The 72,089-nt window shown below is 40.1% G+C and overlaps 1 protein-coding gene across 1 annotated transcript; it reads right to left on the reverse strand.

The window, feature by feature from the left end:
- Positions 1 to 16,717: 16,717 nt before the first annotated feature.
- On the reverse strand, positions 16,718 to 45,616 carry LOC149166911 (uncharacterized). The gene is made up of 2 exons (XM_089430295.1): positions 45,209 to 45,616; positions 16,718 to 16,888 (listed from the first exon to the last, which is right to left on the reverse strand). The coding sequence occupies exons 1-2, from the start codon at positions 45,614 to 45,616 to the stop codon at positions 16,718 to 16,720; spliced, it is 579 nt and encodes a 192-aa protein (XP_089286421.1).
- Between the last annotated feature and the right edge of the window lie 26,473 nt (positions 45,617 to 72,089).

Genomic DNA, 72,089 nt, shown 5'->3' on the forward strand with positions numbered 1-72,089 from the left:
TCGAAGATGTATTGTAGGGCATGTTATGCATGTCAAAGAATGGGAAAACCATCGCGGAGGGACAAGTTGCCACTGAATCCTCAAGTATCGTTGCAGCCATTTGAAAAATGTGCGATTGATTTTGTTGGGCCAATTCAGCCCCCAGGAAAGAAGACCAATGTGTGCTACATCATCATTGCGGTGGAATGTATAAGTAGATGGGTAGAGGCATAGACAGTTAAAGATTGCGTAGGGGCTACAACAGTGAAGTTTTTGTTTGAGTATGTCTTAACCAGATTTGGCTGCCTGAAGGTGTTGATGAGTGATCGATGTACGCACTTTTTAAACAAGACAATCAACGTGTTGACTGAGGAATTCCATTTCTATGATCATAAGAGCACACTATATTGTTGAGCCTCCATTTCGTCCATATTTTCATGATTTTACTAAATAATTGTATGCCTGTACCAAGTGTCTATAATCATTATTATTCCTTTTACGCATTATTAATTTATTATTTAGAGGCATTTAGAGATGACAATTGTTGATTAATTTGAAGAGTATTTAATGTGAAAATCTCATTAACATTAAGCTCTTTAATGGCAGGTTCTAACATTCTTGTACTAGGAGTTCCTGCACCAACACTCTTGCACCAGTTGTGCCTACACCAACATTCCTGCACCAGTTGTGCCTACACCAACATGCCTGCACTAATTTGGGGCTTTCATACAATGACACATTTCTAGGGAAATATGAAAGAGGGTTTTATTCAAAATGGTGTTTGAACACTTTCACATAAGCTAAGATACACCCAGGTTGTCCGAATTTATATTTAGGAAATAATTAATGCTTCAGCCCCGAATTCGCAGCAGTTTCCAGACTGCCAACTTCCACCTCGATTTCTGTGCAAGTGAAGGCTAATAGAGAAATTTTGGAACATGGGTTTTCGTCCCAGTATAGAAAATTGACTAAGACTCAAACATTTTCTAAAATTCGTAATGTTATAAAAGTTACATAAGGGTCTTTGAGGCATTTTTATAAAAGGAGACTGTTTTTCCATAATTTTAGGATCTCAAATTTCAAACAGTCAGTTTCAGGCACGATTTCCGAGCCAATGGAGCTGAACCAGAAAATTATGAGAAAGGTTATTGTTGTAAACATAACAAACTAGGTTTTCTCCAAAAAAATTTCCCAAATTCATAATGGTTAAGGAGATACGCAAAGTTATTTGGAGGGAGTTTGTTAAAAATATCCATTTTTCCACAGTTCAACAAAATTGCCTTCTATAAATTACAAAGGTTGTTAACGGCGTATTCTTCCTTTTGGAAAATACTTCATGTCTTAGCATCGGTTGCTGCAAACCATAGATCATCGAATTTCATATTGTTTCATAATTCTAAACTCATATGGGTTGATCTGAATAAATGGGAGGCATCATATTTATAAATGGAAGACTGTGTATTCATGGAGGATGGCACATCGCACTTTGTAAATCACATTTTATTGCAGCATAGGTAATTCGATCTTGCTGTGCAGAAAGGGAGGAGCTGCGCGCTCAGTGGGGTGATCCTTGGAGGGGACCACTGGAGCCAGCATTGCATCATTCCATGATTTTGTAACAATACTATGACATTAATTTATTTCGCATTCGATTCTACATTTTTGTTCCTTCTGATGATCCGAATATTGTGATTTAATTGTTGCAAGGGAAATGAGCTGGATGGTTGGGCCACCAGCTAGTCTATTGCTCCAAACCACTTAATTTCCTTTTTTGCATTTTGCTTTGCATAGTTCTTAGAAGTATTTTATTTCAATTTACATAAGATTTTCTTTTCATGATTAATTTCATTTCTGCAAGATTGGTACAAGCACGCTGCCAGTCCAAGCACGTTGCCTGCACTAGTGCATTTTTGATTCTGCAAATCGATTCCATTGGTTCAGTTTTGCAAGTCTTTTATTCCTTTATGTTTGCAAGAGTTCTTTTATTCCTTCATGCAAGGTTGATGTTTGTTTCTAAAACTAAGGGCATTATTAATATCTGAGTTTCATTTAAGATTTAATTGTGATATGATGAATATGGAATGAACATTGTAGTAACTTACAGGTTTGTGCTTGCACTAAACACTTTCGAAGAAATAATTGAATTACATGATTAATTATTAAATGAACCTTCTTAGTTAAAACATCAAAAAGCAGTTCTAAATTACATGCACAACTATCTCAAGAAAAGAATGCTTACACAACCAGATAACAATGGTTTCATCGGATTAATTGGAAAGAAGATGCCTTATGATTTATTTCATGATTTTCAGATTTGCAACATAGCAATAATTTTTAAGAGGTTTTGCATCCCTTATATTTTTGAATCACTTTCTTTTGAGTAGGGCCTACATTCCTTTGTCCCCTGGAAAACTGAGGAAGACTTACTACAGGAGTCAACTCAACCTAGAAGAGGAACCAAAAGTAGATTCTCGGAGTGTGTTTACTTTATTTCGAAAAGTCGTGTTCCTTTTTCTTGAATGATGCTTCTTTTGAATTTCTTGCAAGAGCTTGGTTTTTATTTGACAGATCTCTGAGGTCGTATTTTGGCATATATTGAGCTACGCCTCTAAGTTTACTTACCTGGATTGATAAATTAAATGTTGGTGTAAGTCTTACATTTATACTGCCCTACATTTTGGCATTGTTGTCGGGGAGGCGTTGTAGGATAAGGCCTCATGATTTTTCATGCTTTTCCCTTTCCTTCAAAATTGAATTTCTAGATTAAAGAGATTCCCCTTGCTTGGTGAAGCATACTAGACGACATTCCTAGAGAGCTCACAAGCCAGGTTTTCCTTTCTGCAAATGAGTGATTTCCTTTACTACAAGGTGTGATGCTTGATTTGTTTCGTTTACTTAAATTTAGCTTTTATGAGTAATTTTTATTTATTCAAAGTGTGATGCTTGATTTACTACAATTGAGTATTTTATGAGAAATTTCTTTAAATACTGCAAAGTGTGTTACTTTTTTTCCTGCAATCGAGGTTATTTAATTTCCGCAAGTGTGATTTCCTTAGTTTACAATCTTGGTTTGTTGTTTTACTAAAATTGATCTTTTGAGTTTTTGAGGTGCTAAAAGAACCCCCCTGCTCTCAATCTAGGTGCTGACAAGACTTTCCAACTAGCAGGAAAATTCCAGTAAGTGTGATGCTATTCAAAGAACTATCTCAAATTCTGGTAGAAGCTATGGTATTTGCTTCACAGAAAGAACACATCTTGGCATCAATTAGAAATCGCTTTACTCCTCTGGAAGAAGAGAATCATGAAGAAACAAAATATATTCCTAGAAAGGCTGAGAAGCTATAAATCATGCTTGATGAGGAGAAGCCATCAAAAGTAGGGATTGAAGAAGACCAACCTAATCCAGCCTTCACTTTATAGGATGAACAAAGAAAATTGGAGGATTTGCATGATGCACTAGATGTTTCCCATGAGTCAAATAACCAAGAGTATATGGATCCCATAGAATCTTGGTTTTAGATGACTGTTAGTATTCATCCCTCATCATTCAACAATTTTTAGCATCACATCAGTTCATGCAGCTGGTACCTCATTTTCTAATATTTTCTCGCACATACTTTCTAAATTTGAACATGAATATGATTATCCTCTTGTTGCACACTTGGTTGCACTAGAAGTCCTCCTATACTTAAAAGGGAGTCTTCCGCTTCTTAGGGAAGTGTATGGTAGAAGAATAAAGAAATGCCATGAATAAAGTTGTTACAACAATGCAATTGGGGTTTTGAGTTTTAAAGCATAGCCATTGAAACTGCTTTTAATCTACATCGGTTGTTAGCATACACATCTATGACAAATCTTGTTGAGTATGATTCACTCTAACACCTCATGATTTTGAAAAAGTAACCATGATTAATGACTCTAATGAAGTTGTCATCTGAGATATGTATTTTCAGTTTCCATTAGAAGGTACTATTGGACAGACCCCTATGGTGGACCATTCTTGTAAATATCATAAGAAGCTATTCATGAGAACACTAGCATATTAACTTAAATAATATTTCTGTCATTATCTGGAATATTTTTAATAAGTCTTTAGGGTAGAGGAACTAGCTAGTAATGGTTAGTCATTAAAAAACTTTTCACGCCATCCCATACTCTTAAGGAGTAGATTTGTCTTCCCACTTATTAAGTAACATTTGAAGTTAATTGCAATCAGAGTTTACAAAAATATTTAGGGGAGGATAGGAGGTCTTGTGATGAGCTAACCTACCATGATCATGAGACCTAACATGCATGACATTACTATTGCTGGTCACCAAGCCAGAGTAATGGCTTTCAGCTGAAAATCTAGAAGATAGGAGGCCCCATCATGAGCCAACCTGTTCATCCATGATACTTCTTGTGAGTGGCACTGCCATTAGCTAGTAACCAAGCTAGGACAGTGCCCTTAATCTATTTTTTTAAATTAAATAAGATGACTCTGAATCTATATCTAGTAAGTGGGACACAGGCATTTCGCTTGGTTAAAAGACATCCCTACCGAGGTTATAGACACCTGCAAGCAGCAGGGCCATGTTTGTGGTATTAAAGTTAATTGCATACTAATATTTACTTGGTTATCTTTCTCTTTCCCTAAACTCATCATTTTATTTCTTAGACAATGGTTTTAATATGATTTGAGCATGATGCTTTGAGTTCTATTTTTCAAAGATCAGGAATCTTTAATGATGTGGTACCCTTAGTGAAGGTAATTCTTTGTATTTATTAACGAGAAATTCATTTTTTCATCTAGATGACAACAAAATTTAGAGTGTTCAATGAAGAGGTTGCTGATTGGTCCAGGAAGGTGTCATATTGTTCTATTTTTATTTCCCTTTTCTGGTATCATAGCTCACCTCAATTCTTTATGGTATTTAGAGTGATGAATTTCTCAGCGAGGATTACTCACAGTGTTGATAGACAATAATGTGTGTTGATTGTGGTTTCCTATATATAAGCACTACATGACCTAGGTACAAGATTGTTATAGTAGGTGCAGGAATATTGTGGTATTCTTCTTGAAATTGCACCTTTTCAGCAAACATTTGATTTTTTGATCATGAATGTTAATAAGACTCTGGGCAGAAATAAGAGCTCTGAAATCTATGACAAGAAGGGAGTTCATTTGAAACAGGACAAAAGGTATGTGATGTCTTTCATAAAGGTGCAGTAATCTTTTTCCATAATGTATGGTACAAATAATTGCTTTCCTGTACCTAATATGTTACATTGCAATTTTACCATTTCTGCACTTGATATCTTCATCAGGATGGTAACATGGTTTTAGCTGGCACAGTAATAATAATTTTGCATACTTAATGAATTTTTAAAAAATGATGACATACCATATATCTTCATATTCCCTTGCTGATATTTTTGCTGACACTTTTTATCGAGAAGGATACATTTCCCCTGCCTTCTTCCATGGTTTTATAGTCCTAAGGTTTGGCTTGCATGAGGACATGTAAGAAGGTCATCGTGGGGGAGTGTTGAGCCTCCATTTTGTCCATATTTTCGTGATTTTACTAAATAATTTTATCCATGTACTAAGTGTCTATAATCATTATTATTATTTTTACACATTATTAAGTTATTATTTAGAGGCATTTAGAGCTGACAGTTGTTGGTTAATTTGAAGAGTATTTAATGTGAAAATGTCATTAATGTTAGGCTCTTTTATGGAAGGTGCTAACATTCCTGTACTAGTAGTTCCTACACCAACATTCATGCACCAGTTGTGCCTGGATCAACATTCCTGCACTAATTTGGGGCTTTCATACATTGACACATCTCTAGGGAAATATGAAAGAGGTTTTTGTTCAAAATGGTGTTTGAACACTTCAACATAAGCTAAGATACACCCAGGGCATATGGATTTATATTTAGGAAATGATTAATGCTTCAACCCCGAATTTGCAGTAGTTTCCAGACTGCCAACTTCCACCTCGATTTACGTACAATAAAAAGTGAATAGAGAAATTCTATAACATGGGTTTTTGTCCCAGTATAGAAAATTAACTAAGCCTCAGACATATTTCTAAAATTTGTAACGGTCTAAAATCTACGTAAGCGTCTTTGAGGCAGTTTTATAAAAAGAGGTTGTTTTTCCAGAATTTTAGGATCTCATATTTCAAACAGTCAATTTCGGGCATGATTTCCAAGCCAATAGAGTTAAACAAGAAAATTATGAGAAAGGTTATTGTTGTAAACATAACAAAATAGGTTGCCTCCAAATAAATTTGCCAAATTCGTAAGGGTTAAGCAGATACGAAGAGTTCTTTGGAGGTAGTTTGTTCAAAATATCCATTTTTCCATAATTCAAGAAAACTACCTTCTATAAATTACAAAGGTTGTTAATAGCACATTCTTCCTTTTGGAAAATACTTCATGACTTGGCATCGATTGTTGCAAACCACAGATCATCGAATCTCTTGTTGTTGCATAATTCTAAACTCATATGGGCTTATCCGAATAAATAGGAGGCATCGTATTTATAAATGGAAGACTGTGTATTAGTGGAGGATCGCACATTGTACTTTGTAAATCACATTATATTACAAAATAGGGAATTTTATCTTGTTGTGCAGGAAGGGAGGTGTTGCACGCTCAATGGGATGATCCATGGAGGGGACCACCAGAGCGAGTGTTACATCATTCCATGATTTTGTAACAGGACTTTGACATGAATTTATTTGGCATTTGATTCTGCATTTTTGTTCTTTCCGGTGATTTGAAGATTGTGATTTAATTGTTGCAAGTGAAACGAGTTGGATGGTTGGGCCCACCAGCGAGTCCATTGCCCCAAACCTCTTAATTTCCTTTGCTGCATTTTTCTTTGCATAGTGCTTAGAAGAATTTGATTTCAATTTCCACAAGCTTTTCTTTTCATGATTAATTTCATTTCTGAAAGATCGGTACAAGCACGCTTCCAATCCAAGCACGTAGCCTGCACTAGTGCATTTCTGATTCTACAAATCGATTACATTGGTTCAGTTTTGGAATTATTTTATTCCTTTCTGTTTGCAAGAGTTCTTTAATTCATTCATGAAAGATTGATATTTGTTTCTAAAACTAAGGGAATTATTAATATCTGAGGTTTCACTTAATATTTAATTATGCTATGATTAATATGGAATGAACATTGTAATAACTTACAGGTGTGTGCTTGCACTGAACACTTTCGAAGAAAGAATTGACTTTCATGATTAATTATTAAATGAACCTTCTGAGGTAAAACATCAAAAAGTAGATCTAAATTACATGCATAACTATCTCAGGAAAATCCTGTCTACACATCTAGATAACAATGGTTTTATTAGTTTAATTGGAAAGAAGTTGACATATGATTTATTTTGTGCTTTTGATCTTTGCAACATAGGAGTAATTTTTAAGAGGTTTTCCATCCCTTATTTTTTTGAATCACTTTATTTTGAATGGGGCCTACATTCCCTTTTCCCCTGGACAACAAAGGAAGACTTACTGCAGGAATCAACTCAACCCAGAAGAGTAGCTAGAAGTAGATTCCCAGAGTGTATTTACTTTATTTCGAAAATTCTTGTTCCTTTGTCATGAATGATGCTTCTTTTGAACTTCTTGCAAGATCTTGGTTTTTATTTCATAGATCCCTGATGTCATATTCTGGCATATATTGTGCTATGCCTCTAAGTTTACTTACCCTGATTGACAAATTAAATGTTGGTGTAAATATGGCATTTATACCGCCCTACACATATCATCCTCAAGCTAATGGAACAGTTGAGGCCTTTAATAAGATTTTGGAGAATGCGCTGACGAAGATTTGCAATGCGTAACGGAATGACTAGGATGTGCACATACCTGTAGTGCTATGGTCTTCCAGGACTACTTATAAAAATTTGACCGGGCAGACACCTTTTAGATTGGTCTATGGTGTAGAAGCTGTGATGCCAATGGAGTATATCGTGCCTAGTCTGCGCACTGTAGCTATCACAGGTATGGTAGATCTTCAATCCTTGGAGGAACGGCTCGCACAGCTAATGGAGCTTGAAGAGGATCTATTCTTGGTTGGATTCCATCGGCAAGTAGACAAGGAATGTGAAAAAGCATGGCACGATTGCCACATCAAGCTTTGCACATTCAAGGTAAACGATCTGGTATTGTTATATGATAGTAAGTTCAGTAAGTTTTTGGGGAAATTTCAGATGCATTGGCTAGACCCATATGTTATCAAAAAAATTACAGATGCAGGCGTAGTTCAGCTTGTGAAGCTGAATGGAGAACCTTTTCCGGGAAGAGTGAATGGAAGCCACTTGAATTTGTATATAGGGGATCCTACCCAATCATTATATGGCGACAGGAGAGTCTTAGTGCTCCAGGCAGTTGCAAGGGAGTGTGGGAATATAAAATACACTGCCAAGGTTGGGGGACTATGTAGTAGGTAGGTTGTGCGAAAGATGTTGCAGATACAACCTATGAAGATGCACAAAGGAAGATGCGCTATGAAGGGAGGTACCACACAACACAGCAAAAAAACGACTGTTGGAGTCATTGTTCATGATTTCACAACTAGAAGACTGTTAACAGGAGTGGGCTGGCGACATTTAAGGCCAAAATATTTGAATATCTATCACCAAAAGAGCTTTAATGGTTGAAATTTAAGGGGAACGATCAGATTTGAATTCAAATGCCCCTATAAATTACACGTGCTAGTCCAACAGAGAACACTTTGCACCCTTATATTTTTTTTTGAGTTGTGTTGTCTATTGCCTATGAACCACTCGTATTTGGAGGATTTAGTCATGAGCCCTACATTTTCCAAGTTATCAGAGTTGAATTAGAAATTCATCCTTCTAAAGATGATAGGACCAAGCCCTGCAGAGACTGTAAGTATTGGTGGTGATTTTTCTTCTAAAGGAGATGCTCCAGCAGTGGTGAGTATGGAAGCTCTGGCTCCTGTGCCTACGGTGTCGAGATCGCCTAGGCTAAAGCCTACCCCTGTTAGAGAAACACAAAAACCGAAGAAGGATAAATAGAAGAAGTCGGTGCCAGTATGCAAAGCAACCAGAAAACACTCTGTAGCTCAAAATCAAAATAAAGACAAGCAACCCGAGAAGGTCGTCAATTTTGGAGGTGGAGTAAGGACAGGGTAGAGAGGACATAGATGATAAGGGAATAGAGCCCATTAAAAATTTGCCTGACTATATCCATCTACACAAGGGGAAGGCAAAGGTCACCAAGGACCCAGACAAATTCTCTATCTCTATGCCCCTGTTGCCTGAGCAGGTGTTAACTTGGTGGGGCCTGGCCCAGGTTTAGTGTTAGTTAGACAAACAAATCCCTACACTACTGGCCCTTTTAGCATCAACCCATGGAGCACAGACCGAAGTCTCACCCAATGTAGTATGGGGGGATGTCAGAACCAAGTTTCTGCACCCTGAGATGGTCGTGATGTCAGTTTATTCCTTCTATTCCTGCTTTGGTGCAGGTCATTGAGTTCTAGGGCTCTATCTGTCTAGCCCATTATTCTATCCCTCGATATCTCTACGAAGGGGTATGACTGACCTTCGCACAGCCCTAACCTTCGGTTCAGATACTTTCGTGCTGCTAAGGCAAGGTATTGCACAGATTCTCAAATTATCTTAAGAATCTTACTTATCTTATTATATAATCACAGTTAGCAACGCGTAAACAAATATTCTTATTTTCATTCAATTATCCAACATAATCACATACATCCGTGCATCACATAAGTATTTATAAATGAAAATCATACACAAATGCATTAATGGGAAACAAAGACAAAGAATTGGTAGAATACTTCTCTTTATTGATATCTTCAGACGATTACAGACTCTATCCGCCCTACACACACAGCTGCAGGGGTTTGCGCACTTAGCTAAGGACTTCTACCTTAGGACTCTGTGAAATCAGCTCCAGAGCCTCTACCTATGCTATGACCCGAAACTTAGAATTTTCTCCTTATCCTCAAGACTTCATGTACAAATCATGACTCATTATGCCCCCTTAGAGCTTACTTACTTCGCTCTTTTTATACAATCCCATGGTCTGCGGACCATGGGTAGATCTTTTACAGCCAACTTTACTTTACAAAATAAGGGTGGACAACCTTTTATGACTTATGACACCTTCGCGCTCCACGACCACAAAATGCGGAGACTTTACAACTTTATTACAAACTTTGACCCAAAACATGGGCTTTATGCCCCAAAACTGTCCTTGGGGGATCCCGCTCCCAATAGGCCCCCAACACAAACATCGTGACTCGACCTCGAGTCACTTAGTAGGCATGGAGATCTTAGCGCGAAGACCTCCTAGTTCAACCCTTATGACCCCAACCTCAGCAGTGCATAGTGTGGACGCCTGCTTCGCATTTTCGACCATTTTCTCGGTCACCGCTCCTGAACTATAGGCTTGAAGCTTTTGTTGAGTTTCTTGCAGAGTTGAAAGCTTTCCTTCAATAGAGGTTGTCATCGTGTAAGCCTCATCCAGCCAGGGCTTTAGTCATGCCTTCAACACTACTTCCTTGTGCAGCATTACATCCACTTGTACCATCAACTGCTTGGCCTCCTGCAACTTCGCTAGTCTCTGTGTGAGCATGATGGTTTATGTTGTGCCTTTGACCTCATCATAGCGCTACTATAGATCACACACTTTTGTGTCTAGTCATACATTGGGGTCCTCCTGCAAGCTCGTCAGGACCTCAAACAACAGCTCAAAAAGTTGGGTGCAGTCCGCTACTGCACTGTCAACTGCTACTGTTGCTTTTGTGACAGCGGTCACCCACTGATGCTTTACTTTTGGTGGAGTTGAAGGATGGTCCTTCAACTGTAACTCTATGATATGCAAGTTCAACTCCAACTGAACCCTCACCATTTCTGTACGAGTGTTGCGCACCCTCGTGGCTAGCTTGCGGATGTGCACCTCAACTGGTTCTTCATTAGGAATGGCCAACTCTGGGACCATTTGACATGCCTCCTCGACGACCTACATTATACGCTTGTTCTGATTGGTCGCCTTGGTCACAGCGACGAAAGAAGAGTCTCTCTCTAGTGCCATCTACTCATTGTTAATCCGTTGTTCACTTATCAAATGGAGGGCGTGGTGCTCACAGGTCCTCAACTCTGCAATCACTCCATCCTACAAGAGGTGGAGTGCTTCACCAGGGAGCACTGCCAGATTCAACCCTACTCGCTTTAGGGCGCTAACAGTGGGCATGTCATCTTCATTATCCATGGTCAGTGCTCCATCAGGCATCATTATCGCACTAGAGGCCTTTGCGCGCATCATCTATGTAGCTTCTGAAGTGCCAATAGCAAGGCTGGTAGACACCCTGCCAGCCTATGACATGCGGGTGTACAGATACTACAGGCGTGTCTGCATAGCCCCCAATACTAGTTGATATTGCTGCTCAAATTGTTGTAGGGCCTCCGTGGTGACATCCCACACCGTGTCACCGATGTCATGCAAATCACCCTCAGTGAGGGTGATTGGGTTCAATGATGTCTTAGTAGCCTTTGATTTCTTCGTGGACTCTGCTTTCTCTTTCTCCCTTGGAGGCTTGATGTGGGCGGACATCGCCTATGGGTCCGTGTCATGTTGTTCTGTCTATTCATCTATCTATTTCAGGTGAAGGTGACCTCGCGCCTTTATCATAGCCCCACTCTGTTCCTCCTATTTGCTTTACTTCCTACTCAGGGGCATTGCACTCCACCTGGGCCTTGTCAATAACCTCCTTCTTTCACTTTTCGGCCAGCTGTGTCATCTTTAGATTGGCCTCCCCCTTCTTTCTCTACGCGGTGGACTTACTCCCTACCACCACCAAGTCTATTGTAGAGTGCCACTCTGTCAGCCATCGATCAAGTACTGCATCAATGGCATCATTCGTTGCTAGGTAAGGCAATTCATACCATTTTGTGCAAAGTCCTTCCGCGCCCTGATGGCCACATGGTGAAAATCTACTTTGAACTCTGCGTAGCCCTGTAGGTTGGCATATACCATAGGCAAAAATCGTGTTTTGTGATTGATAACCATATGGATGTTCATCTCCATCAATATCCAAAAGATCTTGTTGTCCTTGATGAGATGTGCATCCTTGGTCACCCACAGCGAAGCGTACTTCGCTACTTCTCATAGGTCTAGCATGACAAAAGGGAATTGGCTATTCTCTGCCAGCTCCCATGCTACTAGCACAATTGATAGCAAGAGCCACGCATAGTGGAATGTCTTGCTAAGCTCCTGTGCTTCACGACAGTTCACAAGGAACTCACTACGGAGATAGTCTGCCCAATTGAACTGAACTCCTTCAGCGCACTGGGCTGTTAGCGCGACGATAGGCGCCGGCACCTCATCGGCATGACACTTCCTCATCACCTTCCCTGCTAGAATCTGTGTAGCCACTTTTACAATAGGGTCACAAATGCTGGATATAGCATATCCACACAGCTTCTTTACCAACTTAAACTTCTCTTTCATGGCCTCCGCGAGGGCCTGCTCACCACCTTTTCTGCCAAATATCATGGCCGAATTTTCTCCAATGTAAGGCAACCGTGTGATCCTGTGGATCAACCTGTCAGTGATGGATATTGGCTCCTCCATCCACAGACACCCATCATGCACTAAGAATAGCAGATGCTTGATGACCAATACTGTCACCATGGTGCGGTAGTAGTGCCGCACCCAAAGCAGATTGAGCAACCCTACCTTGTCTACTCCTCTGAGCCACCTCTACTGCTCCAATGTAGTCATTCCAGTGGTTGTGTCGATAATGCGACACATCATCTGCTCGGTCACCAGGTGTGGGAACTTCTCATGGTCATCCAAGTCCCATTGTTCAAGTTTTAGCAGAGGAACCCACCCCAAGCGCGGTCCTTCGAAGACAATTTCATCCGGCAGCAGAGGGGTTTGCAAGGGCACCTTGCTGTCATTGATATCTTTCAGTACCTTGGCCTTGCCCTTTCACGAAGGGATGTACTCAGGCAACCGAGTGATAGGGTCAGCACCCTGGGCTTCATCTTCCTCCACATCTACTCCCACATCCTCATCATCCATCGAGATGTCTTTGATTTCTTCCTCCTCTGGCTCCAAATTGATGGCTTTGCCCTTCTCCTGTGCAGTTGGCTTCGATGGGTTTCTTCTTGGCGAGGTGCGCAACGATATTGCAGGATGCTTGCCCTTTTTATCCTTTGCGCCTTCCTTGGTTGGGTTCGGGTTTGGTCTCAGCATCCTTGGGGATTTGGGGACTTTGGCTAATACTTCAGCAACCTCGGGAGCAACCACTTCTACCTCCATCTCAATTTTCAGCACCGACTCCTCTGTTTTGATATCTATAGCCTCTGTGGGCACCAACATGATGTTCTACAAGAAATCCTATATCTCCTTCGGAAATGTCTCAAATACTGAACTGGCTATTAGAAGTTCATAGTGCTCGCGATTCATGTGTTCATGATATCTCAACAACTCAATTCTCCAAATGCCAATTGTTTTTCCCTGGAGAGCCACTTGTAATTTATAGGGAATTTTGAATTCAAATCATACTGTTCCCCCCAAATTCGGTTCATTAACGTTGGATTGGCAATATATTTTCAAGGATTTGCCCCATAAATTTCGTCTTAAATGCCGGCTGCCCATTCCATTTGGCCACATTTCTACCATCAAATCATGAACAGTGACTTTAACGGTCACTTTCTGGCTGACTTGTGCGATTTCTTCTTGTGTAGCACAGCTCCCTTCACACTGCCACAAACCCTGTGACACCTCCTTGCTTTGCACAATCCTCCAATCGTGCAGCTCCCCAACCCGACCAGTGTAGTTTATAGTCCTGCACCTCCATTCAGCTGCATGGAGTGCTAAGACTGTGCTAACTTCATATAATCACATGGGCGGACCACCAGTGTATGGCTCCAAGCAACTGCCATTCACCTGCCCTAACTTGACTTTTCCAATTCGGTCTTAGTTGTTGCAATAATTTCCCTAATTATCTCGCACGTGTGAAGGTTAGTAGCCCAAAGACAATTTCAAATTTTTGTTTTATTTTGTTCTTCTAATCCTCCTCTTCTTCGCACCTTTTCCTCTTCCTTTATTGAACTCTTGTGTGAGTGAATGAGTTTCCTTCAAGTGAGGTTGAAGTCTCTAATATATAGGCTTATCTTCTAGGTCAAATTGTTGCTTGGAGGCTGACTTGTCCTCTCATGAAGGTCGACTTGATCTTTGCTTGTTGACAAGGTCATGGAGGGTCTATTTGACACTTTTGACTTTACATAAAACTTTCTTTACAATATATAACATGCCTAAAAGGGTCTTCCATACATGAAAATGTATTCCATGCGTATTACTGCTTCAACACCATAGACAAACCTAAAGGGTGTTTGTCCAGTCAACTTCTTGCATGTCATTCAATAGGCCCATAGTACCACAAGTATGCATAGGTCCCAATCACTTCACTGAGCATTGTAAACCTTGGTCAGTGTGTTCTCCAGCACTTTATTGAATGCTTCCATCGTCATGTTAACCTGAGGGTGATAAGGCATGCTCTTCTCGTGATATACCTGAAATTCCTCTGTCAACACGCTGATTGTTTCATTCACAAAGTGCATACCACAATCACTCATCAAAATCCTTAGACACCCAAATTGCGTAAGTACATACTCAAAGAGGAACTTTGTAGTAGTTGCGCCTATACAATCCTTCACCGGTTGTGCCTCCACCCATCGAGTCAAATGCTCCATTATTGTGATAATGTACCTTGCTCCCATTTTTCCTTGGGGCTAGATGGGTCCCACAAAATCTATCGCCCTATTCTGAAAGTGTTGTAACGTCATCTTTGGATTTAGAGGCAACTCATCCTTCCGCGATGGCCTCCCAGTCCTTTGACACGCATCACATGCTTTGCAATAAGCTTTTGAATCCTGATGGAGGGTTGGCCACCATAACCCTGCACATAGAATCTTCTGCGTGATCTCTCTCCCTGCATAATGTCCCCCCGCAATGCCCCCATGAGCATCCACGAGGATGCTACCCCTTTCAAACTCCGATACATATCATCACAATATTTCATCAAACCCCATTTTGTATAGATGCCCAGCAATGACAGAAAAGTTTGCCACGTGCACCACTAACTCCTTCTTCTACTAGATGTGTATCCTTTTGGGGCAGTTCTTGTCATTAGGAAGTGTATGATATCTTCAAAATCACCATCTACAACGCGCATTGCAAATAGTTTTGTGTCATGCAATCCCTCCTCCAAATTAGTGGGCTCCTCCCCTGTTTCGATGCGCGATAGATGGTCTGGTCCCGCATTCAGTCATCCAGGTTTCACAATAACTTCAAAATCATACTCCTGGAACAATAATAGCCACTTGCAGATTCTCCCCCCCAACACAGGCTTATTGACCAGGTACTTCAATGCGGAATGATCCGTATAAATCTTAAAATGTCCACCCAGCAAGTAGTGTCTAAACTTCTGGAGTGCGTATACCATGGCTAACCCTTCACACTCAGTGGTGGAATAGTTCTTCTCCGCCTTGGATAACCTTCTGCTTGCGAACACTATAGGATGGTCCAAGTCTCCTCCGCCAGCCTGTGTTAGTACTGCTCCTAGCGCTATACATGACGCATCGACATGTACATGAAACTCCTTCTTCCAATCCGGGAAGAATAAAATCGGTGTGGTGACCATATTTTCTTTCAATACATCTAATCTTTTCTTATAGTCCTCATTCCAGCAGAATGTGGCATCCTTTTCAACAACTTCTCCATAGGCACGGTGATCTAGGCATAGCCCTTGATAAAGTTTTTGTAATATCCTATATGTCCTAGGGAAGCGCGTAGCTATTTCACACTCCTCGATGCTTCTAAGTTAAGTATCACTGCAATCTTCGTAAGATCTACCATCATTCCCTATCTACAAACCACATGACCCAACAAGGTCCCAAACGGAACACAAAACAGGCATTTCTTTAGATTGAGCACGATCTGGTATCTTCAATAGGTATCTAGCATCAGGCGTAAACTTGTTGCATGGCGTTTCACTAGCCCAAACACAATCCAGTCATCATTCCAGTAAATTATGAATAAATTCCTTGAATGTCGCAATGACTACACGCGAAAAAATCGTAGGCACATTCTTCAATCCAAAAGGCATTACAATGTACTAAACACAGCCCCACTCAGTCGCAAAGTTTGTCTTGCTCCTATCCTCTGGCGCAATTTTGATCTGATGGTACCCAGAGAACCCATCAGTGAAGGAATAAGCTTCCTGGCCACCTACATTGTCCAACACTTCATCAGTGAATGGATTTGGGAAAGGATCATGTACACAAGTGTCATTCAACTTCCAGATATCTACGCATATCCTTATTCTATCCTACTACTTCTTTTCCTATACCACCATTGGGCTTACCCAATCAGATTCTTCGACAGGCTCAATGATGCCTACCGCAAGCATCTTGTCTAGCTCTAAGCGGACCTTCTCCTTATACTTCAAATTTAGATAGTAAGGTATTTGCTTAACTGGCTTCGCGTTAGGATTCAACTTGATCTTCATAACACCTAGGTCTCCTATTATCCCCTTTAGATCCGTAAACTTGGTAGGGAATAAATCCTAGTATTCGTTGAGAAATTCAGCGACCTTATCCACTGTCGCTTCATCCCAGTAATCTCCAATCTTTTCGAATTTGGGCTCTGTCTCCATACCAATGTTTACCTATTTCATCTTTAGTGGCGCATTTATATCAGGATTCTCATTCTGCGGTCCTTCGACCTCGCAGTGACCTTCCATTTCAGTGATGTTAACCTTCCGTGGGTCCTCATATTCTTCTTTAGTGGTTACGTTATAGCATTCAAGTGCATGACTCAACTGAGTAGCCCAATCAGGCTGAATCAGGTCCAAAGGATCATGTAGTATCTTAAAGATTGCTGCTTTTACTTCTTATAGTGCCTCGTCGATGCAGTCAAACATGTCTTCAAAGCTGAATTTCATTATGAATCCCTCATGCAGAATATCCCATTCACCTATACCATGGTGGAGCTCTGTTTCTAAGGACCAGTTCATTGGGATGACATCCAGGGAGTGACAAAACAAGTGCACCCACTCAAGTTGGGGCTTCTCCCCATAAGCCTAAACCCATTTGGCCAATTGCATGCATGGATCATCCTGCCCAACATATTTGTCTATGATTTGTACCTTCGGCTTCCCAAAGAGTGTACTCATCATTCTTCTACACTCACGCCAATCATCAAAGCTACCCTTGTGCATGCCCCATCACCTTGTGGGCATAGCGCACAGTGCCTAGTCCAAATCTTAGAAGCACTACTTCTGTGGTACCTCCCTCTCAAATGCATCCAATAATATATCTACATCATTTAGGCAATCATAAGTGGGTAGATTTCTTACCTCTAACAACACACAATGCAGCGACCGAGTCATCATGTTACAGCTTAGTGTGGTTACTTCATGTAACCGATTCTACTAGCTCTCTAATTCTTCATTAGAGTCCCAGGTGAAGGAACTCTCGCGATCCCATGTAATTTGTCCATCCATTGTTGGATTCACCCAATCTTGGTCTCGCAGTGTTATCTTATAGATACAATCCAAATCGTCATCGCTCTCATAATCATGTACTGGTTTGGTATAGTGCGATCCTTCAGCAGAATCTAGGGGTACTATTATGTGGAGCAATTTCTTCTCAAATATTATCTTTCGCTTCTTTAGGTCGATTACCCCGTTCATATCAGTACCCCAATCAATTCCAAGGAGCACAGGGTAGGGTTGCTATCATCCACAATTTCTATTACTTCAAAGTCAATCAGCGTGCTCACACCTTCAATATCTAGAATCACCCCTTGCAGCTGCCCCATGGGGATGATCTTCTATTGATTCATTATCCTTAGCTGAATTGGAGTTCACTACAGCGCGGGTCTCCCCATCCGTTCCCAAGTCTGCTTTGATAGGACATTCGTGTCTGACCCCGGATCCAAAATAACCTGATCCATTTTGTACTCTCCTATCTGCACGGTCAGCCTCATCTCCCATCCTGTCCTTATTTTATGTTTACCAATCTTTTGTACCACGCGCAGTTCACCCGGAGTGTTTACGGCGCACCTATTTATAAGCTTGTGTAATCCCTTCATAGCCTTGCTATCACACAGTAACTTCATGCAAGTCTCTAGGAAGGTTGTAAGCATAGAAGGGTCCATCTCCTGATCAAGATTATCCTTGCTCCCTGAGATGGAGGCCTCAATGAAGCTCTTCTTTGCTTCCATGAATGTTTCACATGCACACTCCAAATCAAATTCAGCCTCCTTTGCTGGAGGTTTGTGAACCCATGTTCTATCTTCGGGTTGTTTCCCATTATCATCTCTTATTGTGATTCCACTTCGGAGCACTATATTCACATTCGAATCCTCTTCACGAGGCTCAGACCTCATCATCTACAGGTTCTGAGTTAGCTAAGGTGGTAGCGCCCCTTTATCACGTATCCTCACAATCAGCCTAGGATAGTCCTCCATTTCATGATCAAACAAGGTGCAATATTTGCATGACATACGTGTTGGGTTATTGAAATTGCAAGCATAGTATCCTAGTCCTCCGCAATTGTAGTAGATCAACTTTCCCCGACCTCTGCCAGGTCCTCCTCTGCCTCGTTCTCATACGTGCCCCTGAAAGCCCGTCTGTGCCATTCTCACATTTTGGTCAGGGGGCCACGTTTTTGCCTGAACCCTATAGGTAGGCATTCTTTCCATCATCAATTCATAGCTTCTGTAGTTGCACTCATCATGCCCTACCAACCTAAAAAAGTTGTAGAATAGTTTTTGTGGCATTTGTACAAACTTCTATAGCAAATGACAGTTATAAGTGGCATGTTTTCCTACTAATTGACATATAACACACCACAATGCAGGCCCCGTACTTGGTCCTACTTGAGCTTCGAGCCTCAAAGGCATTGGTCCTCCTCCTGCCATATAGTTCACAAAGACCAGGCAATGGTCTTTGTCATGCCCCTGACCCTTGCATTTCAGGCACCATAGCTCTTTGCACACCTCTGGTTGAACAATTCTTTCGTACTTCAAACTTTGCATCGCCAGGAAAAGATTTTTCAACTGCGCATGGATTTGCTGAATCCCCAGATTTGGATCTTGCAGTGGTGTTTCATCCAGAGTCATTGAAATCTCTAAGGCCTCTACCTGAGTCGTTATCTTCTGTTGTGACAGCGCAACCCTTAGGTGTGGTAGGATCGAAGCCACAAACCACTCGCAATGTTGTCTATCTGTTAAGTTCATATTAGCTTCATAAATTTGACACTTCAACCTCTGATCTAATTCCCAAGGTGTCTCACCTGGCTTCATCGTGATTTATTTGAACCCCACAATCGACTGTGCCTCAGATTTAGGCCTATTGAATTCTTTGTTCAGCACAGTCTGGATGTCTGCCACTCCAGTGTTTGGGTTATCATTAGAGTACTTAATGTACCAGGTTAGTGCGTGATCCTGCATCGCACTAACCAGTGTTGCCTTCTTCAAGTGATCATCTATAATTCCTTGAGCTTCCCATAGAGCTTTCACCATGAACCAGAACTAGTCCGAGTCCTCATTTCCCAAGCCTTTAAACAAAGGAAACTTCACTAAATTTTCCATGCTGAACTGTGGTGGAGGTGGGGATGGTAAATGTGAAGTCACAGGTGACGGTGATGAAGTTGCAGGTGGTGTGGGTGGAGGTGGTAGTCACGGGAATTCTTGTCTTATTAACTAAATATCACTTCGCAAAGAAGCCTGCGCTACTCCCTCTTCGTCACCCAATGGAGGTGAAATCAATGGACTATATTCAAGACCCTTTCTTCCTTCGTTCCTGTAATTTTTTTCACTTCACGTAGCTCCAAACATCAAAGTAGCTGCATAACCCATTTTTCACACAATAACATCTTAATCTAGGTATTCAAAGGCTTCAAGTACTTACCTCACGGTTCTTTGAAAAAGAGCCACTCCTCCTCGTTGTAGCTAACTGAGGTGTCGACCGTGAATTTAGTCACAAATCCTCCTATGATGCGATCGAGCCAATGATCGACAGCGCGGACGATCTTATCCTTAGATGCTTCCAATATCTGTACTAACTCTGGAGTCCAAACAATAGGACCGTCAAGTCTCCACCTTCCTTGGCTATCTACTAGCTTCATGAGCCACTCATATAGCTCAACCGAAAAGAAATAAAGAAAGATCTCATGTATTTCTGTATATAGGTACCTATCCATCCACTGTTCCTTGGTCAATCGTAGATTTCTATTCTCCTGCGCCGCGAATTCGTGGATCTTCCTATCCAACCAGTCTCTGACCTCTTTCTTAGTTGGATTCCAGTGATATGACATCACACATCTATTATGCAGATACCGGTCCCGACAATGGAACCATTTTTTGGCTTGGTGGGGTTTGACCCAGGTTCAGCGTTAGTTAGCCAAACAAATCCCTACACTACTAGCCCTTTCGACATTCGAAGTAGTATGCGGGGATGTTGTAACCAAGTTTTTGCACCTTGAGATGGTCGTGATGTCAGTTTATTCCTTCCATTCCTGCTTTCGCACAGGTCGTTGAGTTCTAGGGCTCTATCTCTCTAGCCCCTTACTCCATGCCTCAATATCTCCACGAAGGGGTACAACTAACCTTCGCACAACCCTAACCTTCAGTTCAGATACTTTCGTGCTGCTAAGGCAATGTATTGCACAGATTCCCAAGTTATCTTAAGAATCTTACTTATCTTATTAGATAATCACAGTTAGCACTGCATAAACAAATATTCCTATTTGCGTTCAATTATCCAATGTAATTACATACATTCGCGCATCACATAAGTATTTATAAATGAAATTCATACACAATATGACAAGATGCATTAACAGGAAACAAAGACATAGAATTGGTAGAATACTTCTCTTTATTGATATCTTCAGACGATTACAGACTCTATTTGCCCTGCGCACATAACTGCAGGGGTCCGCGCACTCAGCTGCGGACTTCTACCCTAGGCATATGTGTACTCAATTACAGAGCCTCTACCTACGCTATGACCCAAAACTTAGACTTTTCTCCTTATCCTCAAGACTTCATCTACAACTCATGACTCATTATGCCCCCTTAGAGCTTACTTACTTAGCTCTTTTTATACAATCCCATGGTCGCAAACCATGGGTAGATATTTTACAGTCGACTTTACTTTACAAAATAAGGGTGGACAACCCTTTATGAATTATGACACCTTCATGCTCCCCGACCACAAAATGCAGAGACTTTACAACTTTATTACAAAATTTGACCCAAAACATGGGATTTAAGCCCCAAAACTATCCTTGCGGGATCCTGTTCCCAACAGCAGGATCCTTTTGAAGCTCCGCGGCTTGCGCAGATCCCCCTGCTGAAGATGGAAGATTGGGACCTTGCAGATCATGAGAGGTTCCCTCACTTAGTGACAGCTAACTATATGAAGTGCGTCTACTACGTGGACTCGGGTGTCACTTTACTAGAGACGATGGAATGGATCCGCGGTGTGGAGAATTCAGGATTGTTGAACTTGTTGTGGGTGCCCCATTATCACCGCACCCCTATTAACATAGTCTATGTGTGTCAATTACTTACTCTGGTGCACGATGAGTGCTAATGGCTAGGAGGGCCTATACCCATCATTCACATGCTCATCCATATGATCACACACCTGCCATACGAGGGATTGAATCCAACCAAGGCATTTGGTGGAATGACAGGAGAAAAGGATTTGGTAGAAAGGATGAAGAGGGAATTTTCCCTCATGAAAAAGGCACGAGGATACTCAATCAACTCCTTAACGACCTCGCAGTGCAAATTCCCACAAAAATCTTAGTAGGGAAGGTAATGAGGAAGTGTCATGTGAATGAAGTTCTGGCACCTGTGGTCTCCCTAGCTGCACAATGCGCAAAGGGTGTGCTAGGAATTCCTGGCGAATTGCCGTGAGGTCCAGGATGAGACCAAGCCATTCCATTATGCTTGGTTGCTACTCTTCTATTGTGACAGCGCAACCCTTAGGTGTGGTAGGGGTGAAGCCACAAACCACTCGCAATGCTATCCATCTGTTAAGTTCATATTAGCTTCATGGATTTGACACTTCAACCTATGATCTAATTCCCAAGGTGTCTCACTTGGCTTCATTGTGATTTATTTGAACCCCACAATCGACTGTGCCTTAGATTTAGGCCTAATGAATTATTTGTTTGGCGTAGTCTAGATTCTGACACTCCAGCGTTTTGGTTATCATTAGAGTACTTAATATACTAGGTTAGCGTGCGATCCTACAGCACACTAACTAGTGTTTCCTTCTTCAAGTGATCATCTATAATGCCTTGAGCTTCCCATACAACTTTCACAACGAACCAGAACTGTTCCAGATCCTCATTTCCCAAGCCTTTGAACAAAGGCAGCTACACTAAATTTGCCATGCTGAACCGCGGTGGAGGTGGGGGTGGTACATCTGAAGTCGCAAGTGATGGTGGTGGAGTTGGAGGTGGTGTGGGTGGAGGTAGCAGTCGCGAGAATCCTTGTCTTATTAACTGAATAGCACTTCACGGAGAAGCCTGCGCTACTCCCTCTTCATCACCAAATGGAGGTGAAATCAATGGACTATATTCAAGACCCTTTCTTCCTTCGTTCCTATAATTTTTTCAGCTTTGCGTAGCTCTGAACATCAAGGTAGCTGCATAACCCATTTTTCGCACAATAACATGTTAATCTAGATATTCAAAGGCTTCAAGTACTTACCTCACAGTTCTTTGAAAATGTGCCGCTTCACCTCATTGTAGCTGACTGACTTGTCAACCGTGAATTCAGTCAAAAATCCTCCTATGATGCAATTGAGCCAATGATCGACAACGCAGATGATCTTATCCTCAGAGGCTTCCAATATCTGTACTAACTTCGGAGTCCAAACAATAGGACCGTCAAGTCTCCACCTTCCTTGGCTGTCTACTAGCTTCACAATCCACTCGTATAACTCAACCGAAAAGTAATAAAAATATATATCGTGTATTTCTGTATATAGGTACCTATCGAACCATTGTTCCTTGGTTAGTCACAGATTTATATTCTCTTGCGCCGCGAATTCGTGGATCTTCCTATCCAACTAGTCTCTGATCTCTTTCTTAGTTGGATTCCAGTGATATGACATCACATATCTCTTATGTAGATTCTGGTCCTAGCAACGGAACCATTTGTTGGCTTGGTGGGGCCTGACCCAGGTTCAGCGTTAGTTAGCCAAACAAATCCCTACACTATTGGCCCTTTTTTCATCAGCCTGTAGAGCACGAACTGATGTTACACCCAAAGCAGTATGAGGGGATGCTGGAACCAAGTTTCTGCACCTTGAGATGGTCATGATGTCGGTTTATTCCTTCTATTCCTACTTTCACGCAGGTCGGTGAGTTCTAGGGCTCTATCTGTCTAGTCCCTTATTCCGTCCCTCAATATCTCTGCGAAGGGGTATGACTAAACTTCGCACAACCCTAACCTTCAGTTCAGATACTTTTGCGCTTCTAAGGCAACATATTGCATAGATTCTTAAGTTATCTTAATAATCTTACTTATCTTATTAGATAATCATAGTTAGCACCGCGTAAATAGATATTCTTATTTGCATTCAATTATCCAATGTAATTACATACATTCACGCATCACATAATTATTTATAAATGAAATTCATACACAATATGACAAGATGCATTAATAGGAAACAAAGACATAGAATTGGTAGAATACTTCTCTTTATTGATATCTTCAAACGATTATAGACTCTATCTGCCCTGCGCATATAGCTACAGGCACCCGCGCACTCAGCTACGGACTTTTACCCTAGGCCTATGCATACTCAGCTGCAGAGCCTCTACCTATGCTACGACCCAAAACTTAGACTTCTCTCCTTATCCTCAAGACTTCATCTACAACTCATGACTCATTATGCCCCCTTAGAGCTTACTTACTTAGCTCTTTTTATACAATCCCATGGTCCGCAGACCATGGGTAGATCTTTTACAGACAACTTTACTTTACAAAATAAGGGTGGACAACCCTTTATGAATTATGACACCTTCACGCTCTGCGACCACAAAATGCGAAAATTTTACAACTTTATTACAAAATTCAACCCAAAACATGGGCTTTAAGCCCCAAAACTATCCTTGGGGGGTCCCGTTCCCAATAGCAGGTTCCTTTCGAAGGTCTGTGGCTTGCGCAGATCCCCCTACTAAAGATGGAAGATTGGTACCTTGTAGATCATGAGAGGTTCCCTCACTTAGTGACAGCTAACTATATGAAGTGTGTCTACTACATAGACTCGGCGACAATGGAATGGATCCGCGGTGTGGAGAATTCAAGATTGTTGAACTTGTTGTGGGTGCCCCATTATCACCACACCCCTATCAACACAGTCTGTGTGTGCCAATTACTTACTATGGTGCACGATGGGTTCTTATGGCTAGGAGGGCCTATACCCATCACTCACATGCTCATCCATAGGATCACGCACCTGCCATACGAGGGATGGAATCTAACCAAGGCATTTGGCAAAAAGACAGGAGAAAAGGATTTGGTAGAAAGGATGAAGAGGGAATTTGCCCTCGTGAAAAAGGCACGAGGATACTCAATCACCTGCATAAATGACCCCACGGTGAAAATTTCCACACAAATCTTAGCAAGGAAGGTAATGAGGAAGTGTCACAAGGATGAAGTTTCGGCGCCCATGGTCTCCCTAGCCGCACATTGTACGAAGGGTGTGCAGTTCAACTGGTCTAAGTACCTGTTCCAGGAATTCCTTGCGAATTTTCGCGAGGTCTGGGATGAGACCAAGCCATTCCATTATGCTTGGTTGTTTCTCTCCATTGTGTTGGTTGCATGGGAACTACCGGAGGAAATCCAGTTTCCTCTGTTGGAAGAAGCATTATCAGAGGCCACGTAGTTTACCTCCCTATGGGCTACAAAGGACCCCATGCAGATCACAAAAACAAAAATATTCTAGTTTCTAATGTAATCAAGCCTCCAAATGGCCATCAACCAGTGCCCAAAGTTGTCCCCAACCTTGTACATGCATTTGTCAGCTTATGTCATGTTCAAGGCTGACTTCCACTGAGTTTACATTTAGGCATGGTAGGATCTGCAACAGAAATGGCATGACTTTCGATATTTATTCATAGATATAGACATACAAGAGGTAATAAAGCAATGGCTAGTAGAGTGGCGGGCCGCCTCAGACTTGGATGTCAGAACCAGTAACGGCGCAGGAATCTCAGCAGCATAGAAAAAAAAGGATGCATCCAAGCAGGTTGCACAAAAATTGGTCGCACAAAGAAAGAAGGAATTCGTAGAGAAGGCTCAAATGGAGAAAGAGTGTGTTGCTAAGTGGCAGGCTGAGAAAGAGCAGCGCGAGTCAGAGAGAAGTGGAAAATCCCCTTTGCCCAAGACCGAGGAGGAAGAACAGTCCGAAGAAAGGCAGCGAAAGAGATGAGGGGTAGAGCGCCCCATTTTCACTAAAGAAGCGTGGACAGGAGTAGCAGGAAGATCCTTGGAAAAAGAAAAAATTGAACAAGTCGCAGGGTGATCCTATCGTATTGACAGAGGGTGATCTTAATAATATTGGTGAAAAAATATGGGACACTACAATTGAAGTGTTGCAACAGTTTGAGCAACAGTATATGCAGATGTTGGGGAGTGTCCAAAAGGATCTGCACAAGTTGCAGATCCAGGCTAATAGGATACAGGTGGGCACGGGTCAAGCGAGCGCAGCATAAGTGAGCATGGAACTGGGGATAAGTTAGGCTGTGGAATTCATAAGGACCCTAGATCTTCGCACTTTTGCATTACCCGAAGGGTCCCTACACGCAGAGTCAGTTGATGAGCATATCATCTTAAGCACCCTTATGAACATTGGGCTGAACATCATAGTGCTCCCCAATGAGCTTCTTCACGTGCTACAGGCAGGCGTGACAGAGGAATTGAGATCTCAGGAGTAGCGCGCCCTAAATATGATCAATGAATACTGGGTGAACAATGAGAAAATGTTCACTGAGAAAACGCAAGCCTTGAAAGGAAGCGTTGCAAGCATAGAGTTCCCGGCTGGAGTCCCCAGTTGCAGAGGCATGTATAATAGTGCCTGAGCTTCACATTCCAAAGGACGCACAGCCAGATGCTAAGATTAGGAAGTTAGCCACTGGAGTGCACGAGGCAAAGGCAGAGGTTGGACAAGTTCAATTCAAACTCAACATGAAAATAACCGAGTTGTAGTTAAAGTTGTAGCCCACGACTCCTCCCGAGGTCAAGGATTAATGCAGAGCACCCTTAAAAGAAGGGATGGGCACTTTGCATGTCACAACCGCTGACTGCTTGACCTTATTTGAGTAGAAAATTGAGTTGGTGACGACTTTGCAGGAAGACCCAAACCTGCAGACACTAAATACAGAGGTTCAAGAGATGCAGAAACAGTACAACGAAGTCCCGGAAACAACGTGCTCCATTTTCCCAGCACAACGCCTCGCTAAGTTGCAGGAAGGAAAGCAGCTCCTCGTGCAGGTCTAAGCAGCACAAAAGAAGGAGGACCTACTTAAAACCATGTTGGGGTCATGGTTAGATGAATCTTACCAGATCACGACTAACATTCAGGAAAATCTCACCAACTTGCAGCAAATGTAGCAGAGGATGAAGCTAGTTGTAGAAGGACCAGCTACAAAGCGCTGCTTAGGTTGATGTAGTGCAGGTGGAGCTGGGGGATCTTCGTAGCAATATCGTAGCGCCAGCTGAGTGACTCGAGGGTGAGTCACGATCTTTGTGTTGGGGGCCTATTTGGATGGGGTCCCCTTGGTCAGTTTTGGGGTTAAAAACCAAATTTTTGATGTAATTTTTATAAAAAGATGTAAAGCATCTACGATTTGTGGATGTGGAGTCCGTAGGTGATTAGGAATCAAATGGGTTTTAGCCCCTTGTTTATGTAAAGTTGAGTCAGTTTTGAGATACACCCATGGTCTGCAAACCATGGGATTGTATGAAAAAAGTTATAAGTAGGCCTGTCTTAGAGGGTCTAAGGCATAATCTGAGTTGAAATGGGAAAATAGTAGTAACGTCTTAGCACAGACAAGTGGGTTAGGTAGGAGAGAAAGGCTATGCAGTTCAGTGTGCAGAGGCCTAAAGTAGAGTCTGCAGCTGAGTGCACGGACCCCTGCAGCTGAGTGGGCAGGGTAGTTTTGAGTCTGTAACACCATATTGAAGATCAATAAAGAAGATTGTTGAATTCTTCCTGTGTGTATCTGTTTACTTCTGTTTATTTATGGTTGCAATATATGTTGTGGATGAATAATTTATTTATGAAATATTGATCTAATGATGTGTGATTCCATGGAATAAATATTAATAATTGTACGCACTGCATGTTAAGTACTTCTGTGAGGATCGTGATGCATTTCGTTATGCTTATTAAAATACTTAAGTAGATATGCGCAAGCTCAGATCTAGGGTTACTTTCTGATGTGCGCAAGTAGATAATATGATTGTTAAGGGTCCACAAAGACCAATCCTAGACCTTCGCGAAGGTCAAGGGGATGTTTAAATGGAGTTGCAATACCGAGACCTAGGGGCTTATAGATCTGTGCGAATGCAGATCTAGGGCGCTAAAAGACATCATACTAATCTCTGGATGCAGAAACTTGGTTCCAGCATCCCCCCATACTGCTTCAAGTGAGATAGCAGCCTGCACTACGTGGGTTGTTGCTGAAAGGGCTAGTAGTGTAGGGTTTTGTTTGGCATGATTAACTACAAACTTGGATTAGGAACCCCTAAGCCAACAAGCATCATTGGAAATGATGTTGTGATTACTAATCACAACCATGGAATTTATCTACTCTACCCTGATGTAGAAGGGTTCTCTTTCTTCTTTTATCAATACTCTCTTCAGCTCCTTAACCCTGGCCTCCTCATGACTCATCCAATATGCAAGATCCATCAGTTGCAAGTCTCCCAACTTGGCATTGGGATTCCAAACATTCATGTCATTTAAGAAGAGGTTGTGTAGGTAGAATTTAGCTAATTTAGCTATGTCTTGAGGGCTTCTCTTATCACAAAACTCAATGAATTTCTTATAGTCATGGAATGGCATGGTCCTATGTTGTGCTAATGTATTAATCTGGAACTGCATCCATTGGTCTTTGAGGAGAAGTGCATGGGATCTAGGTGGCAGTCTGCATTGAAGTGCCTCCATGGAGAGGCTTGCCATTGTGGCCAATTGGGTCTCCTTTTCTTGCAGTTTCTTCCTCAACCATGATTTTTCTGTCTGTAGTAGTGTTCTCATTGTGTACTCTCTATCCCTTAACTCACTCAATTATTTTCCCATTTCTAATAGATTTTCCTCCATAAGGCCCACATCTTCCACTTTCTTGGACTTGGCAATTTGAATCCATCTATGTGTCCTTCCTCTTTCTACTTCAAGTTCAAATAAGAGAGGGACAACAAATTTATGTGGTATCACTCTTCCTCCTTCGATGAACTTGTAATAGGAGCTCAAATTTGGTTGTGGACTAGGCTCCTGCAGCTCTTGAACATCTCTCTCAAAGGTACTTGGAGAAGCTTCCCCCTATTATAACTATTTTGTTTCCTCTTTGCCCTCTTTTTGTGCCTTCTTCTCTGCCTGTAGCATTTTCTGATCTTCCTATAGCCCTATCTTTGTTTCCTATAGCAGGGTATGTGTTTCTTGTAGCAGGCATTTCCCTTTTCATTGGAGTGTGATAGTTGCCTTGGGCTGCTTAGAGGAGGTTTACCTAGGGACATGCTTTCTTACATAGGTGATGGGAGTCTTTGAGATGGCTCTAGGAGATGTGCCTTTCTCAACCTTCATCTCAATGGCCTCTAGCTCCTCTCTTTTACTTGGTGATTCGTCAATTATCATAAGTGTGTTTGTGGGAGTTTGAGACTTCCCCTGTTTAATTCTAGTACTTTTACTTGTTTTGAAGTAGAGGGGAGTTTGTCTATGCCTTTTCTTATTAGGTTTGATTTGTGTGCTCAAGGAATCTAGGACAACAAATTCCTCATTTTTAGGGTGCTCAAGAGACATATTTCTCTCCTTTGGGGGTACCTCCTCTTCTCTAGGTGCAGTGGTTTTCTCTGGACTTCATTCTTCTTTCCCCTCCTCCTCTTCTTCTTCCTCTTCTACTTCTACCTTTTCCTCCTACTCTTCTTCTGCATCTTCTACCTCTTCTCCTCCACATGAAAGGACCTGAGTCTCAAGGAAACCTTCTCTTTCCATGTCTTTGAATGTGTACCAAAGGACAAGAACTCTTAATTTATTCAAAGCATCTTCCACTATTAATTTGATGAGGCCATGGTGTCCTAAGTTTTGTGGTTTTCCCTCTTTCACCTTCCAGATCATGTCCATGATGGATTGTAAGAGGAAATAAGGCACACTGATTCTTTGGGCCATGGGAAATCTTGCTCGAAATATGACTTCATGGAGCAGTCTGAACTGGTAGCCATTGACTACACTTAGTTTTCCTTCACAAGAGATGAACTTAAGGATGTGGTAGGTCACCTCATCCCAGGGATAGGGGAGGATCTCCCTTTCAACTCCATTTTTATCTTCAATTGGTTGTTCATCATCAGTGAAGAAATTATTCTTAGTAAGGGCACTGTTGGATTTGTCCTCTTTCCTCCACTAGGCCCCTAGGGGAAGTGTTGTCACCCTGCTAATCAGCTCAGGAGTAATGGTAATGGATAATCCTCTCACCACAGTGGTAGCATTGGTTCTCCCTTGAGTATTTAGGGCCATGGAAAACTCATAATTGATATCATTCCCATATCCTTATAGCAACTCAAAGAAGCCTAAACATTTATGCCTCCTAAAAATGTCTATAGCAGGGGGATGAAGGTGGATTCTCTTAGTCTATGTAGGTTCTCTTTTATTGAACCACTCTCCCATCTTCTTCTCTATTTTTAATTAAGTGTAGGAGGGTTTTTCTATGGTAGCCCCATTATGAACTCAAAGGGAAAAGAGGGGTGGAACCTCTAATTAATGAAAATTATGTGTAGCCCTTGTATTTTATAGAAAAAAACTCTTTTAATCCATAAGATGAATGTAATTACTAAGAGATTACAGGGTTCCCCAACCTGCAAATCATGGATAGAAGAATGAGAGGGCCACTTTCCTTTCACTATCACTCCTGGTGTAATGACAATTGAAGACCAAATCGACCCTAGGCAGTGTTTTTGCACCCTTGGAGGCACCCTATTGAAATTTATGTGCTTCTTGTAGCTACATATAGCCTCCTGTACTTCCTGTAGTTGTTTCATGTAGCCTACTACAGTCCCTGTAGTTGTTTCCTCTAGGACTGACAGAGTAGGGTTCAATTCTCTCAATAGCTTCCCAAGTTCTGCCCTACCTCAATGGATTTCAAAATGAACAAAAATGAAAGGAAGTTCAATATTTATTCTATTTGTGGCTAGGGCTTAGAGTGTTGGGATGGCTGGTAGTGGTATGCATTTTCCTCATTTGGATCATTGTCTCACCTTGGGTGATCCTTCTCTCAAGCCTCATAATTAACACCCACTCCCTCTTAACTAATTTTGACTTTGCTCTTAACTGATTTCACTGATGTGACACTCCTATGTTGGATGATGACTAATGGATTACTTTTAGTTCACTAACTACAGGTAGACAAGCTAACTGGCCACCTCCAAATTATATAAAAACCTTCCTTCGACATTCATACATTTTCATTATTTTACACCTAGGGAGAAGCTTAGAGGTTACCATACCTGTGCCTACCTTGTGCTTGATCAATGCATGCTGGAGTGTTGGACCTCTTGTGTTGTTGCTCAGGAAGTTATCTTGTTGTCACTTTTTCCTATGTATACTTTATGTGCTCCTGTGTATTTGCTGATTGATGTTGTTCGTGGGTCCAAGTGCTTTCCTGGTATCCTAGGTGTTGCTTCTTCTACTGTAGAGTCCTACTTGGAATGGAAAGGTGCTCTAGGATGGTGGTACCATCCCCTCAATTTGGATGGGAAGAAGAATTGGGTTTCATATTTATCGTAATAGTGGCACGAGTTGCTATAGGAGATCATGTAGCAGACCCTTTTTTTCTTCTTTTCCAAGGGCTTTTATTCATGGGAGTGGTGAGAAGGATTGTAGGGGTTGAAGGATGAAGTTAGAGTCTTGGTGGGGTAGTGAAGGGTTGTTGAAAAAAATAAAATTTCATCTATCTTTATTTTTGAATTTTTTTTGAATGAGACAAGGCTTAGAGTCAACTTTAAGAAATGGAAATTTGTTTGAATCAGGGATGCATGGATGGCGAGTGAGTGGTTGGATCGAGTGTGAGGAATCTAGCTAGCCTGGGATAGGCCATGCTTGATGATTTTCTTATCAGAACCTCCTTCATGTAGAATTTTAGGACATCATGTAGTCCTACAGGATCTTCCTGTAGCAGTTACAATACATCCTATAGCAAACCATAGAGGGCCTGGAAATGGATTTTTGGGGCCCAAGGATGGGCGAGCATTGTAAGGACGTGGTTGTTATGAATGTTATGGAGTAGATGGAGGGAAAAATGGAATGGAACTTAAGCATTTTTTCCTTGGAGTTCTGCAACTTTCCATTGTCCTCAAAAGCTGCAAAATGACAGAAACTATTTATGGATAGGTTGTAGATCCCCATCATCGCATTTTTCTTTGTTTTTCATTCTCCTTTTTTTTTAGGGACACACAAGCTGCCTCAACGAAGGTTTTCAACTTGCCCATCTACCTTGAGCACCTCAAGGCAGGTTTTCACCAAGGGATCTTTTATTTTTTCTCTTTTTTCACTCCTGGGCTGACTCAAGTAGGTTTTCAACCCAAGATTTGGCATCATATGCTTCATGGAGGTTTGCATCTAGGTCTCTTATTTTTTTTATTTTTTCTCTTTAATTTTTTTTCACAAACAAAAACAATGTTTAGGGATGTTGTGAATTGGAAGTTAGAACATTTCCAATCACATTCACCTCCTTTCTAATGGTGTTGATGAACTGTGCCTTGGATAGAGACTTCCTATAAACCTTCAATTTGTAACTACTGACATGCAAGGGAATCCCTTCCTCATCAATGGTCCTAACTTGAACAACTCCATTGTCATGGCATTTCTCTATCGGGTATGGGACCAACGACCTTGTCATCAATTTTCCTTTGAAGTCCTTGAACCTTGAGTCATATAGAAGAGCCCAATATCCTTATTGAAAGACCTTGTCCTTGATATTATTATCATGCCAAACCCTTATTTGCAATTGAATAACTTCAATGTGTAAGAGGGCTTGCATTATGAATTCATCCAAGCCACTTAACTAGAGTAGTCTCTCCTGTTGTGCCTTTGTAACATCTAAATCCAATTGCGCTACCATTCTCAAGGTATTGTATTCAAACTCAATGGAGAGTAAAGCCTTCTTTCCATAAACTAATTCATAAGGGGTGAAAACAGTAATGGTTTTCCAAGTGGTATTGTAGGCCCAAGTGGCCTCTACTAATATGTCTTCCCAATCCATTATGTTTCTGCTCACAACCTTGGTGAGGATGCCTTCTAGTGCCCTATTAGTGACCTCTACTTGTTCATTGCCCTGAGGATGATAGACTATAGATTTTTTGTGATTGATATGATGCTGCCTTAACAAATTCTCGATCAAATGTGATGTGAATTAAGCCCCCTGATCAGTGACTAGCTCTCTGGGGTACCCAAATTTGTAGAACACACTCTCCCTTAGGAACTCAACCACTTTCTCCTCTGTCACTACCTTGATAGCCTTTGTCTTAGCCTACTTTGTTAAATAGTCAGTGCATACAATTATGTACTTTTTTTCTGCCCTGAGGGTGGATCAATTGGCCTAATGAAATCCATGCCCCGCTTATCAAATGGCTCAAAATCCACCACAGGTTGTAAGGGAATTTCATCCTTGGGAGTAGGTTTCCCCATCCTCTAGCACTAATCACATCGACTGGTGTATCTTCTTTCATTTTGGTGGAGAGTGGGCCAGTAGTAGCCAACTTGTAGAACCTTGAAAATTGTCTTCTTGGCAGCAAAGTGACCTCCACAATGTCCATCATGACATGATAAGAGGATGTCAAAGACCTCCTCTTCCTTGAAGCTTCTCCTCAAGATTTGATATGGCCCTAGCTTAAAGTGATTTCCCCCAATCCAAGTGAAAGGGGCACTCTTCCTTACAATTTCAATATTCTCCTTGGATGATAGATTTGGAGGAAACTCTGTAGAAACTAGGTAGTTAGTTATGTCAGCAAACCATGGAGAGAGAACTAAAATACAAAATAAGTGTTCATCCGGTAGTTGATCATCAACCATCCCTTCCTCACCTACAGGCAAATCAAATCTAGACAAAAAATATTCAACTACATTTTATTTGTTAGATCTAAGACTTTTGTGATCCATAATGTAGATAGATGTCTTTCAGATTAATCACATAATCATGATTTGGTTGACATTTCTAACCAACTAATGTGTTCCATCCTTAGGACAAGGTGAAGAATCAATCGATCTTAAGGAATAAATAGTATGGATGCATCATTTCCTAGAATTAGCTATTGAAAACTAGTCGTTAAATTAGTTAATAAGGTAAGTAGAATATTATTAATTAATAAGGCAAGTACAATATTATTAATTATTAGACATGGGGAGTTGTTTATTAAAAAACTAAAATATATTTGGTTAAAACTAGCAGTTAGGAGAAAATAAAAATAAATGTAAAATAATTAAAATATTATATGTTTGTTTAGAAACTAATTGTTAGGAATAATGTTAATTTTAATAATTAATTAAGGTGTTAAATAATATATATTTATTTAAAACTAGCTTTTATAAAATATCTTAATTAATATTTCAATGAATAAGGTCAATCAAAGTTTATAAATCTATCTATTTTAATGTTTTAATGTTTTAAAATAAATAGATAAAATATATACCTATGGTCAAGGTATAGAGTATAGAAGAATAAGAGGTTACTAATTAAAAATAAAAATTTATATACATATATTACATATATTAAAGGATCTAGTAATAATATTGTGCAAAATAAAAGTTAGAGAAAGACATCAATATTTATAGATTACAGAGCATGAAGGGAAACAAGATAGATACATAAAATGAATAAAAAGGAGGAAAGAAGAAAAAGAATTAAGAAATAAATGAATGAAGAAAACACTAGTACAAATAAAATGACAACTTAAAATACTTAAAAATAAGCTAGAAATAAAAATAACCAGGGAGCAGAGAGAGAGGAATCAAGAAGTGAGATCTGAAATCCAACTCTTACTTAATTTCCAACCATCATCCCTATCAAGATTTTTGGCATGCCTTTCAATCTCAATCGTTTCCCTAAGCTTCCTATGGTGGAAGTGATCTACCTTGGCAATGAATTTGGATTCTTCAATGTATACATGGTGTTTTGTTTCCTCTGCATGCTCGGCTAGGGCTGATGAGTGGGGTCGATTGTGTCTATTATCTACAACATGCTCTTGGATTCTTTATTTAATAGACATACCTATTTCCCCAATATAAGGAATACCACAGGAGCAGGGAACAAGGTAGATGTCCCTCCTGTCATTAGGGTCAATAGGGTATTTAACAGATCCCAAAGAATTCTTAATGGTATGGAGAGGCCTGAACGATGGAGCAACATTAATCTTCCTAAGGATATGGGAAATCCTATTAGTGGTTCCTTGGATATACAGGACATGAACCTTAGAGACAGGATCAACACGAGCAAGTTTAACTCTTGGCACTTTGCATGCCTTGTGAAAGGCCTTGAGGCCTTGAGATATCCTATACCCATTCTTTCTAAAAACCTCAAGAAGATTAGATTTCTCTTGATCAAGGTGGTTGTCAAAAGAGATTCTTAGGGCACGAGTAGAAAGACTACTGAGAACACCGAATTTCTGAGTCGGAAAGTGATGAGAGTTGGCATGGAGATATTTTTCCATGTGAATTTTCTTTCAAAACACTCGGTGACATACGGAACCATCCTCCCTCTTCGAAAGGAGAATTTCAAGGAAGGGAAGGCAACCATTCTCTTCCACCTCCATCATGAACTTGATGGAATCCAATTGAAAATTAAGGTGGTTAAGAAATAGATCCAACTTCTCGCGACCATGAGGCCATATGACACATGTATCATCAACGAACCTCTTCATTGATGATACATGTGTCATCTAGCCTCATGGTCGCGAGAAGTTGGATCTGTTTCTTAACCACCTTAACTCTCAATTAGTTCTCTTCAACCTCCATCGTGAAATTGATGGAATCCAATTGAGAATTAAAGTGGTTAAGAAACATATCCAAATTATCATGACCATGAGGCTAGATGACACATATATCATCAATGAACCTCTTCTCTGATGATACTTGTGTCATCTGGCGTCATGGTCGTGAGAGGTTGGATCTGTTTCTTAACCACCTTAATTCTCAATCGGATTCCATCAAGTTCACGATGAAGGTGGAAGAGAATGGTTGCCTTCCCTTCCTTGAAATTCTCCTTTCTAGGAGGGAGGATGGTTTCGTATGTCACCAAGTGTTTTTAAAGAAAACTCATATGAAACAATATCTCCATGCCATCTCTCATCACTTTCTGGCTCATAAATTCGGTGTTCTCAGCACTCTTGCTACTTGTGCCCTATGAATCTTTGATGATAGCCACCTTGATCAAGAGAAATCTCATCTTCTTGAGGTTTTTAGAAAGAATGGGTATAGAAGATCTCAAATCCTCAAGGCCTTTCACAAGGCATGAAGAGTGCCAAGAGTTAAACTTTCTCGTGTTGATCTTGTCTCTAAGGTTCATCTCCCATATATCCAAGGAACCACTGATAGGATTTCACATATGCTTAAGAAGATAAATGTTGCTTCCTCATTCGGGCGTCTCCATACCATTAAGAATTATCTAGGATCTGTTAAAGACCCTATTGACCCTAAGGATGCGAAGCACGTCTACCTTGTTCCCTGTTCCTGTGGTATTCCCTATATTGGGGAAACAGGTAGGTCTATTAAACACAGAATCCAAGAGAATGTTGCAGATATTAGACACAATCGATCCCACCCATCATCCCTAGCCGAGCACACAAAGAAAAAAAAACGCCATGTCTGCATTGAAGAATCCAAAGTCACTGCCAGGGCTGATCACTTCTTGATTCCTCTCTCTCTGTTCCCTGCTTATTTTTATTTCTAGATTCTTTTTCAATATTTTTAAGTTTTCATTTTATTTGTACTAGGGTTTTCTTCATTCGTTTATTTCTTGATGCTTTTTCTTCTTTCCTCCTTTTTATTCATTTTATGTATCTATCTTGTTTCCCTTCATGCTTTGTAATCTATAAATATTGGTGTCTTTCTCTAACTTTTATTTTGCACAATATTATTATTAGATCCCTTAATATATGTAATATATGTATATAAATTTTTATTTTTAATTAGTAACTTCTTATTCTTCTATACTCTATACCTTGACCATAGGTATATATTTTATCTATTTAGATTAAACCATTAAAATAGATAGAATTATAAAATTTGATTGGCCTTATTCATTGAAATATTAATTAAGATATTTTATAAAATCTAGTTTTAAATAAATATATATTATTTTAACACCTTAATTAATTATTAAAATTAACATTATTCCTAACAACTAGTTTCTAAATAAACATATAATATTTTAATGATTTTACATTTATTTTTAATAATTTATTTTTATTTTTTCCTATGGCTAGTTTTAACCAAATATATTTTATTATTTTAATAAACAACTCCCCACCTCTAATAATTAATAATATTGTACTTGCCTTATTAATTAATAATATTCTACTTACCTTATTAACTAATTTAACGGCTAGTTTTCAACAACTAATTTTGGGCAATGATGCATCCATACTATTTATTCCTTAATATCGATTGATTCTTCACCTTGTCCTGAGGATGGAACACATTAGTTGGTTCAAAACATAAACCAAATCCTGATTATGTGATTAATCTGAAATACATCTATCTACATTTTATGATGTAGGAGCATCATCTCCGAAAAACACCTTGTATTTTACCTAAGCTAGGGGGTTTCATGTTTTGAAGAAATATTAAAATTTCATGTAAATATTAATATTATTTTGAGTGATTAATTAATTATTTGTGAGAAATTGTAAATGTGAGAGAAATTAGTTTCTAGATTATTTAGAATTAATGAGGGAGCCTAAGTTGGAATTAGTTTCTAAGTTTTAGGGATGAGAATCTATCTTTTAGGGATGTTGAGAAATTTAGGGATTTGTTGAGATATTAAGGGGATTGAGCATTTAATTAGACCATTTTTTAAAATTGTATAAATAGGAAGGGGTTTTGAGAGAACAAGACATTGAGTTAGTAGAGAGTGAGGGGTTTTTCTGATTGGATGCCTTCGGGCAGTTTGTAAGGGCCATAGATTACGAATATCAGGCCAAACCAGAATTGTAAGTATTTTTTTTATTAATTGTGGTTGAAACTGTGTTTAAAGCTTTATTGGTGGATTTGCGTTCATTTTCTGTAATTGAAATGAAACCGAAGTTCAGTGCAATTTAAGATTTTAAATACCAATTGGGAAGAAGTCGATTCACTGTGTATAGAGCATTGACATATTGTATGTATAAGAATATAGCATTGAAGGGCTGAAGTATATGATAGGGCGCTATTCTCATTAAATGATATACTGCCTGCAAATTAAGATTATGTTGAACGTTGTTCCCATTTAAATGGTTCGACAATGTATATGGAAATCGATACAAAAGTTTTAATCAATTAATTGCAATATTAATTTGTGAAGAGGTTTTAATTGGTATTGGAAAGCGTTTCAGATTGTAAGGTTTGTCCGCATTAGAAGAACCAATGGTTAATAATCTCAAATATGTGGATCGATTTTCAAGCACAACAATCCAGAATTAGATAATTCAACTTATGTTTGGAATGTCAAGTAGCAAAAGTCTGCGTTGAATAGAGAAGCAATCGGTTGAAAGGTAAACGGTGATATCGATTGAAAGGTAAATGGTGATATCGATTTTGTATAAGAGCCTTATTTCAATTGAACTGGAAAATTTTAAATCTGTATTGAAGAATCGATGGGCTTTTGAGAATGCCAGAAACATCAGATTCTGGTTAATTTATATTTGAAAGCAGAAACTCCAGTTGTAATTAATTGAATTCGATAGAGAGAATTATGAAATGATAATAGCGATGATCTCAAGGGTCGAAGAAGAGTATAACGATTTCCAGAATTTGTGAACGGAGAGTGGTAATCGTTGAAATTAACCACGGTTTTATTGTGGTTACTGTGGAAGGAAGAGCATCGAATCGATGATGATTTTATATCCATCGATTGAAAGTTATTTGTAATGAATATTAGTACATAAGCGTGAAAATGCAATGTACAGGTAGAATGATGGTGGATTGTATAAACCAGAAGTGCGGCATTAGACAAACCAATTCGAATCTGATAAAATGTGGGAAGCGCCAGTTGATGAATGTGAGCAGGACGCTGTTCCTTTGATTTTGGGTTGTCATAAATGGTTAACGCAGAGTAAGCACAGCATTAATGGTAAGTGTATTGATGCTTTGAAGAGTAAGTAGGCTCTATGCTGAGTTTTAAATGTTGTTAGTATTGTGAAGAAGTATTCATACAGCTCAAGTGTAATGTGTTAAGTTTTTGAACACATTCAGAAGTTGTAAGAACTGATACATCTGCCAGATCGTTGAAGTTGAACATAATCTGTATCCATCGTCGGATGGACAAGTATGATTGATCAAATTCTAAGTTTTTTTATAGGAACTGTCATGGGCAAGTAAATTGGTAAAGTGCACTTATCAAATGGGAACTTGAATTTGTATTAAGCTCAAATCGAAATCTTGTTATGCAGCTTGAGTTGAATTAAATATAGAATGTTACGAATTCTACATAGAAAGGGGCATAAGTGCATAGACCAGAATTATGAATGAATTTTATTCCAATTGAGGAATATTTGAACTCATATTATCATTGGGTTTGCTTGAAGGATTCAAAGCATGAATTTGCTTGAAGAGAAGTAAATTTGGAATTGATTTTCTTACATGGCTTTTAATGAAAATGTTGAAATAAATGGTGAAAGATTTTGAACAAGATATTAGCTTCCGCATGTAAATGGACATTAAGGATTTGATTTGAACAAAAAGCTGAGATGTATAAATAGTTGTCATAAGATTCTGGGATTTGCAGGCTAGCTCTGCGTCATTTTATTTACCTGGCTTATCAATGATTGTTATATTAAACTGTTGTAGTAAAAGCAACCATCTAATAAATCTAGCATTCACATCAGGTTTGTTCATTAAGTACTTGATAGTTGCATGGTCAGTACACACAAAGGTTTGATATCCAGTGATGTAGTGATTGAACTTATTCAGGTAGTTGACAACACCTAGGATTTCCTTCTAAGTTACAGTGTAATTCAATTCAGCCTTAGAGAGATTTTTGCTAATGAAGTAAATGGAATAAGGAAACTTGTCATCTATCTAGCATAGGGATTCTCCTACATCTTTGTTAGACGCATCATCATGGATGTGGAAAGGAAGAGCCCAATTTTGACCTCTAAGTATGGGTGCAGTAGTCAATTTACCTTTCAAGATATCTAGGGCCTCATGGCAACTATCTCACCAACAAAATTTTGATTCCTTAGCCAACAATCCAAACAATGGTGAGGATACTTTTTTGAAGTCTTTGATAAACCTCCTATAATATCCATTTAAGCCCAATAAGCTCCTAACATCCCTCTTCTTGTGAGGAGTAGGACCATTTTTATGATGGCAATTTTGTTTGGGTCCACTTGTATTCCCTCCTGAGATATTGAATGGCCCAGGACACCCCCTACATTCATCAAGAATTCACACTTCTCAAGACTCAACGAGAGATTCATTTCAATGCACTTCTTTAGGATTTTCCCAAGGTTAGAGAGAGCCTCCAAGAAGTCACACCCATAGGGAGTGAAATCATCCATGTAGAACTCTACAGAGTCATGGACTAGCTCAATAAAGATGCTCAGAACTACCCTTTGAAAAGTGGCAGGGGCATTACATAATCCAAAAGGAAGGACCCTATAAGAAAAGGTACCCCAGGGATAAGTGAATGTAGTTTTATCTTGGTCCTCTGGGTTGATCTAGATCTAATTGTAACCACTAAACCCATCCAGGAAAGAGAAGGAATTATTCCCTGCAAGACCATCCAAGACTTGATCAATGAAAGGTAGAGGGAAATGGTCTTTTTAGTGGCTTTGTTTAGTTCTCTGTAATCCAAGTAGATCCTCCATTTTCCAGTTTTCTTTGGGACCAAAACCAGAGGAATTACCCACTCACTATTTGAGATGGGGTAACTGAACCATGCATCCAACGACTTCTGCAATTATTCCTTTACTATGCCTTTGAGGTTTGGGTTCATCCTCCTCTAGGGTTGCCGCATAGGTTTGTATCCTTCCTTGATGTCGATTTGATGAGTACATGTTGGCTTGAGGGGGTCTGGACCTAGGTTTAGAGTTAGTTGCGCCAACCAACAAAACCCTACACTGTCGGCCCTTTCGGAAACAACCCATGTAGCACAAGCTACAGTCTCACCTGAGGCAGTGTTGGAGGATGACAAAACCAGGTTTCTACATCCAGAGGTCTGTGTGATGGGTTTTTGTTACTTCTAGGACTTTATTTAGACGTTCGTGACCCCTAATCCTTAAACCACGGAAATTATAATAACTTTCAAATAACATATTCTAACTCTACATTGATTGCTTTAAACATTCATAACATCAAGTAAACTAATAGATCTACCACTTTCGCACATCCATTAATTATTTATTATGATAAATGAAGTAAACAGACTGAATACATAATACATTCAGAAGTAAACATAAATGCACACATACACAAATATTACTCCAGAATAGTCTTTATTATGTTCAGATCTTCTATTACAGACTCTTTTTCCTTGCTTACACAATTGCAGCGGCCCACGCACTTAACTTCAGACTTACAAAGGTCTTCGCGTACATAGTTGTAGGAGCCTTCCCCTTCGCCTAAGTACATAAAACAGATAATTATGACTTAGATCACTTGCCTATATAGAGATATTCGATCAAATAGATATATCCTATGACTCTCTATGACTCATTTTTATAGCATCTTTCATTATAATACCATGGTTCGTGAACCATGGGTGGGTCATAAAACACTTAACTTCTAAGAAACTAAGGGGCTCTGACCTTCCTAAAGCCCCTTTGACTCTTAATGACCTTCACGCTCAGCACCTCAAAATGCAGAGACTTTATAAAAATAACAAAACTATTAGCAAAATTGACCAGAGGGGACCTTGTCCCAACAGGTCCCCAACACAAAGTCATGACTCGTCCTCAAGTCACTCTACTAGTGACACGTCGATCTTCACCTAAAACTCAGTAAACTCTATCTTCAACTAATTCTTTTTGGTGGGACCTTCGACTGCAAGGCTCATGGTTCTCTACACTTGTTTCATTACCTTTAGCTTGCTCTGTACTGATAGTGTCACTGACTTGCCTCATCCGCCTAGGTCTACATCATTGAAGATATGATTGCTTCCTTTTGACGTAGCTCATCAATTTCTCTCTAGATGAGATTTGCCTCCTGTAATCTGGTGAACCTCTGCACTCATGCTAAGGTTCGTGTTGTCGACCTAATCTCGTCGAACTGCCTCTACTTCTCTCTGATATCTGCTTCCATCTTCTATAGAGTTTGATCCTCCTGCAAGGAGGTACACAATTCCATGGCTTGTTAAAACAACTGGGTGCAACCCTTGACTACATCCTCTAAGGTAGCCATCTCTACTTTAATAGTAACCTCGCGTTGCTCTCTGACTTCTGGAGGAGTGGTTGTCTGCAACTTAATTTGGAGCTTAGATATCTAAAAATGTAGCTCAAATCTCACTTTTCCAGTTTCCCTTACTATGACAACTAGCTTTCAAATCTTCTCTATGAAGGTCGCTTCAGCTGGAATCTAGAGCTTGGGAAACTCCCTGCAGGCCTGTGTAATTACTGCTTCCATATGTTGACTTCACGCCATCGCTTCCTTCCTTTCCTTCAAGGCCCATGCCTTTTCCTCGAGCATCTGCCGATTATTGGTTTTGACCTTGTTGATGATCGGCAGTGCACATTTTTCCCAAACTCTGAGCTCATCAGATAACCCTTGATGTAACTCGTGCAATGTCTGTATAGGAAGCGATGTCAGGTTCAAACTGAGATCCTTTATGTGTAGGAGGTGTGCCCTATCTTTTGATGCCTCAACTCGCAGTGACCCCTCTAGTAACTGCACTATGTGGAGGTCCATGGTGAGCTCTACTGCTAAGGCCAACCTGCTCGCTTGTTTCAAGGTCGCTTGCTTCAGGCTCACCTATCCCACGCTCGCTTGAATGATACCTGTTTGGACCTACAATTCCCAAAGGCACTGCTACACTTTCTCCATCATTTGGTGGTATTGTTCTTCGATGTGTCCCCAAAGATTCTTTGTTGCATTACAGACCACATCACCAATATCATCTAGATCCCCCTTGATAAAGAACAAAGGCGTCATGCTCGCCGATTTGTCTGAATTTTGCCTCTTTCATGGCCCTATAGAACTCCTCTTTTGCCTCTTCTTGACGATGAAGGGGGAATCCAAGCCTATGCTCCCTTCCTCTTCTCCCTTTATCTCTTCCTCCACATTTGTGTGCTCCTTATCTGACTCATCGAGGTCAATGGTGGGCTGTGAAGTAGTGGCAGTATTCTCCTTGGTCACGCTAGTCTCTTTGGTAGAGACTTGTTCTTTGGTTGCATCTTTCTCCCTTACAACATATTCTTTCTGCTACGCAACCTTATCTTTTGCGGCAGCCTTCTATTTCACGGAAGCCTTCTATGCTTCCTTCTTCTTCTCCTTTGTTGTTGTTGTGGTCTATGTTGCTTCACCTTCAACATCCTTACTAGTTCCTATGTCGGCATCAGAGGGGGTCAGCTAGTCACTCAAACATTTACTGACGGCTCCCAGAATATCGTCCTCGAAAACTAATTATGGCAGATTTTGCCATGTTCTTGTGGCATCTTTCTTCATGTGGATGTGCAGATTATGAAAATATTCCTTGAAATATGCAACATTGCTATACTGCACGTGAAAACTTGGTGATAACCTTGGCCGCTGGTTAATCACCATCCTTAGCTCTAACTCAAATAAGACCCAAAATATCTTTGTCTCCATAACGCACTCGAGGTCTTTGGTGGCTCACAGTGAAGTGAACTTCTTGGCCTCAGGTAGATATGAGTCTTGCTGAGGGAAATGACTTTCTTCAAGCATCCTCCATGCCACCAACACGATCTACAACAATAGCCACACGTAGTGGAATGCCTTGCCCTCATCATGGGCTTCTCTATAGTCCTCCAAAAATTCATGACATAGGTATTGAGCCCAATTGTATTGGACTCCTTTGGCACACTGCACAGCCAAATAGACTACTGGCGCTGACACTTCATCCGTGTGGATATTCCTCATGATTTTTCCAGCCAAGATTGGTGTAGCGAACTACACCAAACCATCTGATATGGAACTTATTGCATAGACGCACAAATTCTTTGTCAGCTTGAAGTCCCTCTTCATTTGATCTGCTAATTTCTTTTCGTGCGAGTTTCCTATGAAACCCTCCGTAGGGTCCACTCCTTGATATGAAAACAAACTTATTCTATGGATTATCATTTCAATGATTAGGATGGGCCCTCCCAACTAGAGGCACCCATCATGCACCAATGTCAAAACTTGATGCACACAAACTGTGTTTATAGCTCTTCGGCTAAAATGCAGCACCCACAACATGTTTAGTAGCCCCATGCACCAAACTCCGGCCACCAATTTCTTCAGCTTAAGCCATGTGACCTCTGATTCTTCATAATGGACCTTCTTCAGGTACTTTCTCAGCTCCAACTACGGGAACTTCACGTGGTCCCCCATCTCTCAATCCTCCATTTTCATGTACGGTATCTAGGCTAGTAAATTGCCCTCAAACAGAACATTCTCTGGAAGCAAAGGTATGGATACCATGAACTTTGCTGAATCCATGTCTTTAGGAACTTTAGCCTTGGATTTTCTTGGTGGTATATATGGTGATATCCGAATTATTGGCTCAACCTCCTCTGCATCAATCTCCTAACCACCCCTAGTTAGTTCTTCCTCATCTAGGTCTACGGGCTCCATCGGCTACCTGGATTGGTCCTTATTTTCCCTCTGTCAGATTTTTGAGTGGTGATTATCACACTGGTGCTTTTTGAGGCTTCTTTTGCTTCTCATCTCCCTCCATGGAAGAAGATGGATTAGGCCTTCATGACCTAGGCGCTATAATTGGAAACCTTGTGGTTATAGGTTGATCTAACTCTAGCTCAGGTCAAGTTTCTAATATTCTCCCAATGAATATCTCGTGTTTCTAGTCAGTTAAATTTGTGAATCCTAGCTGTGAAATATGCTCTTTAATTCTTTCCCAATCCTTGACATACATACAACACTTCTCTTGTCGCAAACTAAAGCGCAAGATCTCAAGGCAAATTCTCAAGAAGCAAAGTGTTCAAATGTGGAGTGGCATGAGGTATTTATAACTCAATTTGAATTCAAATCCATTCATTCCCTCCAAATTCCTGTAATTAATGCACTTTTGGCAATAGATTTCCAAATAAATGTTCCAAAAATGATCCCCCCACTCCTTTTAATGGAAAAATCGCATCCAATTAGCTACAATGCTTCCAACGGTCAATTTTTGGCCAAGTTGTGTGGGACCCACAGTGATAGCACAATTCCTTTGGGGAAACTCTCCTCTGTGCCTTCCCTTGATTCATCACACAACCCATACACTTCGCCAAATTATCTTGCTGGTAGTGTATCTTATAGTCTTGTACTCTCTTGAAACTACCCAGAGTTTTAAGACTATCCCACCTCCATATATTCATTGCAAAGGGGTGGGATCACCCCTGTAAAACTTTAATTTTCTCCCATTGACCTTTCCTGGAAACAACTCCCTATTCACCTTCACGAGATGAGCTGCACCTCCATCCTTAATCTCCTTAATAATATATGGCCCCAGCTAATGCATTTGGAACTTCCCCAAAAACTTCGTGAACTTACTATCATATATACCAGATCTCCATTTTTAAAGGTGTGTTGTTTGATATGGCAATCATGCCATGCCTCTTCGCAATCCTTTTGCACCCACTGATGAAAACCTATCAAGAAGTGATATTCATCTAGCTCAATGAGTTGTACGAGGTGCTCTTCTATGGTATCCCAGTCGACCATGTCTATAACTGCAGCAATCCGCAAAGTTGTCACGATGTACTCCATCAGCATTACAGCTTCTTTTCCATAAACTAGTTTGAACGACGTTTGTCCCGTCAACTTTTTGCAGATAGTTCTATATTCCCATAGAACAACTGGTATGCACACATCCCAATCATTTCGCTTCGCATTGCAAATCTTCGTTAAGGTGTTCTCCGAGAGTTCCTTAAATGCTTCTACTATGTTGTTCGCTTGAGGATGATATGACATACTCTTATAGTGATACATTTGGAAGTCTTCGAGCAAAGCCGCAATTGTCTCATTCAAGAAGTGTGAACCCCTATCGCTCATCAAGATCTTAGGGTAGCCAAATCGAGATAGGATATATTCAAAAATGAACTTTGCAGTTGTAGTTTCGCTACAATCCTTTACAGGCTACACCTCAACCCACCTAGTTAAATATTTGGTCACTATAATGATGTATCTATATCCTATCTTCTTTCCTAGGGGTTGAATTGGTCCCACAAAGTCTATTACCCACTTATCAAATCCCTGTAACGACACTTGCGGGTTCAGAGGAAATTCTTCTCTTTGCAACAGCCTTCCCATTCTCTGACAGACATCACATGCCCTGTAATAAGCCTTGAAATCCTTATGCGCAGTTGACCACCATAGTCCTACTTGTAGAATCTTTTGGGCAGGTTCTCTTTCCATATAATGTCCTCCCGCAACCCCTCCATGTGCTTTAGAGAGCATACTTGTTCTTTCATACTTGAAGACATACCTACGCAATATTTCATCGGATCCCATTTTATATAAGTGTCCCACGATAACAGAGAAATCTGCAGCCCGGACCACCAATTATTTATTTTGTTGTGTCATATACCCTTCAAGAGTTGTACCTACAGACAAGAATTGGATTATTTCTATGAAATGGCCATCTGCGACACATATAGCAAATAGTTGCGCATCAAGAAATCCTTCCTCCAGATTTGTTGGTTCATCACCATTCTCAATCCGCGAGAGGTGATCTAGTCTAGCATTAAGTCATCCTGGCTTCACAATTACTTCAAAGTCATATTCTTGAAAGAGCAGTAGCCATCTACAAATCCCGCCCCCCAACACATACTTGTTGACCAGGTACTTCTATGCATAATGTTTTGTGTACATATTGAAGTGTGCACCCAACAAATAGTGCCTGAATTTCTGGAGAGCATACACCATTGCTAATCTTTCGCGCTTTGTGGTGGAATAATTATTTTCTCCCTTCGATAAATTCCTACTTGCAAACGCTATCAAATGGTCAATATCACCTACACCTGGTTGGGTTAGCACAAATTTTAGTGCTATGCAGGAAGCATCTACATGTACGTGGAACTCCTTCTTCCAATTGGGGAACACTAGAATGGCCACGGTGACCATTTTTTCTTTCAAGACATCCAATATCTTCTAGCAATCATTGTCCCAACAAAACGCCACATCCTTTTTCAGAAATTTTTACATGGGCATGGTGATCTGTGAATATGCTTTGATGAACTTCCTATAATATCATGTATGGCCCAACGTCGCACACAGTTTTTTGAAATTCCTTGGAGGCTCGAGATTAATAATTACAGTAATTTTGGTAGGGTCTACCATCAATCCATTCTTACAAACAACATGGACCAACAGTATCCCATATGGTACGTAGAATATTCATTTCTTCAAATTAAGGGATATATGATACTTTCGGCAAGTATCCAACATGAGGTTAAGACTAGCAACATGTCTCTTTACTAGTCCAAATATTGTCCAATCATTCAAGTAAACCTCCAAAAACTTGTGAATAAATTCTTTGAAGGCTGTGACTACCACCCTAGAGAAGATTGTCAATGAATTTTTAAGTCCAAAAGGCATAACTATATACTAAAAACAACCCCATTCAGTCGCAAAGATGGTCTTACTCTGATCCTTGGACGCGATCTTAATCTAATGATACCCTAAGAACCCATCAGTAAATGAATACACTTCCTAACCTCCAACATTTTCCAATACTTCGTCTATGAATGGCGTAGGAAATGGATCATGGACACAAGCATCATTCAAATTCCTTAAGTCTACGTATATTCGAATCTCACCCTTCGTCTTCTTTTCCTGAACCACCATAGGACTAACCCAGTTTGATTCCTTGACAAGCTCAATAATCCCGGCTGCCAGCATCTTATCTAATTCGTTGCACACTTTTTCTTTATACTTAGGATTCAACCGGTAGGGGCACTGCTTCACTGACTTCACATCTGGCTTTCGAGTGATCTTCATGACACCCAGATCCCCTACTATCCCTTTCAAATTAGAGAAGTTGGTGGGAAACAAGTCCTGATACTCCTGTAATAACTTCACGACTTTGTCCACTGTGTCTTCATCCCAATAGTCACCTATGTTTGCAAACTTCAGCTGTGCTTCTGATCCAATATTCACCTACTTGGTCTTCAAGCGCTTTGAGATATCAGGGACTTTCACCTCAGGCCCTGCGAATTCACGTTGTCCTTCTAACTCAAGAATTTTGATGTCCCTAGGATATTCTTCGCCTTCCTCAGTGGTCACATTATAGCATTCGAGCGCATGGCACAACTGCGTACTTCAATATGGTTGTACCCATGCAACAGGTTCTTCAGGAATTTTGAATATTGTAGCTTTGATCTCCTATAACTCTTCATAAATACACTCAAACCCATCTTCAAATCTAAAAGTGAGTAGAAAACTTTCCTTCAGGACATCCCATTCTGCAGTTCCATGTCGCAGCTCCATTTCTAAATACTAGTTCATCGGAATCATATCCAAAGTGTGGAAAAATATATGAACCCATTCTGGTTGTGGTTCTTCTCCCCATGCTTTTGTCCATCGAGCCAGATGCTCGTGCAAATCGTCCTTCCCATATATTTCTCTGTAATGCGGGTATTGGCATACCCAAACCGCAGCTTCATCATCCGTCGATATTCCTTCCAATCTGTGAAGTTGTTCTTATGCATACCCCACAATCTGGCAGGTATAGCTCTCAGCGCAATGTCTAACACCTGGAACTGATGCTCCCCCGGTACATCCCTTTTAAATTTATTCAAAAATAAATTGACATCTTCTAAACCATCATAATACGGTAAGTTGCGTACCTCAGTGAATATACATCGGAGTGACTTAGTAATCTTGTTGCATCACAATGATGATACCTCATGCAACTTGTTCTACCAGTGTTCGAGCTCCTCATTTGAATCTAAATTGCAGGATCTTTCCTTCTCCCACGTAATCCATCCATCTGCCATAGGGTTGATCCAATATTCATCCCATGTAGTAAGAATATATATTTTCTCCATATCTTCCTCCTCATAATAATTGCAGACGGGTTCAGTATAGCGTGCACTTTCTACTAAATCCAATGGAACAATAACCCTGAGTTCCTTCTTTTCAAATGCCATACTGTACTTCTTAAGGTTGATGACTACGTTCATATCAAATGCCCAATCAATTCCAAGAAGTGCTAGGTATGGATTACTATCATCCACTATTTCGATTACTTCAAAATAAGTTATGGTGCATGCCTCTTCAATATCCACAGTCACCCCATGTAGGTTTCCCATAGGAATAATCTTTTGCTGATTTTCCATTCTCAGCTGGATTGGGGACCACTATAGTGTTGGTCTTCCCATTCTGTCCTAGGTTTTCTTCGGTAGAACATTTGCATCAGACCCCAAATCAAGGATTACCTAATCTATTTCGAATTCTCTTATCTGGGCAATCAATCTCATTTCATGACCAGTCCTCTTCTTACCTTTGTCCACCTTATGTACCGCACGTTGTTCTAGAAGTGGCTTGTTCTTTCCAGTGCATTTGTCTACCAATTCTTGCAGTCCTTCTACTTCTTTTTGGTCCCGTGAGAGCTTCATGCAGGTCTATAAGAAACATGCCAGCATGGATGGATATACTTCTTATGCAGCACTGACTCCTTCAAGTTTCTCCCTACACGTACCTTGAGTCCATGATTGCGAAGCTCCTACATCTGTGAAGCTCCTTCATCTGCGAAGCTACCTTTGCTTCCATAAACATTTCCTTTACTTTATTCACATCGAATCAAGCCTCCTTGTTAGTAGCCTTACGAGCCCATACATTTTCCTCTTGTTGTTTCCCTTTCTCCTCCCCGGTAGCTATGCTACTTCATGTGGCGATATTAACACTAGGACCCTCTTCACGTGGTTTTTATCTTGTCATCTAAATTTTCTAAGTAGGTTGTTGAGTTTGAGTATTCTTTTCTTGCATCTTCCTGATGAGCACGTGATAATATTGTATGACATGAGGGGTGTGTTGGATTCTGGAAATCTTGCAGAAGGTGACCTACTTTTCCACAATTGTAACAAATGACCTGGCCATGACCTCTTCTAGCTCCTCCTCCTTGTCCTCTCCCTTGACCCAGAAATCATCAGCATGTTGCAGTTGCACCTTGATCCTAGGACGGGCCTCCATCTGTAATCTATATGTTGGTTTTATGTCCATCATCAGTTCATAACTTCGGCAATTGCGCTCGTCATGACCCACAGACTTACAGAAATTATAGAACAACTGCTAGGGAGTCTACACAAACTTCTGCAGCAAATGACAATTGTCCGTCATATGTTTTCCTATAATCTGACAAATAGTGCACCATGGTACCACTCTTGTACTTGGCCCAACAAGGTTTTTTGGCTTCAAGGGAACATGTCCTCCCCCAACAAGATAAATATGATACACCAGGAAATGGTCCTTATCATGACCATGGCCCTTACATTTCAAACACCAGACTTTCATGTAGACCTCATTCTGGACTCCTTTCACTTCTTGAGGCTCTACAACTCCATGTGCAGGCTAGCAAACTGTGACTGAATTTTCTGCACTCCCAGATCCGTATCTTGACTAGGTGAGGCCTGCAATTTCATAGCAATCTCTAGCACCTCAACCAGCGTTCCAGTCTTCTGTTGTGATAGTGGAAATCTCAGATGGGGTAGTAGTGAAGTAATATACCAGTCCTTGTGTTGGTCATCCATAATGTTATCACCAAAAAATTGATCATCTAGCCTAATTTACTAGATGGATCAAAGTACACCATGTAAAGCCAATTTTACCATAGTAAAATTTCTTTCACTAAGAGAAATTACTTAATAAACCACCTTTGTTAAGTAATTTATAGTTAAACCCATCAATAATAATTAAATAAATCACTATTTATTTGATTTTCTTCTAGGAATAATTAATTAAACCATTGTTCAATTATTATTCCTTGTCATATTTGACTCAATTATGAAAAATCAACAGATAAATTATTAATTATCTTATTTTTCTCTAGGAATAATTAATTAATCACTAATTAATTGTTATTCCATGTCAAATTTGACTAAATCTCTTAAGAATAATTAAATAACTCGTTACTTGTTTATTATTCCTTAACCAATTCCTTCAGATGATAAAAAAAACATTTATTTATTTATTATTTCTAAATAAAAGTTTAAATACTTTTTCCGTCCTAACCAAATATAATAAAGTATTCCAAGTGGTTATTCCAAAAATGGGGTTAATAATATTTTTTTATTACTCATTATTCGAGGATAACTCAATATTTTGTTATAAATAGAAGGGTTTTCCATTCATTATTCACTTTTGATTATTTTCATTGTTCTCGTCACTGTTGTAACTCTGATTAGGTTTTACACATTATAGAGGAGAGAGATTCTACACAAGCTGAAGACATTTGAGGATAGCCAAGAACACATCCCATAAAGGGGCACTGGTAACATTTATTTGTTCCCTTCACAGGTGTTACAATAAGATCTATTCTTTGTATATCTGGTTTCCATTGGATGATTGGAGTTATTACTATTTCTTTTTTATGTTTAATTATTATTGTGGCATAGATCAATACTTTGGTAGGTTTTGTTTCTATCAGTTGTTGTAGATCTACAATGTAGCAACCATTTATATTGTTGAGATTGTTTGTCATCAACAATCTTAAGTGGGTTCTTTTCATACACCTTTGAGAAGAAAACACTACAACAAAATTGACGACTACACTAGGGAATTTCTTATTGTTGACAACAAAATTGGCGACTCCACTCGTTTTTTACTTCAGATCCAGAAACCTGGGTGACCTTCAGTTTTCAGCTTAGGGTTTCTTCTTTTTTCAGTGTCTTAATGTTTCCTAGCTTTCTAACACCAAATCTGTTAAATTTCTGACTTCTGCAAGTTTTGTTCTTTTCCATAGGTCACAGGAACCAGTCGCGACAAACACGGAATTTTTTTCTGAGATTTTCCGATCGAGATTCAAGGAGAAGAAATCACACTTTTTAGCCCAAAAAGTCCGATCTAGAGTCTAGAGCACACCTTTCATCCCAAAAAGTGTGATCCCGCCTGAACACAAGTCAGTACCTACGATTTTAGGGTTCCAGATTTTTATCAGATTTGTTTTTGGGTTTTACGGAGAGTTGTCTCCAGGGTTGTTTGGCATCTGTCTCATCCCACTTAGGCCTTGATCTACTCTTATTTACTCGTCAAAGTGGAATTTATCCCCTTAGGACTTTTAGTATGCTTCCACCTTTATAGTAGGAGCTTAGTTGAGTGAGTAGTGTGATTTTCTACAGCACTTTCAATAAATAGGTTGTTTCCATCCATAGTTTCATATTAAACCTTGTTTGGTCATTGGCCTTAGGGTCCCATCAGTTTCCCTAGGTTTAACACCCATCTCCCTATATTTTTGCAGTGATCTTCCTCTCTGGTTTTTTTTGTTGTAGTTGCACCACTTTCTAGTAGCCTAGTGTCATTTGATCCCAGTCACACTGACACTTATGTCTCTTAACCCTTTTAGTGTGTTTTGAGTCGATTTCGCCACCAACCAGCATAGTGTTTGCAAACCCAGTTTGGGTGGGGTTTAGTTAATTGTTTTTCTGTTCATTTTATGTTGTTAATTTTAGTTTAATTTAAGAAATCTTTTTTTTTTTTTTACAAACATGATCTGGGCTTAATCAATAAATACACTTGCACACACAAGCACACCTTAAGTGAAGGGTTCTTTGTTTACACCGCCAAGCCAAGACTTAACATAATAAATTTATCTCCCCTCATCGAGACAAAGGCATATTGTTGATCTCCCTTCACCATTTCTGTGTCACGTGTGTCTTACCACCATTGCGCCACCAAGGCATGTGTCGTAGAGACTCTTAGACCTTCATCCCTGTTATAGATTTAACTGATCCATTTCTAAATCCAGGGACAAATCTGGTTGCTAGTGACAATGCTTCCCCGTCCCAAGTGCTGATGTTGTCGGCTTCGAAACAGCAAAATAATGCTTTAATATCGACAAGAAATAAAGATTACGGGAATCCACAGCTGTCAAACAATAGGGATAAAGATCAACCTAGTAGTTCGACAACAAATTCGACAGAAGTTGCACCGCCCATCATTCCAGAGCTGACAATAAAACCGCCAAAGGGAGTAGTACACAAATTGACATTTAATCCTCGTGCCAGAGCAGCACAGCATTATAATATAGTGGAAGATCTGGCCCAATCGTCATAAGCTATGTCGACACTTGAGGTACTGCAAAATTTCCCCTCCCAAAAGCAGGCTTTATTATCAGCAATAGGTGGGCTAGACCCAAAAGATTCTAATCTTGTATCCTTTAATCACAAAGATATGATCCTCAGTTACCAACAAAACTAGCTTTCCTAATCCAAGTGAAAGCCCTCAACAAAACTGTTCATTGAACAATTATTGATGAGGGAGCATCTACATGTATTATGTTGATGAGTTGCTGGAAAAATTTAGGATCTCCAACCTTGTCGCGATCTTCGGCGACATTAAAAGCATTTGATGGACAAACATATACCCCATATGGGATTTTAAGTAACTTGCAAGTTGAACTGGGGGGAAAAACAGTAGAAATAGATGTCGAAGTAATCGATGGAAACCTCGATTACAACATCCTGCTGGGAAGGCCCTGGATATATGCTATGGCTGCCGTTGTGTTAACCTACTTTAGGAAGACTACATTTCCTTTTCAAGGAGGGATTACGATCATCGACCAACAAACATTTCTCCCCAATAGTTCCCAAGTTACGGGAAACATTCCGATGATCCATGGAAGCCCCCATTCGCTTCAAAATATTGGAGTAGGCCTACTAAAAGACCCTATATTAATGGGAACTTTTTCCCTACCACCTCCAATCAATCTAGCGGAAGTGGCAACGGTGGGAACCTAAAATATGATATCTTCCATTCAAAAGATCTCAGGAAACGATATTAGCATGGATCATCTGCAGATATTGCCTCCAAGCCAAATAGAAATATTGTAGCAATCAATGTTTTTGGCATGGGAGGCAAACCCGAATCAACGCTCATCAAGCGTTTGGATAGATAGGTCTAAGGAATATGACACCCCTTTAGATCCTTGGTCGCAAGTGTATCACACTGACGAAGGAATTGTTCAGTCAATGATAACTGATGGGGCGCCATGGGAAGATTACCACCATCGTTCCCATCTTTCAGATTGTCAAGAAGATACTCCTGATGACCTTCATCATCCCTCAGTTTTTGATATCCTATCAAATATTGTAAACACGGTGGATTTCGAGCGAAACTTGTCCAATATTGAAGAGACTATCGCCATAAATATCTCGACCAAAACAGATGTTGTAGAGAATATTTATGTTGGCAAATGTTGTTCCCCTCCAAAACTGGAAATATATAATGCTCTTTTTCATGAATTCATAGATGTCTTTGCTTGGTCATATGATGAAATGCCAGGCATTGACTCGAGTATAGTTGAACACGAAATAAAGATGTATCTAGATGTCAAACCAGCAAGACAACAACTACGGCAGGTGCACCCCAAGAAAGCCGGTACCATCAAGGCAGAAGTTGAGAAACTTCTCCATGCTGGATTTATTTACCTGGTTCCTCTAACCGATTGGGTATCGAACATTGTTCCTGTAATGAAAAAACAAGGAACAATTCGAGTGTGCGTCGATTATAGGGATGTAAATCAAGCTTGTCCGAAGGACAACTACCCTACACCCTTTATTGACCAGATAATTGATGAATGCGCCGGATGTGAGATCTTTTCATTTAAGGATGGATTCTCCGGGTATAATCAAATAAATATCCACCCACAGGACCAGTTAAAGACTGCATTTATTTATCCGTGGGGCACATTTGCATATCGCAAGTTATCCTTTGGTTTAAAGAACGTAGGGGCAACATTTCAAAGGGCAATGAATTATGCCTTCCATGACATCAAAAACATCGTTCAACCATATCTCGACGAACTTCCAGCTCATTCGCGAAAGTGGACCGATCATCTGCAGCATTTAAGAGCAATATTTCTACGTTGCCGACACTACAAGATACGACTCAATCCACACAAATGTGTGTTCTGTGTCAGTTCTAGTCGTTTGCTTGGCTTTGTAGTCTCAAAGGATGGAATTCGTCTCGACCCATGTACGGTTTAGGCAATCATAAATTTGCCTCCACCTTCAAATTTGCTTCAAATTCAGAAACTCCAAGGGAAAGCAAACTTTCTTAGGAGGTTCATTCCAAATTACGCCGAACTTGCTAAAGGTTATACACATCTATTGAAAAAATAAGTACCCTTCATCTAGGATTAGGTCACGCAAGCTTCCTTTGATGCTTTAAAAGAATCCCTAATGAAAGCATCATTAATGTACACTCTTGATTATCAAAAAGACTTTAACCTGTATTTGGTTACAGCAGATACAACCATCGCAATGGTTTCAGTTCAAGAAGACAACGAAATCGAACATCCTATATATTATTTGAGTAGAAACTTAAATGATACAGAAAGTAAGTATTCCTATGTTGAAAAGCTGGCTCTCACAGCTGTTCAAGCGATACAAATATTTCGACACTATGTCCTCTTTCAAAAAACTACCATTTTATCAGATTGCAACCCCATGATTTATATATTGTCGCGACAGTTTTTGGGGGGCAAACATTCAAAATGGATAGCAATTCTTCAAGAGTTTGATCTGGAATTTGTAAAATCCAAATCAAAGAAATCCCTGGTTTTCGCGGAATTACTATGCGATCTCCCATCGTCGTCCAATGATGAAACATCCGAAGAAACCATCGTGGATGAATCTTTGTTTCTGATATCTTCAAGCAATCCGTGGTATGGAGATATAATCATCTATCTCCAAACCCAAAAATATAGGTCTAATACCTCTCGCTCAGAACAAAAACGTATTCGATACCAAGCAAAAGACTACATGATCGTCGGTGATACACTTTACCGTCATGGTGTCGATACAATTCTGAGGAGGTGCCTCACCCATGAGGAGGCCGAAAAAGTCCTGAATGATTGCCATTCAGGCGCGTGTGGGGGGAATCAATCCGATTACACTACGGCGCAAAAAATTTTATGAGCAGGATACTTTTGGCCAACAATGTTCAAATATTGCATAACCGCAGTCAGAAGTTGCCATGCATGTCAAATTTTCGATAGCAAAACTAGAAAACCACCTGCACACCTGCAACCGATAGTTGCAGTTGGGCCATTCGCCAAATGGGACATTGATTTCATGACATGTAACCCCACCTCGACCGGGGGGCATGGGTACATCATAGTCACAGTAGACTATTTTACCAAATGGGTCGAGGCGATGCCTACATTAGATAACACTGGTGAAACAGCTGCCCTTTTCTTTTTCAATCATGTAGTCCCCAGATTCGGTGTTCCACAGGCTATAGTCACAGATCATGGATCACATTTTCGCAATCACATGATGGTTGAATTGGTTGCCAAATTAGGGTTTTCCCATGGCATCTCTACTCCATATTACCCGCAGGCCAATGGACAAGTTGAAGCAATCAACAAAGTCCTGAAGCTGATGCTGCAAAGGATGATTGGAGTCCACAAAAGGAGTTGGCACCTGATCTTGTACTCAGCCTTATGGGCATACCGAACATTGGTAAGGAATGCAACAGGGTTCACACCTTTTCAACTGGTGTATGGCGTAGAAGCAATCTTACCAGTTCAGTGTGAAATCTCGTCCCTCAAACTCGCAGTCGACATTCTCCTCGGAACTTCAAAAGAGGAAGCTCGTTTCTTGGAACTAGTCCAATTGGATGAAACCCATCATGATGCCACATTGGCTAATGAAGCCCATAAGAAATGAGTCAAGGAGCAGTTCGACAAAAATGTCAAACCCCATGTCTTCTCAGAAGGTGACTTGGTCTTACTTTACGACCAGGAATCTGATAAATTGGGAGTAGGTAAGTTCAAGTCTTTATGGATGGATCCCTATATTGTTAAGTGTGTATTAGCAAAAGGAGCCTACAAGTTAATGGATTATGACGGGATTCCACTGGTGCAACCCCGTAACGGGTTGTACCTTAAGTGTTACTACGCATGATCAGGGTAGTAACCCATATGCTTTTGTTACATTTTTGTTTTCGCTAAGAGTAATTGCTTTGGTCAAGTAATCTGCTTTTTACATTTGTCGCAGATGTCGAACCTATTGGAATCTTTTGTTGGATATGCCGACGGAGCGAGTCGTAGTTCGCGGAACCTATCTTCTGCGGCCTGGGCCATTTTTTATCCAAGCGGCGAGTTAGTAAGTTTCAGAGGGGTTTGTATTGGTCGGTCAACAAATAACATCGCTGAATATAGCACGTTGATATAACTTCTCTCTGATGCCATCACGCATGGCATAAGCCGACTTTTCGCCAGGCTAGACTCATAGCTCATCATACTACAACTCACTGGTATCTACTCCGTCCGAAATCTAGCTATCTATCGCATGTTCCTAAGGGTCAAGATTTTGGAAAGGCAATTTGATTTTATTCAATATCAGCATATTTCCATAAACTTAAACACATTAACAGATTCATTGGCAAATTATGTGTTAGATAGACATTTGCAACATTTATGAAAAGAAGCATTTCATTAGTATTTGCATCAGGATCATGTAACGTAACCAAAATAAAACTCTGAAAATCAAAAATATATATAACTGTTTATGGTTTACACATAATGTTCTGTAACCAAGACAAAATTGGTCAAATGACCCAAAACTAAAAATGCTAGGGGGCACCCTAGTCTAATGATGTTGGTGATAACAAGTCACCACCTGTGCAATCATGCGTAAAAGCCTAGTCCATCAACTCGGCACGTCGGTAGTATGTCACTGCAACCTCAGAGGTAGCTCGTCAGTCCTCACATCCGGAATACCAAGAGTGAGGCCTTCGATCTGATCCTGCAATGCTGAAAGAGTCTCGGCCACATCAAGGTCGCGAAGGATAGCCCTTCCCATAGCCTCTCCTGCTAGAGCGGCAGCGGGCACTCTCAGGCATACTACTGGCCGAACTGGTCCAACATCTGCATGAGCACGTGAGTTTTGATTAGTCCTAATAGAAGAAAGCACAAGAACATTATAAAAAGAAATGATAAACAGAGATATGGTCAGAGAATTTACCGATGACACCCCACTGCTCGCCAGCAGGTAGTACCAAATCCAGATCACCCCGGAAATCCATACCAGCATATGGATACTAGGAAAAAACCATCTCCTGACGGTTGAACCACTCGAAAAAGGTATCAGAAAATGAAACCTGGGACTGACCAGCATGTCTGGCCATAAGGTCGACCCATCTCTGCATCTGTGGCTCAGTCGGTGGAGGTAAACCAAGTGAAACAAACTGCGGCTACATCAGCGGGATCTTTTCCAAGGCAAAAGTGGTCAAAATAGAACCATATCCAAAGTTCTTCAATCTTCCATTTTTCACCTTGGTCAGTTGTTCTTTCATCACAGAGAGTACTGCATCACACCAATTGAACACCTTTGGTGCAAGGCATTCCAAGGCGTACTGCATATAAGACCTGTTGGCCACGTGGAGAGACGCACTACCAGCCAGTCTAGCAAAAGTGAACAGAATGGTCCTCAGGGACCTATCAGTGACATCTCGGATAATGATCTTGCCGTCCTTACTCAGCTAAGATCCCTCTCTGCAATACCTGCAAATGTAATCTCTCACAGATTCACCCCCACGGGTCGAACCTGATAATGAGATAGGGGCACCTCGCCTCAGAAAGTTGGTCAAAAAATAAATGTCCACGACAGTCAAGGGGATGGACTTGCCCCTAATCTGGAACACCTGGGTGGTAGGATCCCATGCATCGGGAAAATATTGCAACAAGTTGATTTGTTGCCTCATGCAAGAGATGCGAAAAAACTTGAACAAGCCACAGTTCCGTTCTGCATTTACCATAACCGGATCATGTAAAGCAAGCATGTCCTCTTCTTCATGCTCATTTTCTCGCCATGTAACAGGAATTTTGCTCCAATGAATCTCTGAAAACAAACAAGAGGAGAGTCAGGATCCTGATTTGGTGAAAACAAGCAAAAAATTTCCATGAAAAACTATGCATAAATTTCCCTTTTTGCGCCCATCGCACCCCCAACAGTGTTCAAGGTGGGATGCATGCTAACTGGCCAATGGCCAAGCCAGCATGCATCGCACCTTTTGATATAGAAGAGGTGCGATGGAGCCAGGGGAAGTTTTTCAAACCCCAGAGGCTCAGAAAAACCAGAAAACATGCTCAGAATTCAAAAAGGAAAGGATGAAACTGAAGAGCTCAGGTTTAGCTCCTACCTAATCCAGAAGGCACCGAGAATCGTCCACAGAATCTCCCGAAATCAGCTGGTGAAATTCAAGGGGGAAAGAAACTCCAAAGCTCCAACAAACCAAAGTTCAAATGAAATGGTAAAATGAGAGGTAAAAAGCACTTTTAAATCACTTTTCACGTAATCCAAGTAAAATATTAGTGTTTTAACTCATTTTTCAAACATATATTGTTCGTTTCTAACTAGTTTGATGAAGCAGTTGAGCAGGTAGTACAACCTTTGAAGGAACAAAATTATCAATGGTAAAATATCGAGCAGTTTTAATGCGGAATTCAAGCTCGTTAAAAAATAAACATAAGCAATGAGCAAATGTTTCCCCAGAGTTTAAGCTCATTAAAAAATGAACCAATTTCCGGTAAATAACCATCATGAATGTATTATTATCAGCCTTTGAAGCCTTGGTCTTGTTCTCATCATCACCTCCACTCTATTTTGGCCGATCATTCACCTTCATTTGATTGTTTACCCTTTTGAGGAACAGGTGCGAAGAGTGATCCTGTTAGCCATCCTTGTGATGCTGCTGTGATTGGAAAATTCCAAACCTTACCTGGAATTAGCTGCTACCCAAAATTATCACTCGTTCCTCAAAAAACGAGTCTCCTTTAAGCTCTTTTCAACTGACTCGTAAAATATGAAAAGATTGTCGAGTGATTGGCCTCTTCAGCTCGTTAAAGTGACCGGAAGTGCTATCCCTCCATTAGATTTTAATCTTTTTGGACCTGAGGGATTATTACACAAAAATATCGAGCGCTTGTTTTGTTCGGCTCGTTAAAAGTACCGAAATTTCATCCCTTTTGTATTGTTTTATACTTTTTCGGGCTCAATGGATTATATGACGAAAAAGGATTATTGGAGTTTTCTTTACGTCCCTTTTCAAACTCTCTAAAATTGAAAAGGATCGAGTTATCTTTGTCATTAAACTCGTTAAAACCGAGTAGCGACAAACTTATCCATACAGACAAGAACAAGTTTCACTATCGCTAGGCTCGTTAAAACATAGCGATGGGTTTGCCCGAAGGGTAGATTATAGAACAAACATATGTTATCCTCCTCAAGCTTGACAAAAATAAAGAGTTACTGGTCAGCAATGACTGGGGAAAAATTGGGAAGAAAACTTGAAGAAACTTTGTTGGTAGCAAGTCGCTCTTGAACAGGACACTTTCACTCCGCATCCGAGTCGGGTTGGGTTGTTCCGTTCACTGGTCATATCACCATTGGTCCATCACACCATCCATATTTGGGGTTAACGCTACCAATCCATCATGTCATTGTCACCGATATGTTCAAGAGTAGTCGCTCAGAGAATTCACCTGTGTCTCACCCACTGCAATACATTTACGCTCCATTCTTTCATGACCACCGCCCTGAACCTTATGTCATCAGATCATTTTCACCTCCATTAAAATCATTTGCTCCGTTCCGTGTCATTGATGTGGGATTCACTAAGGCCCTCCTATGATGGATTGCTTCTTGTTGACATCAGCTCCTTATCCGAGAAGTCGATCTAGGAACAACCCTTTCAGTACTTTGAAGCTTGCATGCCTCAATGGCAAGTTTCTCACTTTCGGCTACAGGTTTGCATCAATGGCCTTCGACCGAAATATTTTGCATGGTGTTCGACACCAAGTCCCTTATTCACACCACATGAATTGTACTGTAGTACCTTGAGGGTCATCATCATTATCGGTGATTCCTCTCGCGCCCGTTAACAGCTTACATCATTGGCTGGTAATCAGGCGATGTCTTTCCATGTTCGACTCCAGAACATCTCTCACATGGATCGACTTGTACTTTGAGTGAAGATCGAACGAGATTGAAGACCCTGGATCTAGTTTCATCCTTCCGGGCTGCGATATATATTCAGGAAAATAAAGACATCAAATGTACATCATTGCTGCATAGATAATCATCCAATCCAAGGGATGATGGCTCTACCAGAATCATCAGTCTGCACACAGACGATTGTCTATCTTATGTACATGAAAATGAATTTATAAAGCTGAGCATGGGAATGCCCACCTTACCTAGATCATGAAAATTTTATGAAGATAATGTGTTGTGTTGTATCTTATTACAAGTCGCCTTCCAACTTGAAAAAAACTTCGGATCCTCATGATAAAGCATTTCACCAGACATCAAAAAAAAAAAGATTAACGACCTCATGCTTTATGGGGCAACTGTTATAGACTTTTTTGGGCACTGCAACCCCAATCATAAATTTCCATAAACCAAGGGCTCTTAAGTCCCTAAAAGTGTTGTTCCAACCTCTAAAAGAACAAGGTCAACTGATTACATCTTCTCCCAGAAGTTCTCCATGAAAAACTACTTAGAACTGGTCAAAACTGGACCATCTCACCTGCTCCATGGTCAAAGTGTGCTGCATCCCACCTAAATGCACATGGTAGGTGCGATGCATCGTGAAAATCCCTTCTATGGGGTGCGATGGGCAAGAGTGGACAAATGGCAGGGTCAATTTGCAAGGTGGAGGATCATGGAATCTTCTAGAAACCTCTCCTCTGACACTTGCCTCTCTGCATTCACCCAGGGATGAGTAAGAGATCATCAATCTCCAAGTGGAATCAAGAACTACCAGAGAGAGGACACTAATCAAATCTCAAAAGCTGACTCAACTCCCTTGCAAACATCTATATATGGATCCCTCATCCCAGAGATCAGGAGGTTGGAATTTTGTATCTTGTAAGGAAGTGTTGCTGGTTTCTTGGTGCAACATCATAGTGTTGGGTGATCTAAACTTTTCATGAGGTGAAGGCTTTCTTGCTGAGAGGATGATGCTGGGTCAGAACAATTGGTTGTAATCCTCTTTGTTATTCTTGATTATTAATAAAGCTATTCAAGTTTTCCTCCACATTCTTGTATGATTGATGATATATGCATTTGTGTGGTCAATATATATCTGGTCCTATATTGTTTATGATGGTAGATCTATGTTCTTGGATAGTATTATGTTGCTTTGATTCTACAGATACTCTTTGAAGCTGGGTAAATGAGGAAGCGAGTGGCAAAGATCTATCAGAAGGGAGAGGAATCAAGCAAGGAACCAAGCACAAGACAGAGGTTGGTCTCCTTCTTTCCCCTCTTATCTACTTCTCATAAAGGAAAACGAAAGTGGTTTTAGTTTTTTTGTTTCTAAGGTAGCTACCAGCCTTAGTGGGACTAGCAGTTCTGCATAGACACTAGATTTCTCGATAATAATCCCCAATTTTTGCTCGAGCATATTACTCCTCCCCACTGGGTTTGAGTTCACAGCCCTTCGAGTCCCCATACTGAATATTCTCCTGGTTCATCTAATTCCTCATCTAATTTCAAGCCTCCTTCACCGTTGTTGGGATGGGGTCCCCTAGGGTCAATTTTGGGGCAAAAGCCCAAGTTTTGTTGTATAAAATGAAAAGTCTCCACAAGTTGTGGTCGTGGAGCATGTAAATAGTTAAAGTTTCATAAAGGGTTTTTCCCTTCTTTTATGTAAGTTGAGTCAGCTTTTGAAGACCTACCCTGATCTGAAATCACCCCTAGGTGACCTCAGGAAATTAATGAAGGTATTACATACTCATGTGTTGGTGTGTGTGTCTATGTTATTTTAGGCAACGAAGATTGTGAAATACATAGGCACTTGAAACAGTAAGAGATCGCAGTAAGAAAAATATAAACACAACAAAATTTAATAAAGATTTCACCCAATCCTCCTGGGATACATCTCCTAGTCCAGCCTTCAATGGTGACCTTTTTATTATGTCTTTAAAACAAAGTTTTACAATAAGGAGATCAATATGAGTCTCACTTAACAGAGAATGATTAGTAGGATGGCACTTGGAATTCTCAAGTCCTTAGAGTTCAAAGACTCCCCTTACTGAGTTTCGACCTCAATTGGTCTCTACTTGCTCGATGCTTCCTTTGCTCTGATGGTCAACTTGGCCCTTTTGTTCTCTACAACTTTGCCTCTCTTTCTGTGTCTCTCGGCCTTTGGATTCTTTTCTGCCTCCCCTACCTCATTGTCTGCTCATGGCTTTAAAGCCAGCTCATTCCTCTGACTATTCGTTTCTACTTCCCGACTCTCTGGATCACCTGCCTTGGTCCACTGGAACTCCTCTGCCCTGCATCACCATCATTGTGTAACTCTTCATAGAGAGGTGGCCACCTGTATCTTTGCAAACTGAGTGTCAGTTCTTCCTTAACATTCATTATTTCCGTTATTTCCCAGATGCCTGCGAAACAGATCCTTCTATTGACTCATCGATCAAATCGGACTTCAAATCTTATGCGCCGCAGTTTATTTCTCCCTCGGGTCCAGTCATCCATCGGGTTGAACCTCCGTCGTTGATCTGGAGTCCCTAGATCCTACAGTCTTCGCTCATATCACATGGTTGAGTTGCTTGACCATTACTCCGCAATGTAAGCGATTTTCTCTCTCATCCACCAGACACGCGTCACTCGGTGTATGGAATCACTAGGTCCTCGGCCAAACCCACTTACCTCTTGAAATTCCTCTGATATTATGCCAATTTTGAGCACGGGACTCACCTTGTTGGTTTTAGCACTTTCCCATGGTTTTCCAGTTTTCCTTGTGATCGAGCACTCGGGGATTTTCCTTCTCAAGGGGTTTTTCCCAGTGATATGTGATTTGCGCTAATTATGTATTAGAAACAGCCTCCATTTATGGATCTGAGCTTCCTAATTGCCGTTTTCGCGCCATGCGCAGTCTCCATGGGCCAACGGTCAGCGTGTTTTGACCGAAGGTCCTCGTTGTTCCGTGTTGGCTGCAAATTGCCATTATTCAGAGGTTATTTTTGATAGCTATAAGATTTCTTGAATTCTATCATTCATCCTGATCAGTCATGGAGTTGTTTGAGGATCCAATTCGAATCACGGCCTTCCCACTGAAAAAGCTTTTGGACCACCAAAAGTTGGTTTTCAAGCATCGACTAAGTGAGGATACAACTTTCTCACCTATCCAATCTCTATCCATTTTGCACTGCTTGGCTTTGAACCCTTGAGTCCAATTCTGAGGTACTCAAAATCTCCTCTATGCGTCATTCTCACCTTCCTGTCCAGAACTGTGTCTTCCTACAATTCATTAAGATATTTAGGTAATAGGTCATCAATAGAAGGCAATTGACTCTTCTCTTCAGGATCTTCAATTAACGAAGGTTCAAATAGTCTCAAGTTGTCTGCATTAATGACTGAATAAATGTGCATGTAAGCTGGTAAATCAAGGCGAAATGCATTCTCACCAATTTTCTCAAGGATCCTGAAAGGTCCATACCTTATTGGTTTTAGCTTTTTACCTTCACCTTGCATCCTATCTTTGCTGATATACAGTGAGACTTGAACACCAACTTGGAAACTATGCTCCATCCGACGCTTGTGATGCTGTTATGAAACCAGCTCACAAAAAGATAGAAAAGAGAGATCCACGCCTTAGAATTCAGCCTCTTCGAGGGGGCAACCTCCTTTACATTACATAAATGAACAATTCTTGGATGATTCAAATGACAAAACCTCCTTTCTATATATAGGAGTCTAAGGAGTCACAATATAATCTAGCTGACCTAACAATAATAATATAAAGCCACAAAAATAACAATAGAGGGATTCTATGGGCACATTAATAACAATATGGGGGTAATGGGGGCACAACAATATAAATAAGGGGTATAACTACAATAGTAATGGGGTAATCACTAGTATTATAGGGACCCAACATGCCCCTCTCCTTCAAAAAAGTGTTTTCCTCAACGCTTGAGTAGTTCAGGATACTTCTGCATAAAATTCTCATCCTCCCATGTGGAATCTTCAGCGCATAAGTTCTTCCACTTGATAAGGTACTCTGAAATTGATCGATTTCGTAGCTGTCGAGTTCTTGTTTCTATAACTGCTTCCGGTTCCAATATAATTTTTCCTTCCTCGTCAAGTTCTGGCAATATTGTTTGAACTGGGAGCTTGTCGCCTATAACCTTCTTTAAACATGAAACATGGAAAACTGGGTGCAATCGAGAAGCTGCAGGAAGCTCCAATTTGTATGCCATAGTACCAATCTTTTGCAACACCTTGTACGGACCATAATACTTTGGTGATAATTTATTATCCTTCTTAGCTTGCTTGAGGGACATTTGCTTATATGGTTGTAGCCGTAGGAATACCCAATCACCTACATCAAAACTTCTTTCACTGCGATGTTGATCTGCCTGTTGTTTCATTCTATTCTGTGCCAACACGAGGTTATCCTTTAAGAGTTGGAGGACTTGTTGTTGATGTTCGATGTGATGTTCCACTGCCTGAACCTTAGAATTTTCTCTTAAATATGATGTGATGGATGGTGGTTGATACCCATAAAGTGCCATAAATGGGGTCATTTTTGTTGCTGTATGGAAGGAAGTGTTATACCACCATTCAGCCAGAGGCAACCATTTGACCCATTGTGTCTGTTTATCAGATACAAAGCAACGAAGATATCCTTCCAAACATTTGTTTACTATCTCAGTTTGCCCATCAGATTGAGGATGATAAGATGAGCTATGAGCTAACTGAGTACCAAGACAAGAAAATAATTCTGTCCAAAAATTTCCAGTGAAAATGGGATCTCTGTCACTTACAATAATCTTTGGGTTTCCATGTAGCTTTTGAACTGTTTCCATAAATGCAGTAGAAACTGTACTGGCTTTAAATGGATGTGATAATGCACAAAAGTGTGCATACTTGGTAAGTCTGTCAACTACCACCATGATGACACTCTTTCCCTCAGACTTGGGTAAACCTGTGATAAAATCCATTGAAACCTCCTCCCAACGTTGGCTTGGAATGGATAAAGGTTGTAATAGACCCGGTGTCTTAATTGTTTCAACTTTATTTTGTTGGCAAACCAAACATTCTGCCACAAACTTTTGAATATCTGATTTAAGGCCATCCCAAAAAAATTCCTTCTTAACCCTGTGGTAAGTTTTTAAAAATCCTGAGTGCCCTCCTAAGGGAGAAGTGTGCAATTCCATAAGAATCTTTTGTTTTAGCTGGGAATTCTTACAGAGGTATAAGCGATCTTTGTACCATAACGAATCATTTTTCCAGCTAAATGTATCAGACGTACTGGAATCTTGTTGTAGCTTTCGAATAAGTGCCCACACTTCTTCGTCATTCTTCCATTCCTCCCTTGCTTCATTTATCCAATCTGGTTGGATAATAGAAATGGCGCACAACAATGCTTCCACATCCTCATCCTTCTTGAGAGTGCATCTGCCACCACATTTTGCTTCCCTTTTTTGTAGATGATTTCAAAGTCATAACCCAACATCTTTGTGACCCACTTTTGTTGCTCTTCAGAGGATAATCTTTGTTCTAAAAAGTATTTAAGGCTATCATGATCTGTTTTTACCTTGAAGTGTCTTCCCATTAGGTAGGGTCGCCATTTCTTAAGTGCATGGAGTATTGCCAACATTTCCTTCTCATAAATAGCTTTGCTTAAAAACTTTCCCTTGATTGGACGACTTTCAAAAGCAATGGGTCTTTCATCTTGCATTAGAACAGCACCAATTCCATTTCCTGAAGCATCACATTCCACAATAAAGGTTTTTGTGAAGTCCGGTGTAGCTAAGACCGGTGCTTGGCACATTGCCTCTTTAAGATGTTCAAAGGCCTTTGTTGCTTCCGGAGTCCATGAAAATGCATCTTTCTTCAATAATGTTGTTAGAGGTGCTGCTATTCTCCCATAATTCTTAACAAACTTGCGATAATACCCTGTCAACCCAAGAAATCCTGCAATGCTTTATGGATGTGGGGATTTTCCATTCCTTAATGGCTTTAATTTTGCTAGGGTCTACCTTAACTCCTTCATGAGATACAATATGACCCAAATATTCCACCTCCTGGACTCCAAAGAAACATTTGGATCTTTTTGCATATAATTGTTTCTCCTCCAATAGTTGTAGCACCCTGTCAACATGTTCAACATGATCCTTCCAAGACTTGCTGTAGATTAGTATATCATCAAAAAATACTAACACAAATTTTCTAAGGAATGGTTTGAAAATTGAATTCATCAAACCTTGAAATGTTGAAGGTGCATTGGTAAGGCCAAAAGGCATGACCAAAAATTCATAATGACCCTCATGAGTTCTAAATGCCATTTTCGGAATGTCTTCAATCTTCATTCTGATTTGATGATATCCTGAACGAAGATCCAACTTGGTGAAGTAAATTGATCCATGCAATTCATCCAGTAATTCATCAATGACAGGAATGGGGAACTTATCTTTAATAGTGAGCTTGTTGAGCTCCCTATAATCCGGACACATGCGCCATGATCCATCCTTCTTGTGCACCAATACTACTGGAGCAGAGAAAGAACTTTGACTCGGTTGAATTATACCAGCCTCTAGCATTTCTGCAACCATACGTTCAATTTCACTTTTTTGGACATAGGGATATCTGTACGGCCTGATGTTTGGAGGAACACTTCCTGGAATCAGATGAATAGCATGATCATGATCACGCATAGGTGGGAGACCTTTGGGAGTCTCAAATACCTTGGAATGATTGTCCAGGACTTTTTGGAGATCTGGAGAAATAGATGATTCCAATGTGGAAACATCTAGCGAACATAATTGTGCAATTACACCTCTTTGCTCCTTTTTTAGAAGCTTTGTCATACCATTAGAGCTGATTATCTTTCCTGGTTTCCCTGCAATACCCCTTAATTCAACTTCCTTTCCTTCCACAGAAAATTTGATGAAAAGTTCTTGAAAATTAAAAGCTATTGTACCCAAGGATTGTAGCCATTGGACTCCTAGTACAACATCAACACCTCCCATTGGAATGGAAAGCATTGGGCTAGTCAATACATATTCTCCCATGGATAGCTTGATATTATGGCACTTTCCAGAGCAATTTATTGTTCCTCCATTTGCAATCATCACTTGACACTCTGGTGCTGGATATAGGAAGCAATTCAATTCTTTTGCTACCCTACAATGAATAAAATTGTGGGTGCTTCCTGAATCAATCAACACTATTACCTTTTTCTTCTTGATTTGTCCTTCTATCTTGATGGTTTGAGGAGTGGTAATTCCCGCCAATGCATTACAAGATATGGTCGGATTTATTTGTTCTTCATCTAGGCTTTGTTCCTGGAGTATATCTTCTTCTTTTGACCTTTCTTGCTCCTTTTCTTCTTCCTCTTCACAATCTATGTAGAATAATTTCTTCTCAGCACACTTATGACCTTTAGTGTATTTGCTATCACAACTGTAACAAAGCCCTTTTGCTCTTTTTTCTTCCAATTGTTGTGGTGTCAACCTTATAGGTTGTGGAAGACTAGGGGCAACACTTCCGTCTTTATAGTTGTGAGTGGTATGCTTCCTGGTTGCCATAATTTTGCTTTCCATTTTTCTTGCTAACCTGAATGCCTTCTCTAATGAATCAGGTTCCCAAAGGCGAACATCATGTTGGATATTATCCTTTAAAGACCCTATGAACACATCAATCCTATGCTCCTCTGGAATATCTTTTACCCTTATGTTCAATTTTTGGAACTCCTCAATGTGCTCCATTATTGAACCCTTTTGTTTGAGACTTATCAATTGGCTAAAAAAAGTGTTGCTTTTTGTATCCTCATAATGTGCTATCAATTCTTCCGTAAAAATTGCCCAAGTGATAAATTGTTTACGAGAGCAAAGCCATTGATACCATACAAACTGATTTGGTTCCAAATATAAAGTTGCCATACGTACCTTTTGTGTGTTTTGCACATTATTGAGATCGAAGAATTGCTCCATCTGTAATATCCATGTGGCGAGATCCTTGCCATCAAACTTCCTCATATCGATTTTTGGAATATGGTGGGTCTTCGATCCAACATTAGAGTCTATGGAATCATGATTAACATTTCTTTTGTTCACATCATGAGTTTCCTTTACAACCTTTTCACCATTAGTAAGTATTTCTTGTAGAAAATTTGTCAAATCTGTCTTCAAATCTGCCATGTCTGTCTTCAAATCTGTCTTCAAATTTGCCATGGCTTTCTTCAAATCTGTCTTCAAATCTATCTTCAAATCGTCCATCTTAGCTTCCATGCCCTTTATCTTAGATTCCACGCCATTTATCTTAGCATCTGTTAGCTTTTGTGAGCGTGACATTTGTTGCACTTGTTCTTGTAATTTTGATATATCATGTAGCATTTCTTCCTCTTCTTCATGAGTCATGCTAGAGCTTTCAGGTTCCTTACTAGGTGTTTGCATTTTCTTTCCTCGGGGCATCAGTTACCGATAATAATGCTTTACTATGCCCTTTGAATTCCTTCAAACCAAGCTTATGCAAAAATAAAAAATAAAAACTACACACCTTTTTTTGCTTTATAGAAGCCTGATATTGAATCTGATGTATCTCTGTAATTTCGAATCATCCAATTCTGAAATTGTGACCTGTAGTAGCCTTCTGTGTCCTATTTCCAATGCCACTAGTCTGAACCAAATTGGATTCTCCAAGAAAGAGTTATGCACAATCTCCCGCAGTGACCTGATTATAGACTAGTTCAGTAGAGCGAACTTGTATGAAGTGCCACGTGTCACTGTTTCAACCTTTGACTCTGAAAAATATATAAAAGAAAACTAAAGTCTGTCCTCTTTCTGTACCTTCTTACGAAATTTCAATCCAATGCTCAAAAAGAAAGTTATGACGATTTTCCCCAGGTCACCTGTTTTGAGTGTAATTCAGGAGTCTGCAAAAAGACCGACTTCCTGAGATCATATCTCCCAAAATATCACGCGAAAAGCTCTGAAATTTGGGCCCAAGGTTCCACGTGATTTCTTCTCAAATGGGTTTTTTTTGTGACTTTTGAAACATCACAGAAAAAAAGTTATAGCGAAAATTCCACGATGACCTGTTTGGAGCAGCGAAACCCTAGAATCCAAAGCTCTGATACCAAATGTTATGAAACCAGCTCACAAAAAGATAGAAAAGAGAGATCCACGCCTTAGAATTCAGCCTCTTCGAGGGGGCAACCTCCTTTACATTACATAAATGAACAATTCTTGGATGATTCAAATGACAAAACCTCCTTTCTATATATAGGAGTCTATGGAGTCACAATATAATCCAGCCGACCTAACAATAATAATATAAAGCCACAAAAATAACAATAGAGGGATTCTATGGGCACATTAATAACAATATGGGGGTAATGGGGGCACAACAATATAAATAAGGGGTATAACTACAATAGTAATGGGGTAATCACTAGTATTATAGGGACCCAACACATGCCTTTCCTTGTATTTGGCCTGGCTCTTTTCTAGTTGTTCCTATACTTCCTAATGGATCTCCTGGATTTTTTCAATGAACCTAGTTGCCTTGTCCACATCACTATTTCCATCAACTGTTGTGTCCTTACCAAAGACAAAATCTAAGGGGGACCTTGGTGTGAAACCAAAACAGGTTTCAAAAGGAGATCTCTATGTGGAAGAATGTTTGGCTTGGTTGTAAGCATGTTGCACATAACACAAATGTTCATCCCAAATCTTGGAATGCTTGCTACAATATCCCTTGAGCAACTGGATCACTGTTCTGTTGACTACTTCTATCTAGCCATTGGTTTGTGGATGGAAAGCTGTGCTTTTCTTTAGTTTTTTGTCCATCAATTCCCATAGACCTGACCAAAACTTCCCCACAAATCGGGTGTCTCAATCAGATATAATGGAAGTGGGTAATCCAAAATGAACCCATACATGCTAAAAGAATAAGTTTGCAGCTTATTCAGCTGTAATCTATTTATTACAAGGTATCAAAATACACATTTTGCTGAACCTATCCACAACAACATACAAATAATCATGACCTTTCGTAGACTTAGGAAGTCCTCCAACAAAGTCCATGGAAACACTTTCCCAAGGATGAGAAGGAACTGGAAATGGAGTGTACAAGCCTAGTTTCCTATTGTTGGGCTTGCTTTTAGCACACATAGTACAACCTCTTACATATCTAGAAACTGTCTCATTCATTTTTGGCCAATAACAAAATATTTGCAGCTGTGCAACTGTTTTACTTACCCCAAAGTGACCTGATATTAGAGAAGTGTGTGCCTCTCGTTTTATCTTTACTCTTTTAGTTTTTGGAATGCATAGCTTCCCACAATGATACAAGAGTTGGTCCTTAATGTGATAATCCAATTCTTCTACTCGTTTGCCTTGACTTGAAGTTGAATATACATCTTTAAAGCCTATATCTTGAGCATATTGTTCAATGTAGCTCTCATGCAATACAGAATTATGCTTAAGTATAGTAGATGCATTTATAATGGGTCTATATAGCATATCTGCAACTTTATTATGTATGACCTTTTTATATTTCATGACTAAATGAAACTATTGTAGGAACCCCATCCATCTGTAGTGTCTTGATTGCTGCAACTTAGTTTGGGAGTGTAGATATTGAAGTGGTTAATGATCAGTATGTACCACTGTTTCTTTGCCTATTAAGTAATGTTTCCACTTTTTCACACTCTGTACTAATGCATACAATTCCTTATCATATGTGGGATAGTTAACTACTGCAAAGTTAAACATCTCAGAATGATAACATATGGGTTTACCGTGCTGTATCAACACTGCTCCCATGGCATAGTCACTAGCATCTATTTGGATCTCAAATGGTCTTTGAAGATCGGGTAGTGATAATACAGGTGTTGTACTAATCTTTTCTTTCAAGTTGTCGAAGGCTTTCTGTTGTTTGCCTCCCCACTAAAACACCTTCTTCAATCCTATTAAAGCATATAAGGGAGCTGCAATTAAGGAAAAGTTAGAAATAAACTTTCTCCAATATTGTGCTGCTCCTAAGAAGCTTCTAACTTCTGTGGTAGACCTAGGTTTAGGCCATTGTACAATGACTGCAACCTTAGAGGGATCTATCTTCAATTCACCACCCCCTACTATGTGACCCAGATAATTCAAGGATGTTTTGCCAAATTCACATTTTGAGAGTTTAACATAAAGTTTTTCTCTTTTCAAAACATCTAATGTCTGCTTAACATGCTTTAATTGTTCTTCCCACAT

Source organism: Pinus tabuliformis, chromosome 5_1 (genome assembly GCF_031772625.1).
Source record: "Pinus tabuliformis cultivar Carrire ecotype Pingquan chromosome 5_1, CPIR1, whole genome shotgun sequence".
In the NCBI taxonomy this organism is placed as follows: Eukaryota; Viridiplantae; Streptophyta; class Pinopsida; order Pinales; family Pinaceae; genus Pinus; species Pinus tabuliformis.

Excerpts from the sequence above, each read along its gene's own strand:
- LOC149166911 (XM_089430295.1), bottom strand. The coding sequence starts at position 45,616 with ATGTCATATCATCCTCAAGCGAACAACATAGTAGAAGCATTTAAGGAA. Across the intron at positions 16,889-45,208 it reads CCTTTAAAAATGGAGATCTG|CCTGATTGGGCTACTCAGTT; the intron begins GTATATATGATA and ends GACCTGATTCAG.